At 46.8% G+C, this 71,079-nt stretch overlaps 2 protein-coding genes across 8 annotated transcripts in view; one reads left to right on the top strand and one right to left on the bottom strand.

The window, feature by feature from the left end:
* Positions 1-17,585: 17,585 nt before the first annotated feature.
* Positions 17,586-66,403, bottom strand: POLR3A (RNA polymerase III subunit A). 2 transcript variants are annotated; one of them, XM_045783274.2, is made up of 32 exons: positions 66,207-66,403; positions 63,279-63,414; positions 62,892-63,029; positions 62,228-62,399; positions 61,794-61,948; positions 55,589-55,828; positions 55,315-55,477; positions 55,000-55,136; positions 53,581-53,684; positions 52,837-52,978; positions 50,363-50,503; positions 46,168-46,237; positions 45,615-45,742; positions 45,372-45,510; positions 43,871-44,035; positions 41,028-41,200; positions 39,251-39,362; positions 38,395-38,513; positions 36,706-36,843; positions 34,733-34,903; positions 33,677-33,790; positions 32,632-32,667; positions 29,373-29,459; positions 29,184-29,266; positions 28,429-28,599; positions 27,621-27,714; positions 27,344-27,436; positions 25,892-26,056; positions 25,239-25,403; positions 24,894-25,025; positions 23,649-23,781; positions 17,586-21,929 (listed from the first exon to the last, which is right to left on the bottom strand). In XM_045783274.2, the coding sequence occupies exons 1-32, from the start codon at positions 66,248-66,250 to the stop codon at positions 21,781-21,783; spliced, it is 4,209 nt and encodes a 1,402-aa protein (XP_045639230.1). In that variant the 5' UTR covers positions 66,251-66,403; the 3' UTR covers positions 17,586-21,780. The 2 variants fall into 2 exon arrangements, with proteins under 2 accessions (XP_045639230.1, XP_045639231.1); XM_045783275.2 differs by lacking the exon at positions 32,632-32,667.
* A 1,790-nt stretch (positions 66,404-68,193) lies between these two features.
* The window catches only part of RPS24 (ribosomal protein S24), a 6,319-nt gene continuing 3,433 nt past the window's right edge, over positions 68,194-71,079 (top strand). For 5 of the 6 annotated variants that reach the window (XR_015724811.1, XM_045783527.1, XM_045783529.1 and 2 more), the window contains exons 1-3: positions 68,194-68,280; positions 69,776-69,841; positions 69,936-70,145. Coding sequence is in view for 5 of the 6 variants with exons in the window: in XM_045783527.1 (XP_045639483.1) it covers positions 68,278-68,280; positions 69,776-69,841; positions 69,936-70,145 (279 nt within the window). In the remaining variant the exon portion in view is untranslated. Of the gene's footprint in view, positions 68,556-69,775; positions 69,842-69,935; positions 70,146-71,079 lie in introns of all 6 variants that reach the window. The other variant, XM_087862995.1, reaches the window with a different exon arrangement.

The raw sequence follows: 71,079 nt of genomic DNA, 5'->3' as shown, positions 1-71,079 counted from the left end.
TCCACTCTCTGCAGATGACTTGAGCTGCTTAAACTCCCAAGAGGCTGCTTGAACTCCAGCCATCACATCTATATTCCAGCCAACAAAGTTGAAAGAAAAAGACAGCTTCGCCCCTTTTCTTTGAATACACTTTCAGAAAGTGATACAAGACACTTTCCCTTATATCCCAGTGGCTAACTGCAAGTAATACTAGGAAATGTAGTCTTTATTCTTGTGCCTGCATGCCCAACGATAAGAAAAAAGAGAGACTGGATTTGTAGGACAATGAACAATCCTTGCCATAGATGTCCTTGCTCAGAAGAACCCATCCAAATAGGTCTGCTAATGCCCTCACCACACAAATACACACACATACGCATATCTCACAACACAAAATGTTGGCGAGAAAAATCCATAGTTAACAAGCCACATCCTTAAATGTTGCAAGCTCTCCTATTTGCTCACTTAGGAACCTATGGTGCCCACATGGCCAGTTTTAAAATAAGTTTTCTTGGGGCGCCTGGGTGGCACAGCGGTAAAGCGTCTGCCTTCGGCTCAGGGCGTGATCCCGGCGTTATGGGATCGAGCCCCACATCGGGCTCCTCTGCTAGGAGCCTGCTTCTTCCTCTCCCACTCCCCCTGCTTGTGTTCCCTCTCTCGCTGGCTGTCTCTATCCTGTCAAATAAATAAATAAAATCTTAAAAAAAATAAATAAAATAAGTTTTCTTCCCCAGTGATAGCTGTCCCATCCTCCCCTCTGTGTTCTCTACCTCTGTTTTTTGATGCCTAAAGCTTTTCTCCTCGGCCTCTCCTAAGGAATTGGTTCTGAAAGGCCCTCTGATACATAAACATGGCATTGAAACCCAGATGGGATGGCCTAAAAGCCCACACACCCAACCCAGCTAAATATAAGGTCAGTATATAAACTTATCTGCAAGCCAATCCAGTTCTAACATCCCAGATAGTCTCTGCCTCAAAAACCTTCCAACGCTCCTAACTGCTGGGGAGATCTGACTAAAGGCTGGGCTGTTTGAGGCCCTTTCTAACCTGACCCTGACCTACCATTTTAGCTTTCACTTCAACCATTGCCAGCGTGGATCAAAATATAATGACAATAATGATGATGGTAATTCATAACAATAATGATACTGGAAGTTATCTTTAAATGACTGTGTATTTTGTGCCAGTTCCTGCATTAGAAGATTGCTAGACATTCTCATATTTAACCCTCACAGCTCCCTTATAATGGTGGCATTTTTTCCATTTTATGGATCAGGAAACTGAGGCTCAAAGGAGTCATGGAATTTTCTCAGACTCAAACTTATGTGATAATCAGAATCCTCCGGTCTGGTCAAACCTTAGTCACCTTCAAAAGAGCAGCTCAGATGTCCTTTCCTCCATAAGCCCCTCATCTCCACCCCAAACAAAACGAAATGCTTCCTCCTCTGTGCTTCCCTGTACTATGTGCATTCTTGCATGTAGTACTTTCCAACAAATAATCAACAAATTGTCCCTGGTACCTATTAGGATGGGTGACTGTGTTCCTGTCTTTCTGCCCAGCTGTATCTGGGTATGTTGGTGGAAGGAACTGTCTCTTAAAAAAAAAATGATTTTAATTGTGCAAAATAGGGGCGCCTGGGTGGCTCAGTCGTTAAGCGTCTGCCTTTGGCTCAGGGTGTGATCCCAGGGTCCTGGGATCGAGCCCCACGTCGGGCTCCCTGCTCCGCTGGAAGCCTGCTTCTTCCTCTCCCACTCCCCCTGCTTGTGCTCCCTCTCTCACTGGCTGTCTCTCTCTCTGTCAAATAAATAAATAAAATCTTTAAAAAAATAATAATAATTGTGCAAAATAGTCATAACATAAAACTTACCATCTTAATCATTTTCAAGTGTACAGTTTAGTAGTGTTAAATATATTTACATCCTTTGGCAACCCATCTCCAGAACTCTTTTCATCTTGAAAAACTGAAACTGTATCCATTAAAGGACAACACCCTACTCCCCCTCCCCCCGGCCCCTGGCAACCACTGTTCTGCTCTCTGTTTTATCAATTTCACAACTCTAGGGACCTCAGATAACCAGAATCATACAACACTTGTCTTTCTAATTTATTATTTTACTTAGCATAGGGTCCTTAAGGTTCATCTATATTGTGTCATGTGTCCGAATTTCCCTCCTTGTTGAGGCTGAGTCTCCCAGTATATGTACATTTCACATTCTGTTTAATCCATTCATCCATCATTAGACACGTGGTGGCTTCCACCTTTTGGCTGTTACGGGTAATGCTGCTGTGAACAAGGGTGTGCAAGTATCTCTTCAAGACCCTGCTTTCACTTCTTTCTGATCTACACTCAGAAACTACTGGATCAGGGGCGCCTGGGTGGCTCAGTCAGCTAAGCATCTGACTCTTGATTTCATCTCAGGTCATGATCTCAGGGTTTTGGGATCAAGCCCCGGGTCAGCAAGGCGTGGAGGCTGTTGAAGATTCTCTCTCTCTCTCTCTGCCCCTCCATTCACTTTTTCTCTCTTTAAAAAAAAAGAAAAAGAAAAAGAAGGAAATTGATGGATCACATCCTCGCCAACACTTGTTTTTAATAGAAACCATCCTAATGGGTGTGAGGTGCTGTACTTTATAGAATTCTTGCTCAATGAGCCCAGATCCTGGCATATCAGAGCATTTATGGAGTGAATGGATTCAACCACAAAGGGATGAGGTAGTTCTGTTTCCCAGGGTTTGTTTGATGAAGAAATAGTATCCAGTAGTCTGGTGTCTTTTCTGAGCTCAAGAGCTTGAATTTGGAGTGTTTGGCGGTAACTGCACATTCTCCGTACGGTGGTGGCTTTCCCCTGAGCCCCGAGATGTTTGTTTCTGCCTGCCAGGCCCCAAGGCCCATCCTCAGTCCTCTCGGTGGTGAGCAGCTCCTGGAGGTGGTGGGGAGAGTCACTTCTGGCCCCACTCTGCACAAGGCAAACAAATCCAGGGGAAAGAAACCAGCGGGCTTGCAAAATCCAAGTCCCCCCAGCCCACCAGGGATGCTCTGGGGGCAGGGAGAGGGCAAGGGCAGGAGCCCAGCCACCCTCCCCTCCCACCCCAGGCTCAGGGGGGCAGAGCGGAGTCACGTTTCAGGGACACTCCCAAGCTGACTTGAAAGCCCAAACCAGCAGCCGCCCCTACTCTGGAGAAGTCCTCTGGGTGCCTGCAGGCTTATGCTGGGCTGAGTCACTTCCTCACCTTAATTCCCCCTAATACCTTCCCTTTCTCTGCAGCTTTACTCCCGGCACCACTGTCTGAGTGTGGAATGTCTGGGGAAGCTGGGCAGGTGGGTAGCCTGAGCGGTCTGCTCACATATTGCAGACAGGACCCGGACTGGAGTTAGAGGATGGGGGGGGCACAAGGGAAGCCAGGTTTGTCTGCTGGCTCTGAAGCACATCCTTATCTCCTCAGCCAGCTTGAGCTCTGCAAGCCTGAGCACAGGTCAACACCTGTCAACACAGGTCAACTCCAGGCAGGAGTCTTGAGGGGCGGGAGCAGGGGCTAGAGGGTGGTGCCGAGGATGGAGAGGAGGAAAGGAAAGGGTGGGGAGCCATGGCTGCTCTGTGTTCCATCCCGTGCCATGCCGTCTGGAGAACAGGGCCGCATCCTGAAGGTCAGGTTCAAAGCTTACATTATTTGTGCCAGTTTCCTGGATGAGTCTGAGGAGGTCTCACTATTATCCTGGGCCTATTTCTGGAAGCACCGTTGTTCCTTTTATACCTGTAGGTACTCTTTCCTTCCCTGTGTACAACTAAAGTTTGCTTTTAGAATCCTGGATTCTTCATTTATGCCCTCGCACGGCTTCCTGTGTCTGCCTGCCCCCGCTTGTACGTTCTAAGATAGAAATCAGGGCAAAGTTTTGATTTCTAGTAAAGTTATTCATGCACATAGCTCAGAGAGTCAAATAGCGGTACAAGACTTATGGAAAAGAGGCTTCTCCCTCATCAGAGATACCCACCTTCAACTGTTACAGCTCGTTCTCGCTCAAACAACCCACTAACTCCTTTGGCCCCCATCCTTCCAGCGTTGCCGTATAATAATTTGGTTAGAGCAGCCGCCTGTGCTGAGAGTATCGGCACTAGGTAAACACGATTCCCGTGTGTTTATACTATAAGCCATGGATGGACCATGATGACTTCCCTTTTCATGCACAAGGTTTTTATTTTCCCTGGAGCGAATAATTATCCCCCCTCCTCCGTTTGCTTTGTTTTCTTTGTACTCCATGCCAAGCTCTCTCGGTTGTTGAAATCTCCCCTCACTACACTCAGATGATAGTCTACCAATTAAATTTCCTTAATGAACCCTCTCGGAGTTTTGTGACCTCATCTGACTCAGGCTGCTTGTCCTCTGGGCCTGTTAGGTTGCTTTCCTCCTGCAGCCAGTCTGCCTTCAGGGGTAGCCTGCAGGATTCTCTCCACTTCCGCCTGGGTTAGATTCCTGCCTCCTGTGCTCTGTCTTGTCGTCTTCTTCGTTGGTTTTTTTTTTTTTTTTTCTTTTTCTTTTTTTAAAGCAATCTCTAGCCCCAACGTGGGGCTTGAACTCACGACCCTGAGATCAAGCGCCACGTGCTTTACCAACTGAGCCAGCCAGGTGCCCCTCTGGTGTCTGTCTTTCGTTTGGTTTACTGCCTTATTCTGGTGAGACATCCTCCAGCAGCCTCCTGCGTCCATGAAAACAATTTTTTTTTTAAATCTTAAATGACCGAAAATGTCTTTTTCTACTTTCAAACCTGATGGATAATTTGGATGGACATAAACATTGTAAGTTGGGGATAACTTACCTTCAGGATTTTGAAAACGCTGCGTAAGTGTCTTCTAACTTCCAGCGCTTCCTTTGAGACATTCGAGCCATTATTCCTGAGCTGTTCCCCCATCCCCTTGGAAATTTAGTAGAACCTTCTTTTTGTCTTCTGTGTTCTGAATTATGATGATTTTTCGTGATGTGAGTCTGTTATCCATTGAGTCGGGTATTCAGTGGGCCCATTTATTTATTTGTTTGTTTGTTTATTTGTATGTGTTTATTTATAGATTTTATTTTTAAGTAATCTCTATACCCACTGGGGGCTCGAGCCCACAGTCCCAAGATCAAGAGTCGCGTGTTCCACCAGCTGAGCCAGCCAGGTCCTCCTCCGTGGGCCCTTTTAATCTGGACGTGCATGTCCTTCATGTTTGGGAAAAATTCCTTCAAGCATTTTTTTAATCATTCCCTCCACTTCATTTTCTCTGTTTTTGTTTTTCTGGAACTCCTGTTCAGAAGGGGGGGGCGTCCTGGTTAGCCCTCTAATTTTCTTGTCTATTCCCTTCAATTTCCCATGTCTGTGGTTTTGTACTGCTTTGGGGGGAGATTTCCTCAACTTTATCTTCCAATCCTTTTTTGAGTTTTTTATTTCTGACATTTAAAAGAGTTTTTTTAACAAGAAAAATGACTGCTGTAATAAATTAGGAAAAATTTTACATAAACACTGATCCATTCCTGCTCTAATTGGTAATAAATGCAGGATTCGTTGCAAGACATGATATGTTTAATTTTAAGAGTTTCTTTTTGGGGGCTCCTGGGTGGCTCAGTCGGTTAAGCATCAGAGTGTTGATTCTGGCTCAGGTCATGGATCTCATATCCTGAGATTGAGCCCCATGTCAGGCTCTGCACTGGGTGTGGGGCCCGCTTAAGATTCTCACTCCCCCTCACCCTTGCCCCCCTCCCTGCTGGTGCACACTGCTCTCTCTGTCTCTTTCTCTTTAAGATAAATAAATAAAATCTTTAAAAAAACAGTTCCTTTCCCCTTTGCATGGTCCCTTTTTATACTTATTTATTTATTTATTTGTCTGTTTTTAGAGCGAAAGTGCATGAGCTGGGGCAGGAGGGGAGGGGTAGAGGGAAAGAGTGAATCCCAAGCAGGCTCCATGCCACGTAGAGCCTGACAGGGGGCTTGATCTCAGGACCCTGAGAGCATGACCTGCGCTGAAATCCAGAGTCCCATGCTTAACTGACTGAGACACCCAGGTGCCCCTGAATGCTCCCTTATTAAAAAAAACAGTAATACTGTGTTTTTGTGTTAGTTTTGTATGTACATGTGTCTACCGTCTATATAAAATATGTCCATATGTGTCTATTGAATAGTATTGTGTATTTGTTTTAGCAATGCATTATATTTTTCAAATCTCTCTAAAGATATTAATGATAGATTTAAAGTTTTCTTTTAAAATTTTGTTTTTAAAATTATTCTTCTTCATGCATAAACTATTTTCTTTAATTTTTTTTCTCTGCTTCTTTTTAACGTTGGCCTTTCATGGCAGAAGCTTTCATCGGATGACGGGTAACATCGGTTATCTGAGTGAGGGCACTAAAAAGCCAGCTGGAAACTCTGAGCACAGACCTGGAACTTTTTGACTGTGTGCTTTTCTGCAGGGGGATCTGACTGAGCCATATCATTGATGAACTCCTGGTATCAGCATATCCTCACGGCTTTCTTCTTGGGCTAGTCGGATTCCCCAAGGTAGGCTTCCATGGGTCACCCGGAGTTGCAGTGTCCTGGGAGCCAAATGAATGACGTAGGCTGGGGCTGCACGCTCTGTCTGTAAATCTTTGCTAAATGCCACGCTGTAAGTACAGAGCCCCACGACTAGCTTGGCCCAGTATCTTCTCATCTAGAGACCCTCTGGTTTACTTTCTCCGGAGAATAAACTTTTCGTTTTACGCAATGTTTAGATGGGAGAATAGGAGCAGGTATTTGGGGTATCTAATTTCTTCTTAAATTTTCAAACGATTCTCTTGTCACCGCTCATTCTGGTGGCACCAATTCCTAAGCTTTGGCGATCCCATGTAGGACATCTAGTTGCCTTTTGCTTCTCCTCCTGCCGATTTTAGGGTTCAGCTGTCTAGAACCTACTAAATTTGTGGCCGCTCTTTACTTCCCCAGCTTCCAAAGCTGAGTAGCTGTGCTGCCGGCTCCATTCCCATTCCTAATGCCTGGCTCTTCCTACACATTCGTGGCCCTCCTGGCGCCTCAACTGAAAGACCCCTCAGGTCTTTGCCAAGGTCTGTCCACTGTGGCCGGGGCCAGACTCCAAGCCTCCCGGCACTGGACCGCCTCAAAGCTCCACTCAGCTGTTCTCTGCTCCCGCCCCAGGTCTGGTGCTGTGAGTGGGTGGTTTACGGGTCAGCCAAGCCTCAAGGGGGATTCTGAAATAAAAGCTCTACTGGTTTAAAATACAGTATATTGATTTACTTACAATGACATTCACTAATTTTAAGAGGACCACTTTTTTTAAGAGTACAAATTTGACAAATGTAAACGGGTCTATAACCTTCATCACAACCAAAATATAGAACGTTTCCATCCTCTCAGAAAACTTCTTGTACCCTCAAGGGGGATTTTAATGTAGATTTTGGGGGGCTCCTTCTCTGCATTTCCTCCCCACCCTGGGTAGCCTTGCACCCTGATCTGCTTTCCCCAGAGAGTGAAATGGCCTCTGTCTCCTTGGACACTATTTCCCACAGGTTAGAAGACCTTCTCAAGGTGAACGCTGAGGTAAAGTTTCTCTTTATGATCACAGCCCCACGCTTGTTGACGTCTCAGGTAAGCAAAGAGTTGTTTTAAGGTACGTTGTCCAGCCTCTACCGTTGCTCACATCGGGGGCAGGGAAGGATAAATGTGATTCCAACTATTCCATCATACCTGGAACCAGAAGTATAAAATATCTTCCTAAATACACATTTTATACCCTGCCTTTTTTTTCCTGACTAACTCAGAGAACATGAAGAAAACACCCCTGCAAAATCTTCCTTATGGCAATCAGGCGGGGAAGCTTGTGTCTGGAGCCTTCCTGGACCTCAAAGGGCATCCGGGGATCCTGAGAGAATGGATCCAGTCAGGGGATCCGGGGTTGTACTCTCTGCTACGTGCTCACTGGGTGGCCTCTGGCCGCTCGAGGGGAGGCGGGTGTTGTCATGGGTCCATCAGCCACTCAGGAAGCCTGGTGACTTTAGAGTCGGAGGGAGCTGGGTTTGCTGGGTGGCTGTGTTCCCCAGGAAAGTGATAGAACCACCCTGGGCCTCGGTTTTCTCATTTACAGAAACAGGGAGTGTATGCCAACCTCAGAGGATCATTTGAAGAGTTAATGACAGCATTTAATACGTTCAGGGGGTTCTTGCTACATAACCCAATAAACCAAACCCGATGAGTAAACTTGCTCAACAGTGGCTGTTGATTGTGCTTTCATGGACATGAAGATGCTTTATACTCACCTAAGTACCTGGTGGGCCTCATCTTTTGGACAGCCCAGCATCTAAATCTCTCCCTCCTCCATTGAATGAAGGCCTTTTCTTGCATCCCATTGCCCAGGACAGGAATGACAGATCCTTACTCTCCCTGCCCTTGGTCTCTGGTGGCCCGTGGGGTCAGCCGGAAGCCCTGCAAAGGGAGAATGGAGCCTTATTTTGGGAGCAGGGGCTAAGGCAGTGCCAGGCCCGCTAGCACGGTGTCCCAGGCCACTCGGGCTCTCTGCTATTTGCCCTTGGGTTTGGTCTTTCTTCTCATTGGGAGGCCCCTCACCACCTTTCCAGCCTCCGTGATGATTCTGCGAGCTGCCCGATATGTTTCCAAAGACAAACGAAACAAAACTTGTCCGCATCCTTAGCTGGATTTGGTTTCTATTGCTTGTCACTAGGAATTCTGACTGATACACCAGATGCCAAAGACTAGCGAATTATCAGAAACAGGGCAACAACGCTTGACGTGCCAGGGAGACCAGAAAGTAAAGGGAGCACGCTTGCCCTCCTGCTTGCTCTTGCAGCGTTGAGAGAAGGCCGCTGGTGAACAGGAACACCAATAGTCAACAAAAAGTCGACCCTTAGGAGAAAACAAAACAGACGAAAGAGATAGCATTTTCTCTTATCACATTAGCAAAAAGAACCCATGAATATGCGTGCGTGTAATTAGATTAAAATAGCTGGTATGAATACAACCCTTATGTTAACTATACTGAAATTAAAATAAAAACACAATAAACAACAGAATAGCTGGTGTGGCATGGAGCCTCACTTTCCAGGCACATTCCAAACAGGGTGTCAGCCTTCGAGGGTCCCCAGGGGCCCAAACATGTGTCTCCACCTCACTAGTGGAGAAGCCCTTGAAAGATCACTTCCCACTGCCCTGGGCAGCTTTCCTACAGGACAAGAGAGGCAACCGTAACAACTCCCATGTGCATGGATTTGTTGAAAGGTATGACATGGCTGTGCCTTTAAAAAAAATATTGTGGTAAAATATACATAACATAAAATCGATCATTTTAACCACGTTTAAGTGGACAGTTTAGTGGCATTCAGTACAACTCCCATTATTGTAGGAGCGTCCACAGCATCCATCTCCAGAACTTTCTCATCTTGTGAAACTGCAACTCTGTCCCCATTAAACAACAACTCTCCATTCCCCGCTCCCTTCCACCCAGGGCGCCCACCGTTCTGCTTTCTGTCTCTATGGATTTGACCACTCTCGGCCACTCATGTAAGTGACATCATACAGTCTTTGTCCTTTTTTTAAATATTTATTTATTCAGGAGAGAGGGAGAGGGTAGAAGGGCAGAGGGAGAAAATCTTCAAGCAGACCCCCTGCTGAGCATGGAGTCCACTGCGGGGCTCCATCCCACGACCCTGAGATCATGGTCCGAGCTGAAAACCAAGAGTTGGACGCCCAACCTACTGAGCCACCCACGTGCCCCAGTGTCTGTCTTTTCTGTGATGGGCTTATTTCACTCAGCATGATGTCCTCAAGGTTCATGCATGTTGTCACCTGTGTCAGAATTTCTCTCCTTTGTAAGGCTGGATAACATTCCATCGTGTGTATGCACCACATTGTGTTCATCCAGTCGCCCGTCAGGGGCACTGGGACTGATTCCACCTTTTAGCTGTTGTGAAGGAAGCTGCTGTGAATGTGGGTATCCGAGTATCTGTTCCTCTGTAGTCTGGCTGTTAGCTCAGTTCTTCCTTTGAGACTTAAACAACATTGGCTTAAGTACACCCTTGACCTGACCAACCCCCCCCCCCCCCCCCCCGCCCCAAGCAAAAACGATCGGTAATCTTCTTTAGAAGACACTGTCACAGTATCTAGGAATCCTGTCCCACCTTCTGGAGACCACAGTGACACGATTTCTGGAGTGCTAGGTGCTGCGCTAGGTACTCTGCAAATCTTACCTGTTTTAGTCCTGGCGGTAGGCCCATGAAGTGGCTGAGGGCCACTGCTGGCCCCCTGGGGCCTTTGTATGCATTAAAAGATACTCGTTTACGGGGCGCCTGAGTGGCTCAGTCAGTTAAGCGTCTGCCTTCGGCTCAGGTCATGATCTCAGGGTCCGGGCATCGAGGGCCACATCAGGCTTCTTGCTCAATGGGGAGCCCGCTTCTCCCTCTCCCTCTACAGCTTCCCCTGCTTGTGCTGTCAAATAAATAAATAAAATCTTTAAAAAAAAAAGAGGTGCTCGTTTTTCCTAACACATCTATAGCTTGAAAAGCAGAGCAGGAGCTGGGTGGGCTGCCCACTTGGGCCCTCGGCGCACAGCCCTCTTGTGCAAGCCACAACCGGTTATAAATACGATACTTGTGGGGCGCCTGGCCGGCTCAGTTGGTGGAGCATGGCACTCCGGATCTCAGGGTTGTGGGTTCGAGCCCCACGTTGGGCGCAGAGATTACTTAAAATCTTTAAATAATAAACAAATAAGCTGATAACCCGGGTTTATGGATGAAGAAAGGGAAGCACGGAGGTGGAGGAGTCCGCCTGAGGTCCCAGGGGAGCCAAGGCAAACTTAGAGCAGAATGGAGCGAGCCTTCACCCCTTGTTTGTCCTTAGGTATGGTGAGGCCAGCAGATCTGGAGATCATTGTCATTGGAAAGGTCGTATGCGCACAGCATGGTGACTGTCGTCCGAATTACTGTATTGCAGATTTGAAAGTCGCTAAGAGAGTAGATCTTAAAAGTTTTCATCCTAAGTAAAAAAAAAAAAAAATTATAACTCTGCATGGTGACAGATGTTAGCTAGATTTCCTGTGGTGATGATTTTGCATATATACAAATACTGAAACATTATGTAGTATACTCAAACTACGATAATGGCATATGTCAATTATACCTCAATAAAAAGAAAAGAGAGCATGTTACTCACAGTTCCCAAGAGGAGGGGCCACGCTGGGAAGCACCAGAAGGCAGATGTGGATGGAGAAACACGGGCAGGAGCCTTTACTGTGGTTTCTGCAGGAAGGGTGGGTTTCTGAAGGGAGGGCTGGTGAGGTTGAATAATTTCAGTGGGCCTCTGGGGTGTAGGGCTGTCCCTCATTGTCTAGTACCTGGCCCTGGGGTGAATAGGGCAGGGGAATCGTGGCCGAGTATAAGGGCTTAATAATCAGGTGGTTTGGGCACCTGGCTGGCTCAGTCAGCGGAGCGCAGGACTCTTGATCTCGGGGTCTGAAGTTCGAGCCCCACCCCGGGTGTAGAGATTACTTTAAAAAAAAAAAAAAGGTATTGGAGTCTGGGCTTTTAGTTGGTTTGCATATGAAAAGTGCACTCACAGAAGAATCCTATATTATCTCCAGGATTTGGGTAGTCCTGGGAGGGGCAGTCTCTCTGGGTCCACAGGGTCTGGGAATGTCAAAGCGTCAGGATAAAGAGACCTGCTTCCTGCAAGGCCAGTGCGACGGTTCTCACTTTGCCATCCCTTCTTAACGCTTTCTCTGGTCCGTGGCTTTCAGACTTTTACTTCTCTTTCCTTTTGACAGTGGATCCCTTCTCCAAGTGAAATCTGGAGCCACCCCATTGGTTAAAGAATGCTGCTCTGGCTGAGGGGGCCCTGGGCAGAGGGCACGAGATGAAGCCCCCAACACTTGGCGTCCACTCACTTCAGAAGCAGCTGGAGAGGCCCTGCTGACCCCCCTTAAGAGAGCAGAAGGTGTGAGAGGAGACTGGCCAGGAGCTGAGACCCAAGAGCAGTCACTAGTGGTTGTGAGACCTTGGGTTAGTGCTTTCCCTCTCACCTCTGGTTTAAACAGCTTTACTGAGCTATTATCCACATAGCAGACAATGTACCCACTTAAAGTGTACAACTTCGTGGCTTTTAGAATATTCAGTCAAGCATCTATGACCACCAGCTATTGGAGAACATTTCCATCACTCCCAGAGTAACCCCACCCCCACTGGCCGTCACCACCCAATCTTCCCACCCCACCCTCAGCCCCAGGCAACCACGAGCCTGCTTCCTACCTTCTCAGACCCGTGTTCTGGACGTTTCACAGGTGCAGTCATTTAATATGTGGTTCTGGGTGGTCCTGGGTGAGGGGCCTCTTTCACTTAGCATGACGTTTCAAGGATCATCCACGCTGTAACATGTGTCAATGCCTCCTTCCTTTTCACGGCCAAGCAGTACACTCCTTTATGTGGGTGTGCCACGTTTTGTTCATCCACCGAGGGACATTTGGGTTGTTTCCACTTCTTGGCTATTTCGTAGAATGCCGCTGTGAACATTTACGTCCAAGTTTTTGTATGAACGGATAGTTTGAACTCTCTTGGGGATCTACTGAGGCGTAGAAGTGCTGGGCCGTGTGGTAACTCTATATTTAACCTCTTGGGCAACTGCCAGACTGTTTTCTAGAGAAATGTTATGGACTGAATATTTGTGCCCCCACCCCACTAAATTCATAAGTTGAAGCCATAACCCCCGAGGTGATGCTAGTAGGAGGTGAGGCCTTTGGGAGGTACTTAGGTGTAGATGAGGTCACGGGGTGGAGCCCCATGATGGGATTAGCGCCATTATGAGAAGAGGGAGCACAGCCGAGTTTTTTCTCTCTAGCATGTGAGGGTACGGCAAGGAGGTGGCCGTCAGCACACGGGCCCTCATGAAGAACTGAGTATGCTGGCGCTTTGCTCTTGGACTTCCCAGTGTCCAGAACTGTGAGAAATAAATGTCTGTTGTTCGGATCACCCCGTGAGTGTGACTTGGTTGTAGCAGCCCCAGCCAAGGCACAGCTGAAGCATTGTACAGCTGGTGTATGAAACTTCCAGTTTCCCCGCCAGTACTGTATGACGGCTCCAATTTCTCAGCATCTTTGCAAACACTCCTCCTTGTTTGTTTTTGTTTGTTTGTTTGTTTCCATTATAGCCATCCTAACGGGTGTCATGGCTTTGGTCTGCATCTCCCTGGTGGCTCCCCTTCCCTCTCTTGGGCCACACCCTCCTCCTCTGCTCAGACAGAATCCAGAGCTTCTTCAAAGGTCCCTCTGGTTTGATGCTGAGTGAAGTGTTTCCTTTAGAGCCCTGAAGATGCGCTGCTGTGGTTGGGGATTGGGAGAGTGGATGAGGGAAAGGAAGAGGAATAGAAGGGGTGTGAGGCTAGTGCTGAGATCCCTCTGAAGAGCCCCAATCACAGAGCTAGCGGGACTTTTGCTTTCATCCAGTCCAAACCGCCGAACTGTTACAGGGGAGGAAACTGAGGTCCAGAAGTGTGAGAGTCACCTAACGGTGCTCAGTGTGCCAGCGGCAGATCAGAGGACTCCGACTTGTGCAGGGGGCGCCGGAGAGCCCTGGGTTTGATTCCCATTCATCCAAGGGCCACTTTCTGAATCACAGTTTTACCATCGGTGTAGTGGGTTAATATCTACCTAATGGAATCATTTTGAGGATATAAATGTTTAATGTAGTAAATGCTCTGTAAATAATTTGAAGTTTGGAATATGTGATATTTGCATACCCACGATAAAAGAAGTCCGGTAGTACAGAAAGGAGCATACATGAAAAATAAGTCTCTCTCCTTCACCCCCTTCTTGGGGGCCACCACTGTTTCTAGTTTCCCGTCTTTCCCTTTGGATAGATTCTGTGCATGTGGTAGAAGTTATTTATCACACGGGACCCTAGGCTTGGCGGAGATCATTAACTTGCCTCCCTTTCCAGGCTGGTCTTTCCTACCCTGCCCTTTCACCCCCTCCCCCTGCTGGTCCACAGAACCGTGGGGCTCCCTCATTTGTCCGGCTCCCCCTTCCCAAGCCCCATCCACCTGGTAATGATTTCCTAGAGAGTCTCCCAGGGGTCTCCATGGGGACGTTTCCTGCTCCAATCTCCATGGCAACTCTTCAGGTTGCCATGGTGACACTTAAGTGATTATTTGGAGACCCTTAAATAAATCACCCATGGTGGTATATGCTGGAAGCGTTTGGCTCCGATTCTTAGGTTTGGGGCCAGAGTTGGGGCCCAGGACTTGCAGGCAGGAATGGGAGGTGGCGGGGAGGCGCTCGTCCGCCCATTGCCCCTGGTTCTAGCGCTGCGAGGGGCCCTCTCTGGGCAAAGGTGGAACTGAGCCTTTGGGGAAGTGGGCGACGACGAGTAGTCAGGCTTGAATAGAGACTCTGCGGCAGGGAGGGCGCCCTTAACGGGACTGCAAGGGGCAGCGTTGAGGATGCCGGAAAGTAACTGAGCAGGGACTTAAATCCAGGCTGCTGGGCTCCAAGGGCCTCACTCCTTGATGCTAACCACTAAGAAGGAATTCAAGATTGAATCCAGTTCTTCACTGACTCAACCCACTACACCCCAGGCACTGTGCTAAGCCTGGAGGATACAGCAGTGATTGAAACGAACAGAACCACCCACCCTCCTGGAGCTTACATTTTACTGGGGGGGGGGACACACAATTAGCAACATAATTAAAATACACCGGCCAGACGGTGGTTTACGGAATGGGAAAGTCAGAGTGAGAACTGAAGGAGTGACCGCCCGCCCAGCGATGTTTCCGCAACTCCCTGAATGCACACGTATCCCGAGCGCGGTCTCAGCAGCGAGGAGGCTGCATCAGTGGCTTGAGCACCTGGGAGGCTGGAGTAGTCTATCCAGGGAGTCTGGTTTTTATTCCTGGTGCCAACCTTGGGTGGTTATGATACGCTCCCAACTTGTCCGTGCTGAATTGCTCAGGCCCGTTCTTGGACGCTGGAGCCAACTGAAAGGTGCAGGGGCAGGAATCTTCTCACGCTGGCTTCCCCTGGACACGAATCCCTCCTCCAGGAGAGCAGTTTGGAAGCACAGGCCCCAGGCATACAATGTACACCGAGTGTACTCCGTGCCGAAAAGCTTCTGGAGCCCGTGAGACTCCACCTTTCTCCATTAGGCTCCCTTGGCCTTTTCAGAGTGTGGATCCACCACCTTCTAATAGGCCTGGGATGTGGGGCCAAGTGACGAGGCCACAGAAAATGCCTTCTGGACAGTTCAAGCCCCAAGAGGTGTTCACTGGAAAGTTCCCTTGGACCGTGAGTGGGGGAGGCGAGTGGCCAGCCTTGGGAGGTGCAGGAGGCTGGCACACTCCCTGGGCCTGGGACTAGCTCAGATACCAGTTTGAAGTTTCTGGAGAGGATGTGATTGCTCTCCTGCTGGTGGCCCTCAGCCCTCAAAGGGGCTAGGCTCTCCTGCCACAGGGGCTCCTTGTGCTCCAGTCCCTCTGCCCAGAGCCCCCTCTTGCTCTTCCCATCCTTCACACGTCCGCTCCTCTGAGGCCGGCTCCCACCACTGACAGAAGCAGGCCTCTACGTTCTTCATCACTGTGGCTCCTCCTTGGCTCTTAGCACAGGGTGTAATTGCGTACTGGTTACTTTCACTAACCTGTGCTTTCCAGTCTCAGTGATAGCCACCAGCCACACATGACTATTGTGCACGTGGAACTTGAGATGTGCTGTGAAGTCTAAAAAGTACGCTGGATTTTGAAAACTCAGTGTGATGTAATATATCTCATTCATAATTTTTATAGTGATTACACGCTGAAATGGTATTTTGGATGTGAATAAAATACATTAACATGAAGCCTACCATTTTTTTAAATGTATGGGTGCTAGAAAACTTACCATTAGACACATTTCTGGTGGACACTGCTGTGACTAGATTCAGTGCACTAGGTAAGGGGCAACAGAAATGTTGCCCACACTTTATACGCAAAACCTGGTGGTAGGGGAGCAATAATCAGGGTTATTTATTGAATGCGTCTTTGACAGTTTTATTTTTCATCAGCCCAGAAACGTTTTGAACAGCCTGCTAAGGGAATGTGTAATTTAAATGTCAGTTTATTAAAAAACAAACAAAATACCAAGCCAAAAACACAAAAACGAGAAACCAACCACCAAGCCAAAACAAAAACCCTCAGGCATAAAATTTGCCAGAAGGGGAAAAGAAAAGTGGGAATGAAGGGGTCAGGGTCTCAGCCTGTTTTTTCTGAGGGGTTCAGGGGGATAGTCAGACCTTTGTCAATCAAAACAACAATGAATGAAAAAGAAACCTCAAAAGTCCTGATACACCAGAGGCAGAGACATGATTGTTTCCCACTTCCTGTTCGTCCTGTTTTCTTTGCTAACAGAAGCCCCTACTTTTAGCGAGGCACAGGGCTACCCAAGTGGCATTTGCTAGCTTCCCTTGGAGCCAGGTTTGGTTAGTTCTGGCTGAAGGGATGGAAATAGAAACGTCCCTCAACTTTTGGGAACTTTCCTTAAAGGAAAGTGCTATGCCTTTCTTTGCCTTTGTCTTCTGGCTAGAATGCGGGGAAATGGAGCAGTGGCCTTGGACCATGAAGGGTGAGGACAGAGCTGGAACTAGAGATGGTGGAGGGGGAGGCTGGCGGGCCCTGGGTCCAACAGCTTTGTGAAAGTGCCATTTCAGCCCTGTAATGCCCACTACGGTCTTCTTACATCAGAAGAGAAAATCTTGGAGATGTAAGGTCGTGTCCACTAGAGATTTTGTGGTCACCTTCTCCCAGGAACAATGTCCTCCCTGCATATCTGGCGCTTCCTGGCTCTGTCTGTGTAACCGGAAGAGACCACGCCACTCCTTTCAGAACGGAGCATTTGAGCACTCTCCGGAATGAAGCCTGCTGCAAGATGACTTGGTTTCTTTACCATCAGGTATTGGCAATACCTTCAGAAGGAACGAAATTAGAAAGGCACAACAGAACATAGTGTGAAAAATACCTCTGTCCTTTAGTCACTGTTTCTTTTGCCAGACGCAACCATTATTATGTTTGTGGAAGACTTTTAAATGGTAACCTCTCTTTTAAAGAGAAAAAAAATTCTCACATCCCGGGACACGCTGATATGTATGTATGTATATATGTGTGTGTGTGTGTGTATACACACACGCACACAAATCAATCAATCAATCAATCCATATCCATCTCTATAATAACTCTGAGCTACTGCCCACAACTCTGACTAGGAGGTCACATTTACTTTATAGCCCAAATTTAAATGTTCAAGCCCTCAGCCACCTGACTGCCCTCAGTCCCCTTCCCTAGCCTTTTCTCCCTGGTATGAAATACTTCCCAGATCTAATGACTGAGCAGACTGTGGGGCAGAAGTTGTGACTCAGGAGGCTGGATCCCCAAGGCCACAAAGGACAGCTCCAACCAGGTGACTTAAAAGGGTGAGTTACGGGTGCCTGCGTGGCTCAGTCCGTTAAATGGCCGACTCTTAATTTTGGCTCAGGTCATGATTTCAGGGTCATGCTGAGTGTGGAGCCTGCTTAACACGGTCTCTCCCTCTGTCCCTCCCCCACTATGAGCACGCATGCATGTGCTCTCAAAAAAAAAAAAAAAAAAGAAAAGGTCGGTTTGGGTTTTAGTTCTGAATTCTCAGACCATGTTTTCCAGTAAAAATACTGGTCACCATAATTGCAAACACACTTCATGCGTGTGTCCTTTGTGCCAGACACTGTACTTGGATCTTACATGCAAAATCATATCGAATCTTCACAATGACCGTAGCTAGGAGTTAGGTACCACTAAACAGCATTCCTATCTCGTAAATGAGGCAGAGAGCTTAAATCATTATCCCAAGGTCACCAGATAGAAAGGGGAAATTGGGATTTGCATTCTTAGTCTGTTCATAGAAACCGGGCTCTTAACCACAAACTGACCCTGAGCAGATGGTAAGCCCCATGCGCACAGGGATTTTCTCCGAGGCCCGCGCACCACCTTGGCAGTGTGAAGGGCGCTGCAGAGGGGCTAGAACCAGGGGACTGTGCTGGCCAAGGGACCAATCTTTGTTCCAGTGAGCTGGAGGGGCCAGACCTTTCACGGGACCCTCAGTTCTGCAGCTTGACCCTAGACAGTGCTGGACACATTTCTGCAGGCTTGATCCACCACCTCTTTGGCACTGTCCCTTCCGCTGAAGAATTGTTTTTAGATGCACTGGTATCTGATTTATCGTTTTGTTTTCTTTTTTTTACTGCTGCGCTTTCAGTACCTAGAACATAGTAGGCCTTTATTAGCTGAATGAACTTAAGAACAGGCACTTGACCCCAGCTAGGTGGCACCTCCAGAAAACACTGCATCGTGTCCCATTGTGTCTGAATTAGCTACATGATGGGGGGCGGGGAGGGGCACAGTGCTCAGCACTGCTCAGCTCAGCCCTCCAGCTCTCGAGGGGTGGGCTTGTGGCAGGGGACATTAATTATTATAGGAGTTGGAGCCCATACGTATCCCAGTCACCCTGTTGGACAACCCACGGGGATGAACTGCTACCATTATTATCTAGAGTTAAGTTTTCCTCTTTTCAATTTTCCTAAAAAAGTAGAGTTCTGTCAAGAGGCAGCCAAAATTCAAGAAAAATAATCATTATACGGTGTCAGGTTCAATCAGACATACACATGGATAAACCTGACACAGAAACACAGCACCATGATTTGACTCCAACAGACACTGTGAGACTCCAGGATGTCTCTCCCACCCCCAAAGCGCTGAACAAGCAGGGGGCGGTAACCAAGTTAACTGCTATTTTAATCCCCTCGTACAAAAGATATAAAAAGGGCCGAGGACTGGACAGATCACTAGTCAGAAATATGAATTTGTTAATGGATGAGACCATTTAAATGTATTTTTATTTCTTCCCCAACAGGCCTAGAGTAAAATTCCAACCTTCTACGGGGCTTACTCTTCAGAAGACACTGCTCTCTGCATGTGGTGTCTGAGTTCTGTGCTTGCATAAAACCAAACGCCAGGGCAGCAGGTCATCCCATCAGGGAGAATTTGCATACCCACCCATGGCACACGCAGCAGGGAGCACAGAGTAGGGCCCACCAGCCAATGCCGCCTATGCCAGGGTTCCCGGCGGGGCTGCCAGGGCTACGAGGACGCTCACCCGCAGGACACATGGTCTCGGACTGGGTGGTACGCTCCTTCACGTAACTCTTCCGTCCCCGCAATGCCACATGCTGATGACACCTGCCCCCTGCCTGCATGCAGCACAGTCCACACACCTCTCACCTGGACTCCTCGGCACCCAGAGTCCTCGCTTAAGCAGGATGAGGCTCCCAGCGGGGCCATCTTTATCACTCACAGCAGCGCACACCAGCTCCCCTCCCCACTTCAAGTCACACAGAGGAAAACAGGTGCTGGTGCTCCCTCCCACTCTGCGAGTCCACCCTCCCATGGCCCTCGTGCGTCTTCTCGCAGTTCAGGATCTGAGCGGGCCCAAGGCTTACTCCCCAGGCAGGTTTTCAGGAAGGCAGCTGTGGCACCCTGTGGTTCTCTGCAGGTTGTATGAGAGAAGCGAGGCCGTGGTGAGGTTTCAGGTGGCACCTCTGAGTAAGTCTGCTAATAGGATTAATCCGTGTTACGAACCGGGCTAGCTCACTTCACAGATACGGGGGTGGAACATGTGAAAGGACACTTTTTCACCTTAAGAGTACTTCCTAAATCAACCTCATGGGTACAGGGAGACCACAGGGCCAAACTAATTTTAACAGAATTCTAAACCAGAGAATGGCCAAAGATTCAGGTCAAGAATTCTGAATTCAGAATCCCGTCAGGATGGCAGAGAAAGCATTCATTCTAACACAGGCCCCACAGCTGATGGTTACATGAAGCATCTTAGCAGCATTAACTCAGAACTTTGGAAATCAGCTAGAGGATGTCTGAAGAAGCAAAGTGTGATTATATGTAATACGACTTGAATTCTGAGGGCCTGCCCTACCCCCCCGCCACATCCACCTCTTTAATAAGCCAAACCATCTTCCTCAGCAATTAACTCACATCTCTTCAGGTTGGGCTGCTGTTTCTTCCAGGGGCTGGAAATGATGAGAGAAATTAGTGATGTCGCTTCAGAAGGAGAGCTTCCCAGGTGCATGGAGCCAGAAGGTAGGGCTGCAGCCCACTTCTACTATTGTCTCATTCCCAGCTAAGCAGCCTTGGTTTTCCAAGGCCCCATGGCGAGGAAGGGTCAGAGCAGTCCCTTCCGGATAGGGAAGGGAAGGATGTTCACGGAACATTCTCCAGAGGGAGCAGAGAGCGGCAGCCATACCACTTCTCCATGACCCTGGCCTAATCTTACGGAGCAAATTCGGTACACAGAATCACGGTCTCTGGCAGCAAAACCCTTCTGCTAAGATAAGCTATGTACATTCCTTTCCTCTGTTGCACAAAACCCCATCACAAGCTTTGTGGGGTCTTCCTGGGATACCCTGCCAGCTCTCCTCCCAGCCTGACAGGCGCTTTCGATTGTTATAGATTTACTCTTTCAGTAGCCTGCTACTGCCAAATGGGGCACACCGCCAGGTCTAGCTCCCTCTCCACCCCCACGTGGGCCTCCTCCCTTCCTGTCTGGGTGGCCCTTTCACCCCTGCCTGTATCTGGAAAGGCCCTACCTGACCTCTGCCGCCAGGGTACTTTTTAGGCCGTAACTCCACACCTGCCCTGCTTGTTCTGAGGACATGGGAGGCAGGGCACCTGCACAGATACCTCTGGGGGCAGAGGGTGTGGGCACCACCCAGGCCGCCAACCTCACCCATCAGCTCCACGCACACTGACAGTCCCCACCGCAGAGGGCTCCAAACTCCAGCAAGGCTTCTATCAGCCGTGAAAAATGGGTTCCGCTCTTGTCACAAGGCAGGGTGCCCCCCATGGAGCTCAGAGGTAGACAAAAACAACGGGGTGGCCAGAGGTGACTAAAAGATGTTTCAGAGCAGCTCGGGCCTCATGACAGTTCTAGCTCGGTTACAAATCCTAGGAGGTCCATCTGCTTAACCAGTTTTTCCGGTGACACTTCAATGCTGGCTTTCTTGGTTTCTATAGTCTCTTTTTTTTTTTTTTTTTTTTTAAAGATTTTATTTATTTATTTGACAGAGACAGAGACAGCCAGCGAGAGAGGGAACACAAGCAGGGGGAGTGGGAGAGGAAGAAGCAGGCTCATAGCAGAGGAGCCTGATGTGGGGCTCGATCCCAGAACGCCGGGATCACGCCCTGAGCCGAAGGCAGACGCTTAACCGCTGCGCCACCCAGGCGCCCCTATAGTCTCTTGCTTTCAAATTTCAAAAGTAAAGCCACAATAATAACAACAACTCCAAATTCTTCAAACCGAACAAATAAATAATAGTGATAATATTTACATGACTAGGCCACATTGAGGGACTTGAGCATGACCGAGGAACAGAAAAACCAGAACAGGCCCTGGTGTTGGGGCTTACAGCTGGCTCTGGGTCATGGTGTGATACTCCTGAAAGCTGACGGTTGGAAGGGTGAGGTGAGAATGAGCAAAGATGCCCGGCTGGGGCCTCCTGGTGAGGCTAGGATTTCAAACAGACAGACAAACCTCAGTTCTCCCAACCAGGCACTGTGGTGTGATCAGGGTCCTGGGCGAGCTGCTCCCAGGGACGCAGAGGACTTCTCTGCGTCAGGACCTGCCCCAGGGAGCACAAGATCTCTGGGTCAGCTGCCAGTCTCGACCTCTTTCCAGACGGGACAAGAAGCCGAGGTCAGGAACGGTTCCCTCCTCCCTGGACTATGTGACAAGGGGGATGTGGAATTCGTTTGTGTCGAAGATCAGGGGTCTCCTGGGAGGGCTTGGGTCCCTGTCGGCCTTGTGCAGCAGCTTGAAGAGCCCAGTTCCAATGTTCATGGGGATCCCCATGATGATGCATTCGGACACCCCTGAAAACAACCAGATAGGGCATTAGACAGCTTTTCAACACATGGGTGGGCTCCCAGCCCAGCAGCTCTCCTCTCGGTCCAAGCCACAGCTGCTCTGTAGGCTTGCCTTCCAGAGCACTAAACGCACCCAGCAGGGATACTGAATGATGCTCGGGGAACCCTGACTTTGCCACCCAGTGTTTCCGGAATTTAGGGCCTAGAAAAAAAGCAAACAGGCTGACGGTAGAGACCAGTCCCCTTGGAAACAGCAGTAGAAACTTGTTCCTTATACTCAGGGGTCAGGGCTGGGTCAGGCTTAACAGCATGCCTGTGCCTTGGAAACCCACAGCCCTAATGGGAGACACTTGGAAGACAAGGCCCCTGTACAGAGACAGGAGGAAGGCCGTGGAGCAGATTCTTTCTCCGAACTCCACTCCAGACTTCTGGTTCCAAACAAGCGAGTGCTTGTCTACTATATTCCGGGGTGTGTGCTATCGGGAGACCAGAGAGACAAACCACCAAGCTAAAGACCAACACGTACTGAGGGCTAGCGCTGAGTTAATAGCACCGTAAAGAACGAGGAAGGAGAAGATTTCACAGTGGGGGTGGGGTGACCACACCAGGCCCTGAGGAGGTCGGTGGTGGGCAGAGGTGGCCGTGTGAGGGGCTGCAGGGCTGGCCGTGAGTCCCCCTGTCAGGCACACTCACTCTTACTTTCGCCTTGGCCTGTTCTCCTGCCCCAATCTCTGCTCCCTTTTTCTTTCCTCTGGTCTTTCATTATCTTAAAAATGATACAGTAATTTCTCTTTTCCTTTTTCTGCAACCTGTGTCCCTTTTGAAAGGAGAAAGAGTTAATCTTAGGAACAAAGCAGAGGCGTGTGCCCTGACCGGTGCCCCACCCCACCACCACCTGTTTGGCAAATCCACGCTGGGAGAGGAGACAGGAAATGGCCACTAGGAAGCGGAGCGCTGGTGCTGGGGACGGCGGCCAGGCTGGGAATCCCTGCTTGGGCCCGAGGAGTATGTGACCTTGGCCTGGCTACTGAGCCCCCTGCAGACTCCTGCCTGAGTCTTGCATGAGAAAGGACAGAGGACTGAGGGCGGTCAGTGTGGGAGCCAGGGAAGAGGCAGCCGAGCAGCAGGCACAGTTGTGACGGCTCCGCCACAGCTCTCTTCTCCCAGGCCACTATCAGAGATGCACCATGTGGTGTGGGGAGGCAGCTGGTGCAGGGCCAGACTCCTCAGCCAGCAGGCTAGTTCCCCGTTCTACTTGTGCATGGGCTTAATACCTGTCCCTTGTACACACGCTGAGATCAGTGCATGTAAGGTGCTGGGCCCGGCAGCTCTCTTCCCCGGGGGGCCACGACAGCAGGGGCACTGGACGCTACCCCCTGCTGTCAGCCCTGTCACCACACAGCGGGGACCCAATCAGGCTGGCCGACTACAACTCCAAGATCCAGAAAAATTCCTTGGTGCCTAGGGTTAATCTTTTCTTCTTGGCCCCAAAGCTGTCTGTACCGACAGAGAAGCCTTCTAACAGATGAGGCAGGGTGCAGGGAGCCACGGCCAGGCTTTGGAGATAAAAAATCAATCATTTCCAATTCCATGATCTGTGATTTTATTCCTAAAAAATAAAAGCTCTGCCTACTCAGTCTCCTCACCTCCTGGGAAGTCCTAGCCACGGTCTCAGCTATAAATCACAAGGCCCTCTGGGGAAGGTTCTACAAACACCAAACCTACCACACACGGAGTCCTTCTGCCCAAAGTAGGCAGCATCGAAGAGATGGTCAGCCGTCTTCTCAAAGGAGGCCAGCATCAGCACGCTCTCCTTCATCTTGGCCAGGCCAAACCTCGTAATGCCCAGGACCTCACCCTGCATCGGGGGGAGGGAGGGAAGGAGTCAGGGTGGTACTCACACCACATATGAAAACCCAGAACAAACCACACCGCTTGCCTCCTCTCAACAGAGTCAGCACAAATCGGCAAGTAGCTGTTCGAGTCAGTCTCGGGTCCCAACAGGACCCTAACCACGCTCTGACCCGCCGGCGTCCCCCTGGGGCTACCGGTCACTGACAACACAGATCCCTACACTCCCAACAACATGCCGTTGGAAGAATCATGAACTGAGAGCTAGAATTAAAAACCAAACTTTTAAAAAAGAGAATCCTTCTGAAGATGTTCATTATGGCTCAAAGAATTCCAAACTCAAATAATTCAAAAGCCTCACAGCAGGGGAACAGTTAAGTAAATTTAGGTGCTCTCACTCAAGCAAACGCTGCACCGTCATTAAAAAAGTATGTTTATAAAAACCACGTGACATGGAAAATACTCATAAAGTTAAATGAATCAGGATAAAACCCGCAAGCCCACTACTCACCGCAACTGTGTAACATGATGCGTGCGGAGAGAGTAAGACCAGGGGGCAAGACTTAAGAGCGACGGCCTTTCACTACGGGGCAGAGTTTCCTCTAAACGGGTCATTTTGCCCACCCAGTTCTGACCGCTCTGTCATCAGGGACAGGTTCCTATGGGGAGGCACCGTGAAAACTTTACGGCACTATTACGGGGCATGTGTACTACTACAGGGAATGGACACGTTTTGTAGGAAGAGAAAGAAAATGACCAACTTCATTTCCCACCTAGATCACGGTAACTTATCCTTGACCTGGAAATGGCTACAGAAATGCAAGGAATGGGTTCAGCAGGAAATATACACCTGGTTTGCCATGGAAACCTCTGGGCTTTTGGCAATGGCCGATTTTACTGTAGGATGACATTTCTAATAAGGACAAAAATAATAATGCCCCACCTCCTGCCATGAGATTGCAAGTTTCATCCTGGAGTTTTACCAGAACACCCAGCCCAACCCCACGCTTTGGTTTTTGAGTGATGGTGACATCCTATTTTCTTTCCGTGGTGGTCACCACAGCTGTGTTCTCCAGGCAGCTGCGAGACGGCCCGGCACGCCGCACTGCACCCACGAACCTTGTAGGTCATCAGGTCGGACAGCAGCATCACGTGCCTCCTGTCGATGCTCATGCCGTGGTTGACCATCGTGTACTGGATTTCGTTGATGATCGTTGTCCGGGCAGCTTCGATGCCCAAAGTTTTCTCCACCTACAGAGAGCCAGGGTGAGTGGAAGCAGCCTCTTCCGGCACACTGGCCCAAGTCCTCCCCACGTCCTCCTCTGCCCGGCAGCTTCCCAGCACACTCCAGGCCCTCTGCCAGAAACGGGCCGCTGGGCAATCTTTTGTGTAGACCCAGAGCAAACGGCAGCATCCGAGAAGTGTGCCGGGACAACCATGACGTGACCCTGGGCATGACGGTACCTCATAGGTGTTATTGGAGGTGGTGCGGGTGCCCTTCACACCGTGGGTGGCCATGACGGCCCGCAGGTTATCACCCTCCACCAGGAGCTTGTACTTCTCCTTTCCGCTCTGCTCATCGATGTGGATGACAGCTCTGGAAACCTCCGGGATGCCCTGCACCACCACCTGGACTCAGAGACACAGAAGGCTCAAGGCCCAGCGGTACCCATGGCCCCCCCTACCCTGATAGCCTCAGAAACCACACAGGCTGTGAGAACTGAGAACGTCATGCCTGGGTTGTCACCTTGACCAGCCCCGTTTCTCAGTGGGGTTTAACGGGAACATACCAAACCTAAAAGTGCCCATGTGTGGTTAGGGGTGAGAGAGGAAGAACAAGGTCAGGGGGCCGTGCCTGCATCAGTTTCCCAGAGAACAAACAGGAATCTAACAGGCAGAGATGGTGTGGCAGGGCAAAGATGGGAAAAACCTGACTGATTCCAGAGGGGTGTGGCAAAAAAGAAGAAACGGGCACCCCCCACCAAGTCTTCGTAGTGACACAGTCCTTAGGTTGCCTGCCGCCTGGATATTCGGGCTAGAGGTAAACGTGGTCTCTCCCTCTACAACTCTCCAGGCATTAGGCTGGCCGGGGCCCCACGAGGGGACTTTTGTCTCACCTTGGGGAGATCCTCTTTCAGGAACTGCAGCACATAGTACATGGAGCTCTTGCTGTTCTCTCTGGGGGTGACACACACCACAGCCTCGCCATGAACGGCCACGTCACCAGGCTTCACGCGGAGCTTGGACATGCAGATGGAGTAGCGCACCGTCTCAGCGTTCACCTGCGAGGTGGCCAGACACGGGCCACGCAGCCAGGGCGTTACTGACAGGGATGGAGGCTTCCATTTCACTGTTTCTTTCTTTTTTTTTTTTTTTTTTTTTTAAAGATTTTATTTATTTATTTGACAGAGATAGAGACAGCCAGCGAGAGAGGGAACACAAGCAGGGGAAGTGGGAGAGGAAGAAGCAGGCTCATAGCCGAGGAGCCGGATGTGGGGCTCGATCCCAGAACGCCGGGATCACGCCCTGAGTTGAAGGCAGACACTTAACCGCTGTGCCACCCAGGCGCCCCCCATTTCACTGTTTCTTGACCTTTTTTCATGACTGCCCCTGACAAGCCTCATTTTTTCCCCTAATCTCATTCCTCACTATAGAATTTACTATGAGACACACTGCGTATTTGCTTATGTACCGCACACGTACATCTACTTTACTTATAAACAGAGGAGACTTTCTTCACAACCTCCCCTCACCCCAAACCAACGTTTGCCCCCAGTAAAAATGCATGCTCCATTCACAGCAACACACATAGGCTCCGAGGCAGTTCCAGGAAGTGGGGGCTGGAGAGCAGAACAACTTGTCAGTGAAGCCTCCCCTTCACCTGACCTCACCACAACTGCTCACGGGCCACATGCCTGGATGCAACCCAGTCCTTCTGGTACAAGAGCCACAAGGCAGGCGGCCAGAGCTAGGCTAGAGAAGCCTGCAGCCTGGACACTTGGCTGCTGCTCAATTCTGGAATCATAGTCTATGGGCAACACCAACTTGGTACTTGAGACAACGGGCTGACTGGGTGCTAACTGCCTGAGAGGAAGAGAAAGGTGCCAGAAAGTTACTCAGTTTGCACCCCTGCCTCAGCTACTCTGTGAGAAAGGCTGATAATCTCTTGATCTTTACCTGTCTGTGAACACCAGTAATACTAAGCCAGACTAGTCCACCAGCCAAACACATTCGCCGAGCCAGCCAGGCGTCGTGCTGGGAGCCCACAGATGAGTAAGACACAAGTGGCCCTAGGCTCCTGCCAGACCCTCTAATACTGTCTCACAGCAAATGGCTATCGTGGCTCACAGAATTTCAACAAACTTCCTGTCTTTAGACGGGAACTTGTGTGTCAGGGTCAGGTTGAGAGACAGAGAATGGGAAGATACGATGGACCCTTACAGAACAGAAACCCAACAAAGCCTCGCCATGCTTCTCGTGCCTGGCTTAGCTCCTGCCCTAGGCTATGAGCGCCCATCTTGGGACTCACAGAGGATGACCTCCTGCCCACAATTAATGACGTGACTCACTTCTAGTCTCAGAAGTCTGATCCGTTCCAGGGAGAGCTTGACGAGGATAAAGCAGTCATCCGGAAGAAACACTTCTTCAATATACTCTGAAATCTGTCGTGTCAGAACGTTACACAGTCACTCTCCCTGTTCCAAAGAGCATATGCTGCTCATTTTGGGGGACATGGGACAGCGTGGCCATAGCAACCGGGAAGCCCACCACAACGGGTGTCTACATGCCTGTGTCGGCCACACTGCTGCTCCAGTGCTCTTGTCACCAAGAGGGATTTCATCTTACCTCTCCCAAGAGGGTTTTCTCAATTCTGCCCTTCACGAGGCGAGCGTAGTCCGCGTCGTCATCCTTATCCAGCTGTGCCGTGATGATCGGGGTGCTGAGAGAAGGCAGGGGCAGTGGTTACAGCCTGGGAAAGCCCTCTGGGAGGCCGCTGCTGTGTGAGGCCCAGGCACTCCTGCAATCCTAGTGCTAAAAGCAACTGTGATTTCTGGAGCACTCACTGGGGGCTTCACAGACATTCTTATCCAGGCTTTCTATTTTTAGAACTCACGCGGCAACCCACTCTATCAGTGACTAAGACGATTTTCAGAACATTCTTCCTGACCAAGTGAACCTACCTCTTTCTCTCTGGCCCTAGCGGGTGGTTATTTCAATTCTGTACTGACCCTTCACACTCATGTATTAGAGCTTCCTCCACTCCTCCACCCGCCCGCATCACCCCTGCTCCAGCACACCTCCAACTCAGCCAATCACCTGCCACCAGCTCCTGCCCTCCCTGTCCTGGCTGGCATCCCCTAATCTCACTCCTCACCATAAAATTTTAATATGGTCAGACACACTGAAACAGTCTTTCCTGTCATTTCTTATGTTTCTCTCTTTAACGTGACTTGTGGCCACAAAGAACCACTGCCTCCTTTGTGACTGTACCCAGTTTCTACTCCTCTTTTTCTCAAGCGGGTTATTTAAAAACCCAGATCTGCTGAAGACAAGCATGCCGCCAGAGTTGACAGTACTGCCCACCAGAGTACCACACATGGTAAGAGAATCATGACAAGCAGCACGAGAACAGAAGGGAGACGGAGGCAGGCACCTGATGGCCTTGGAAGCGTTGATGATCTCTTTGATCCGGGGCACACCCAGGGTGATGTTCATGGAGGCCACGCCCGCAAAGTGGAAAGTCTTCAGGGTCATCTGGGTGCCTGGCTCACCAATGCTCTGGGCACACAGCGCGCCCACCGCAGAACCTGGCTCCATCTGTGCCCTAGAAGGTAAGGGTATGGAAGAATAGTCCTGCAAAACTGCTGGGAAGAGGCTTCTGGTTATCTCCTTTCAACAGAAAAAAATGCAGGTGTCATCAGGGTCAGGAGGGAATATGCTATGAGCCAGGCTGTGCTTGTGACAGGAAGAACCTGGCACAGACCAGCCAGAGGTGCTGAGCGGGGGTGGGGTGCGTGTGCAACAGTCAGAGGGGCCCAATAATGGAAGTGAACAGTGTGGGTACTTGTGGTCTGTAGTGACTGGGCCCCAACATCGACTGCCTGGAGAAGATCCAAGAGCCCTGCTAACAAATGGTGCTGACAGCGGACAACAGCCGGCACCCGCCAAGCATACTGGGAGATACTCCATGGGGGGAAGACACTCAGAAATGTCTGCACAATTACTTCTACATCTTGGAGCATCCAGCCTGCCTCCCACTGGAGGCCCTAAGAGAAGAAGTGACAGAACCCGCCTGAACACTGGCAGTGGATAAGCTGAGCGGGTGCAGGACCTCGCTCTGGTGGGGAAACAGGAAGGACAGGAGCCCCACGCGCCTGCCCAGCAGTCTAGGAAAATTAGCATCTATACCTCATGTACTTGTCCCTACAGGTCTCCAGGAACTTTTCGATTTGGGTGGGGGTGATCCGGTCCAACTGGTACAAAACACGGGGCTGGAAGGACAGAAACCAAGTGCGGGGTCAGGCTGCGGGATCCGAGCCCACGGGGGCATCCGAGCCCACGGGGGCACCTGAGCCCATCGGGGAAGCTGAGTGCTACCTCTGTTGTGCCGTTGTCGTTGATGCCGTATTTATCTCTGGTCTTCTTGATCTTCTCAGAAACGCCCTTGACGAAATTTTTTATTTCCTGAAAGATTACACAGCAAACATCAGTCATGTATTTCTTGGGGATCTGGATGGCAGTTTGTTTTACAAACTTCGGTAATGTGATGAGCCCGCCAGTTTTGCGATGGCTAGTGATGCCCTCTCTGTTCGTTCCATGGGGCTCCCTGGAGAAGCCACCGGGAGCCACAGTAGGGGAGCCTGATGCGGTCGCCTTCTCCTCTGCTCTCCGGGCATACCTGTCGCCTGTATCCATCCAGCTCAGAACAGCTAGAACTGTACCATTTACAAACTCGCAGTCTCTAAACGGGCTATCTTTGAGGCTTTCATCTGAAGTTATGATCAACTGAAATACCAGTTAAAGCATAGCTTTGTAGACGCTATGTACATTTCAAACACATGGTTTCAGCTTGCCTTCATTTCAGAGATGACACTCCCAAATCCCTGCTTCTCTTTCTCTTTCTGACCCTCACCTCTGCATCACCCCCACCCCCAGTCTCACTTGCCCTTCCCAACAATCAGGACTTCGTAAGGATTCCTGGAAACCAGGCTGGGAACGAAACCTCAGGGTGTCTGCGGTCCTGTCTTGCAGAGTTAAGCCCCGGATGGGGACTACATGGAGCAAGGAAGGTGACAAGGACATCATGTGGAGGAAGCACAGGGCAGGGCTAGAGGCCACAGACCTACGTTTTCTGGTAATCGCTCAATGGGGGAAAACCTACCTGTTTTACAATTTGTGGTGTATCTGACATAAACCAGCCCTGCGATCAGCCCTGGAACCAGAATCGGCCAGCACAGAAGGACTTACGGAGAGGGTGACGGGCTTTAGTGAGCTACCCCTCGCTCCCAGGGGCTCATACCGACTCTAAGAACACTTCCCAGGTGAGTGGATGGCACATGCAGTGCATGCAGTGACAGTAATCCTTCAGAGGCCGCTGTGACAAAGGCCTGGGGGCTGTTGATCAGCTGCTCTAGTGCGATCCAGGAGCGTTTCTGAGACTATGGGAAAGAGTGGCTAGACTGCACTTCACCTCAGCAGCCCTCCCGGAAATATAATTTCCCTCACTGATTTTGGACACATAAGAGCGGCAGTGAGCTTAACTGTCCCTCTTGAATGTCAGTGCGGGCACCCAGCTGCTCCGGGTGGCTGGCTGAGGGCAGATTCACACACGTGGACAGCCCAAGGGTGGAGGGCATATTGTGGTGGCTGCAAAGTTTTAGGAAGTCCTGTCTCTCAGTTCCAAAGCAGGCTGAGGGACCCCAAGGAGAAGACCAACATGCCCCCTACCCAAAGTCTACTCCGTCTATATCATGTAGCTGAAAACGTCTGTTTTGTCTGAAACAAGTATCTTAAGGCAGATGGAACCAGCAGCCTACTCTTGCAAAAACAAAATCTTACGAGCACCCACAGAGAGCTTAACACTTCCTAGAGCCCAGTTCTCCCTTAACCTTGCGACAATAAGTCTCTGTAGCCTCCCACAGACCATCTAACAATTTCTGGTTACTATGTTTTCTGAATGCAAAAACCTCTAACACTTAATGTTCTTATTTTAAATAGCCCTAGCTTATTATATCCAAATGGTCTATGGCTCATGGGCCTTTCCCAGTCAGCTTCTGCCCGGTGGGGTGAGACCTTCCTGTGAGGTGGCATGGCATGAACCCCATCACTCTCGAGCAGAGGGCACTGAGGGGCTCAGGGAGGTCATGGGCTTGGCCAAGGGGACAGGCCTCTCTATGAAGTAGGATGCTTTCTCTGAAGACTGCTCTTGGGGCAGGGGGTTTTGCAATGTCATCTCTGCCCATTGGTGATTTCTGTCTCCTTGGAGCCCAGCTTGAGGTCCATCACACTCTGGCTTGAGGTCCATCACACTCTGGCTATCCCTTGTTCATGAACGTGGCTCTCTCCTGATGACTGCTCTTATGGGCCAACTCTCTTCCTTCTCCTTGAGAAAGTGTGGAATACGTGAGGGGTACTGTGTCCTTCAGTCATCATTCTACACAGAAAGGACTTTTATTAATTTACAAGCTCTTAAAAGTTTTCAAGAAACTCTTCTTAAAGAGAAGCTCTCCGGGTTTACTTACTGATTGTGAGATGGAGACCACACTTTTAGGTAGTCAGTGACTGCTAACCAGAGGTGGGACTCAGACTGCGGCGGGCAGTGGGACAATCTCTCCTGACACGGCTCGGCTCAACAGAGGCCCTCACACCTGCTGCTGCCTCATCTCCCCCCTGCATCATTCAGTGCAGAAAGCCTCTTTCACGTGGGTGACTTCCTCCCCCAGCCTACTCGCCTCGCTGTGGTTGTGTTCTTCAAGGCAAGCTACTGATCGCCAGCTGTTCAAGGCTGCCCCACTGTCGGTGCAGTGAAACCGCAGCAAGAGCCGAAGGCTGAGCAGACCCAGGGAATTTTCGTCTGAGCAACTCTGCACCCACGAGTCAAAGAACACACACCTAAAACCATTCCCCAGCTTAGGCACTGGAAAGGAGGTGTTTCAGCTACCACCCAAATGGACATACTTCCAGTGGCTTTGCTGAAAGGAACGATTTTCCTTACCCAAAAGTTAGGGTGGATTTTCTGAAAGTTAGGTAAAAAAAAAACAAAACAAAAAACAAAACAAAAAACAAAACAAAACAAAACAAAAAAACTCACTCTGTAGAAATGAAAACTGAGATAAGCTACTAAGAGTTCAGCTGAATCAACCCATGCATACTAAAACGAACTCACAACATGGCAGGCAATTAATCACACGGTTAACCAGCAGTTACGTTCTTACACTCACTGCACAGCACAGCTGCGAGCACGGGCAGCAGCCTCTGGCGGGCCTCAGCTCTGGCACAGGCTGGGGCTGGAGAACCCAGGATGGGCTCAGACACATCTGTCCTGGCCAGTGGATTCTGGACCTGAGTTCATTAGATTGTGAGCCCCTGGAGGGCATGGACACAGTTAGTCATCTCTGAGGCGTGCGGCACGTATTGAGGGCTAGAAGGAGTGCTCCCTGAGGAAGCACACACTGCGGGTCAGGGGGGCACCCGTTAGACCCTGTCAAAGGCAAGAAAGGAGCCAGAGTGCTGAACAGGGAAGCCACGTGTGCCAGTGGTGGGGCGGAAGCCTGCTGAGTCCGCGGCTGGCCAACAGCCGGACTGCTGCAGACTTCACCCGTTATGCTCAGCATTCCCAGCATGCTCAGTGTGGTACCTCGTTATATTTCTCATAGCCTGTCTCAGTTAAGGTCTTGGAGGATAAACAAAAAAGTAAATAAGTGAACATAATCATGTATAAAAACCAAATCACAATTCTAAGGTGTTAAAAAAAAAGGAATAAAATTTATAGAAAAACAAAACAAAACACAGGCACTCAAAGCCCAGCCATACTCTGGATTTTAAACTTATTAAAATCTGGAAGAGTCTCTTTTTCCCCTTTCACACCTCAACATATGAAAAGAGTCAAGAGCTTCCTTAACTAAAACATTCTTATTTAAGTTTCGCTTTACTGCTGTCATTTCTGATATATTGAAAGGGACAGATTCCTGACAATTTTGTGCTGCATTTGAGTCACTGATCGGTACACAAAGAGAACCATTTATTGGTTTCTGTATCCCTCTGCTTTTGATCATAGCCATGATTATAAACAGGAAGGAGCTGCTTGAGCAGATCAGTGCAATTAAAAAAAAACCAAACAAAAAACCCAACAAACTGAAAAACCTTAAGAGGATATCAAGGTAACAGCTTCCTGGAAGAAGGAGGCTGGCTGACTGAATGAACTTCGGACCCACTATGGTAACAGGAAGAGCAATTTAAAACACCACCACTAGGGGGCGCGTGGCTGACTCAGTCAGTAGAGCAGGTGACTCTTCATCTCCAGGTTATGGGTTTGAGACAGGAATTGGTGGAGAGATTACTTACAAATAAAATCTTTAAAAAACAGAAATAAAAATAAAACACCACCATTAGGAAAAATCGCTAGGATTCACAATGACTGTGGGAAGAGCTGGTCCCTCAAGATGGGGAAGTGTGTAAAGGGGTTGATAGGGAGAAGGTTAAAAAAAAAAATCAGTTCTCTAAAGGAAGTATTTTTCTTCTAGCAGGGAGACACTCAGGTGAGAGACATACACTAAGAAAACATGACATAAATTCCTCATGTTGTCTGGTGAAATTCTGCCTGGGCCAGTCCTGAAATTTTTAACAAAGGAACACTCTTAACATCCCCCAAACTGGGTACGCCCCCCAGCAGCAGAACTCACCTGCAGGAAGCTGTCCTGGCAGCAGAGGAACTCAGTCTTCTTCATGATCGACTCAGTGGTCAGGACCAGTTCATTTTTACTTAGCGCAGGCTCACTCTGACACGGGAAGACTGCCTCGAGTATCGAAAGGAGACAGTGTGATGTGTATGGGGGTGACCAATGGTGGGGGGTAATATTACGTGAAAGAATTTATAAGAGACAAAATGACTTTTCTTGGCACAAGCTTTTACACAAAGCTGTGATTTTTCTTTTTCTTTCAAAACATATTTTACATTCCACGTTTAGTATGAAGGTGAATACAGGATAACCCCACTCCACCTCCCACAAAAACTTGTGGAATAGTGGGTATTGTTCCATTGCTCCTCAACCTTCACCCCACCCCAGATTAGCATTAAAAATATATATTGTTGTTTTAAAAAAACCCAAACATTTCAGGAGTGAAAATCCCATCCCCAAGCTCATGGGATTTCCCCAAAGTTTAAAGGGCTGCATGTTACCCTAATATATGGGCAAGTCACTATGTATTTGATCTATACTTTACTGATGGTTTGCCTTTGCTATAAACGATGCTGGAAAAATACTCTTGGCACATTTAGATCATTTTTGTAAGGCAAATTTCTATAAGTGGAACTACTGGGTTAAAGACACCCACATTTAAATTCCGATCAGTACTGTCAAACTACCTTCCGAAAAGGTTGTTCTAAATTATATCCCCAGTTAAAGTATGTGCTTTAGTAAAAGTTTAAAGTAAAGCTTGCTTCTCAACACCCGCGACTTTTAACACTGGCCCGTAATACGCTTCACTAGACAGAGAGAAACCCAAAGCCCTCTTCTGCGGATTCAATCACTACCAATGCTAGACTCCGAAACTGAAAAAGTATTTTCCCTTAATATTTGGGAAAATTATGCAGAGTAACACAAGAAGAAAAATACTAACCCAGTAGCTGGGGAGATATAACTGAGGCATGAACTGCATGTGAAACTCCAGAGGACACCTCCATTCTAATCATACATCCTCAGAAACACTCTAACCCCAGATATAATGCTAAATCTTACTTTGATGTTGTCCAGAACTCTTTTGAACTCTAATGGTTCATCTTTTCCCTCCATTGCTGCAGGATCCAGGCCATCTCCCCCGTAAATGAACTGGATAATATCACCCGTAGAGCTTCGGACTGTCAGATCATACTGGGAGCAAAGATCTTCAAGGGATTTGACAAGCCTTCTCTAAAGGAAAAGAAGAAGAAGAACCAAACGCTCAGCTGCTTTGAGAAGAATAGTCACATGTGCAGAGGACGGGATCTGCAACACTAAGTTTCAAGGTTACTAGTACTTTCATCAGTTAAAACGTTTTAATAGAAATCTCTTAAAAAAAAAAAAAAAAAAAAAGAGTCCCTGGGCACTCAGAACAACAAGCTCAAAGTGGCCCGACAGCTGGTGCAGGGGTTTTAAAATATGCTCCAACCTCACGCACTCTAGTGTATTTTTGAGTACATGCAACTGAAGCCTCATCACCCCCAAAGGACTCTGCAAACACTAGCTGCTTTCCTAGGCTGTTCTGCCTTCCCTCTCTTTCTCCCTAAGGTATAAATTAATGCAATAGCTTTGCATTTCTAAACACAACTTAATCCAGGTTCCCCGTGGACTTCAATATGAATTACAGAGGACCAGGTGCAGGCCCTCTTCTGGGACATGGGGGCAAGAAGAGAGAACAGGGGCAGCATTGTGTCTGAGCCAGCAGGCTGCAGCCATTTCTCAAATCTGCTTAGGGAGAACCTTCCACCAGCAGAACACTCCAGTTAGCAATGTGATGGTGGCTCAGTGAATCTTCCTCCAGGCAACTTCAAAACAAAAATGCCCTCATGCCAAAACAAATTTGTTCTAGGTTAACACACTGCTCTGGGAAAGTCATACTCTCTACTTAAAAAAGGTAAAGTAAAAAAATAAAGTCAAAAGACATTCTGGCAAGCGTGGTGAAAAGCATTTCACAGTCCATTGGGGTTCTGACAAAAGCAGCACACTCCCAAACTGAACATCCAAAGATAATTAAAAGGGAAGTATCGATAAGCATACACACATACAGGAGAAGTTATGGACATAGCTGTCTACTGACTTGAGTCCGCTCCCACCCGCATCAACCTTGTTTATTCCGGCTCCCTCAGCCACATCCCTGCTTTATCCGTCCTGCTCTCCCACCCTGCAAAGGGCTGTGCTTCTCAAACTGGGGTCCACAGGGGGGAGACAGGGTACACAAAGACACAGTGAGCGCATGGCCCAGCAACTGGGAGATTTAACTTTATCTGGTGTTAGAAGGAGACAAAAACATTGAAAAAATGTAAAAGCAAACACAGATCATAGAGGACAGAGTAGAAAATGATAATTAGAGAATGAAAAGAAATCCTGTGCTTGTGGTCTTATGGAAAAACAAAGTCGGGATGTGTTCTCGCTCCTCTGCCATCCGGGGTATTTTTACGGCGGCTGGAAGCATAGGCATTGGGAAACCCTCTAGTTTCGTTCTGGCCTTGAGCCTATTATTCTGGAACTGTGCAAACCATGGAGAAAGAGCCATCCCTCCAAGTGGCCAAGCACTCTGCCGGCACTGGAGTAAGTTCCTGGCGTCAGTTAAAATTATCCTAATAATGGGTTACACAAATAGTTGCCAAGTGAGAAGCAGAGTCCTCTCGACAATCAGGAGGTACCATCATCCCATCTTCATGTGTCAGGACACAGAGGCCCTGTGAGGCTCAATGATGTGTCCCCGGACACACTTCCAGTCCACGTTCTCAGCAAAGCTTTGGTGTGTGCGGCTCTGGCCTGATCTGAATGGCTCGAGGCACACGGGATGAAGTGAACACATTACCTTTTCAGGCTGTTTATTTCTAGGGCATCTGCATTTCTCAATTTCTCCTTTTAAATACTAAGACCTGATACATTACAGCTCATGTACAAAATACGTAAACACTCAGCAGTCAAAATTCTCAGAACCCTGTCCTGCTCTGCCGTAAACGGCCTACATCTCTTCAAATTACCTGCATGTACCCCGTTTCAGCAGTCTTCACAGCTGTGTCGACGAGACCTTCCCGGCCAGCCATTGTGTGGAAGAAAAACTCCGTTGGTGTCAAACCGGAATAAAAGCTATTAGCCACAAAGCCTTTGGCAGCTGGAAGCTAAAGAGAGACAGGGGAAAAAAGAAAAATCAGACAAAAACCCTGCAAGGTCCACAACTTCAAAACCCATTCAAACCACAAAATGCCCCACCTTCAGACTATAAATACCTGGTCAGTGCACTCTCACGAAGGGGCAGACTTTCTAAGCCCTTTCCTAAAGAAGGAATAACTTGGCGTAAACTATCCTTCCCAGAGACAAGCGAGGGTGAGGTCCCCGTCAGGGCTGGTGCTGGTGCCAGTGGCAGGCAAGTGGACCAAGAAGTTCTGGATGCCTCTAGCCTCTCCTTTGAACTCGTCAGGCTCCCTTAGAACTCTGAGCCTGACATGCACGGCAGGCATCATTCCAATGACCACTTGGCTGCCTGACTTTCTAGTGAATTTTGATCTTGGACAGAGACCCTAAAATGTTCCTGGAGCTGCCTGGATATAGACAGTACTATACACTCTCAGGACAGCAATGCTGCCTCCCCAGGAGGGGCTGGACAGAAACCCTGCAGGCCCATGGGACAGGAGCAGCTGGGGCATCCGTGCTTCAATGGGAGTAAGAGCTGACTCCAAATCCAGAATCTGAGTGCCCAAACCTGCTCTAAGTTCCTCAACTAGATTGAATAGTTGTCTGCCCCTGAATTCCAGAAAAAGCCCAGCACAGATTTGTCTATCTTTGTCTATCTCTGCTTTTATTAGTGCTCAAACCACCAAGGCCAATGAAACACAGAAGTCATTTAAAAACTGAGTTCGAGGAGCACCTGGGTGGCTCATATGTTAGGCGTCTGCCTTGGGCTTGGGTCAGGATCGGGACTGAGCCCCGCGTTGGGTTCCCTGCTCAGTGGGGAGCCTGCTTCTCCCTCTGCCTGCTGCTCCCCCTACTTGTGCTCGCTGTCGAATAAAAAAAATCTTAAAAAACCAAAACAAAACACCAAAAACAAAACTGAGTTTGAGGGGCACCTGGGTGGCTCAGTCAGTTAAGTGTCTGCCTTTTGATTTTGGCTCAGGTCATGATCTTGGCTCAGGTCGTGATCGCAGGGCTGTGAGACCAAGCCCCGCGTCAGGCTCTGTGCTAGGTGTGGAGCCTGCTTAGGATTCTCTCTCCTTCTGCCCCCTCCCCCACTCACAAGCACAAGCGTGTACTCACTACATAAACCAACCAACCAACCAACCAACCAACCGAGTTTGAGAAGTCGAGAGGAGAATCTGGAGAATCTTGGTTGTTTTAATGTGGTTCCTATCATCACAATTTTAAAATCATCACACTTTGAAGTCAGTGTCCCCAAAATAAGCATACAGATTGATCACGCATGAGGTAACCTTGCATTTTGATTACTGAACGTAAGCTGGATAAGACCCTGAACTCCTCCTTCTTGGAGGGAAAACAAAGAAGTGGGCGTTGATCCGATTTTATAGTTGTGGGTCTAACAAGGCTCCTACGTGACTCAGTCAGGGATGAAGAGGGAAGACCTCCTCTGGGAGCGGCCTCGTCGGGGGCACGTGCTCCGGTTCCTCTCCTGTGCCGTTGGTCGCCCTTCAAAGTTCTGCCTGAGCCACTGCACTTACCTTCGAGTGTTTTTCAAAGTGAGGCAAGGACCTGTTTTCAAAGCCATCTGGAACTCGAGAGCCACTGATGGCCTGCTGTCCCACACAGGCAATCATCTGTGATATGTTAATGAAAGAACCTGGGGAAACAGGTCAGAAATATAACATTCGTTTACCAAAATAACGTTAACTGAAGTAAGAGCAGATCGGTGGGATCTATGACATAGCAGGCTCCCAGTCTAGGGACAGTAAGAGCCAGAAAGAGAATGACACAGGGTAGAGGCCTCAGACAAAGGCAGGAGGAGAGCAGGCAGCGCTCAGCAGGACCCTACGATTTGGACATGAAAAGGGACGAGGAGAGGAATTCCAAAGTTAAGTGGAAGAGTGGGAAGGAAAGACACAGGAATGGGAAAGTGGGGGCGTGTATGTACACCAGGAGCAGGAAGGAGAATACTGGGGGGAAAGGCAGCAAAGCTGGACTTTATTCTGCTACAAAAGTTGACAGAAATAGAAGCACGGAGGTTTTGAATCAGAGTGCAGTACCACGAAACCTAATGCTTTCAGGTTCTAAATAACTATGAAATGAAAGCGTTTTGCCACATCATGAAATATATTAATTCAGAAAATTAAAAAAAAAAAATAAGATCAAGTTTGCCTGAAGCATCCTTGGGCTCTGAAACCCACACGTATACAAGTTCCTCCACAGCGGTTAAATCACTACAATGCAAATAATTAAGTCTCTTTCCGTACATGTGATTTAAAAAGCAATCCCCTCATAAACGAACAGTCTGAAGTTATGACGTGTATACTTCCTGGCACATCACCTGCAATCCCATACAGAGAACATGATGATAGCGGCAGCCGGAGGCACACTCACCTTTGGAGCCGCAAAGAGCCATAGTGAGTGGGCTGTTGCTCTTATCCAATTCCCGGAGGCAGGCGCTGCCAGCGTGGTCTCGGATCACAGACAGCTCCTTCAGGATCAGAGCCTGGCAGGGGGCAGAGAGAGGTGCATGGGGGCTCTGCCTATTACCAACGTTTGATCTGACATTTCATGAAATTCGAAAAAATTTAAGCCAGATGTCAGATTTCCAATTAAGGTTTTCGAACCTTTGAAGACCAAAATGCCTTATCTATAAAGGTCCACATGTTGGGGCACCTGGGTGGCTCAGTCGGTTAAGCGTCTGCCTTTGGCTCAGGTCATGATCACAGGGTCCTGGGACCGAGCCCCACATCAGGCTCCCTGCTCTCTCTGCTGTTTCCCCCCACTTGTACTCTCTGGCTCTCTGTCAAATACATAAATAAAATCTTAAAAAAAAAAAAAAAAAGACCCACATCTTCCACAAGGTTCTAAAATCAGTGCTTAAGGTAAAACTGATTAGTAACAAAACCCTGAAAAATCTTTATTTATTTTAAAAACCCTTTAAGTGGCCCATAAGGTAGAACTCGAATGGCTTTGTGTACAGCGAGCACCCTATAGCACTATATGTTTGTATGTATGTTACTGTAGACATACCCATCTGCTTAAGTAAACGTACGAAGTATAAGGCAACGTGTAGTATATAGTAAAGGAGAATTGCTTGTACTACTTATAAAATTTACCTCTTGTTTTTTACTTTCCAAGCACACATGTGAATTCCCACAAATTAAGAGTGTGGGAGGAGGTGACTCAACAAGAATATTCTAGTCCGTGAGCTCTTCCACAGGTTGTCCTTCCTCAACTCATAATTTAGGGTGCTGAATCAGTGACAAGCAGGTTCCACGAAAACCAAGTTCTGCTGCTGAAAGCCCCAAGTAACCTTCCAGGTAAGTCAGTGAGAAACCTCTGTTTCTCTCTTAAGACTCAGCGAGATTATGAATGAGCTAATGATGAATAGTGCCTACAACTCTGCTTTCTTCCTAGTTCACAAAAAATTCCTTCCATCAGAAAATTTCTTACTGCTTATCTATTCTTCCACACTTAGGTGAGTTAAAGCCCTGAGCCAGGGGCTGTATACAGGGGAGACCAGAGAGAGCCAGGCAAAATCCTGGTGCAGTCAGACTGCTGACGCAGGCTGTCTGAGAGAGAACGTAGGGCTCGCAGTGGCTGGTGGCCGTTCTGATTCTGACCCTTGCTGGTCAAGTTCTCAGCTAACCTAGTTTCAAATGTGACAGGGGCAGCAGATAGGCATGTGACTCTCAGATACAAATCTTCCCTCTTCTGAGTCCAAGTCTCTTTCGAAGACCGTCTGCTGATTTTTATTTTATTTTTAAAAGATTTTTATTTTTAAGTAATCTCTATACCTAGCGTGGGGTTCGAACCTACAACCCTGAGATAGAGAGTCACACGCTCTACCGACTGAGCCAAGCAGCGACCCCATCAAAGACCACCCATTTAAAGAGCTGTGGTTGCCAGTCTCTACCGGAGACATGCTAGAAATAGAAAGGGCAGAAGCACGAGCACCAGTTACAGCAGGGGCCTAGGAGTGATGCTGGAACAAGAGCAGCCCCGTGTGGTCGAGCGAGCAGATGGCCATGTTTTCACCACCTAGGAACGTGAGAGCTGCTAGGGATATACAGGATCTGACTGAAGGTCGCCCTCCCCTGGTTAAAGGAACGCACAGCGCAGAGCTGACGTGGGGCTGAAGCCACTGCGTTGACCCCTCCTCTCCTACCTCCAGAGTCTCCTCAGCGGTGCAGCCAGGCTGCTGCTGCAGCTTGCCTGTGTTCAGGGCTTCGATGTACTCGTCACACTTTTTATAGCCAGCGTTCAGCAACTCGTACTTCGCCTTCAGCAGTCCCTGACCAGGTGTGACGTCACCAATCCCAATGGAGAATCCCCGGTTTGCTGCAGAATAGTTGGCAGGTGGAGCAGAAAGAGAGAGCTGTGAATGAATGATGGTCAGCCTACCACACGGAAACAAGTTTACACCTTCAAAGAACACGTCATGATCCAATGAAACAAAAACGTATCCCAGCAGTCCCTAGCGAGTTATGTGACAACGACCATGACTCACTGAATCCTGTCAGAGACCTCACAACCCAGTGGGGGGAAAGTCATGTCCCCAACTAACTATAATATAAAGCAGACCAGTATTAAAACACTAAAAAGCAGCCGGAGAAAGCCAGCAATGGAAAGTGAGCCACCTGACTTTTTGTTCTAAGACACCATCTTAGAGATGTCTTTCTGCCCACACCCGCTTCCTTCTTCAGAAATCATTCCAGAACACAGCAAAACCCCACCATTGAGGGAACTATGCCCCACCAACTATCCTAACCCTAACGTATGTAGAAATGGGTGGACAAGAGGCACTTGGCCTAGTAGGGTGGGGAAGGGATGCTTAAGAGTGGCTACGGAAATGAGGAGCCACGAGTCTGGAAAGGCTTAGAAACTGTACCACCAGCTTCTGCAGATGCTGGGGATAACATATGTGTTGGAAATAAGGAAACCTGGTGGAAAATCAGTATTTTCCTGAGGGAGACAGGAGTTCAGTAATGGAATTAGAAAGCTCTGGACTGCAGACAGATGGGGACGACTGGAAAGCAGGGCACAAGGGACACTATATTCCATGGCTGTGATCCCTTGGCCCCTTTTCCTGTCCAGCTCCCAGAAGCCTAGCAAGCAAGTCTCAGCCAGTGGTGGGGGGATGGGGGGACTGAGACTGGAAGATATGTCCCTGGAGAAACCAAGCCTCCCTAGAGAAAAGCATTACTGATAGGGATATTTGGCAGTTCCTCAATAAAAATGTTGGCTTGCAGCTTAATCAAGGAGAACAGAAGCCCATCAACCAACAGGCTCCATTTCTTTTTTAAAGATTTTATTTATTTATTTGACAGAGAGAGAGGCAGCGAGAGAAGGAACACAAGCAGGGGGAGTGGGAGAGGGAGAAGCAGGCTTCCCGCTGAGCAGGGAGCCTGATGTGAGGCTCCGTCCCAGAATGCTGGGATCATGACCTGAGCCGAAGGCAGACGCTTAACAACTGAGCCACCTAGGCGTTCCCAACAGGCTCCATTTCTAATCAGTGTTTGGTGTCTCACTCCTAAAAGTATGAATGGATAGCTACGGACTACCAGATATTTGAGGAATGTCTTTGATGTCAAAGACTAAAGACAACAAATGCACAGAAAAATGAAACTAATGAGAAAATTCAGGGAGCAAATAAAGCTATGAAAAATGTTGTGTCTGACAGAGAAGATGTATCTGGAGATCAAGAACAGGAAGCCTTAAAAAAAAACCTGAAAAGCAAAAAACTACACTTACAAATAGGCACAATGGAAAATAAATAAATGATAGTTAAAATTAAAAAAAAAAAAAAAGCAGAACTAATCACTTTAAAAGATGAAAGGAGTGATGCCTGGGTGGCTCAGATGGTTAAGAGTCTGCCTTCAGCTCAGGTTATGATCCCAGGGTCCTGGGATCGAGCCCCACCTCAGGCTCCTTGCTCAGTGGGGAGTCTGCTTCTCCCTCTGCATTTGCCTCTCCCTCTGCTCATGTGCACACGTGCACATGCGTGGTCTCTCTCTTTCTCAAATGAATAAATAAAATCTTAAAAAAAAAAAGACAAAAGGAATCCAGAAACAAGGAGATGGACAACAAGGAAAAAAGAAGATAAGGAAATCAGAGAGCCAAGTAGAAGCTCTACTTATGCAATGAACAGGAATTCCAAAAAGAAAGAACAGAGATAATTAAGGTGAGAAAACTAGCAGTAAAACAATAACAAAAACACAAAAACCAAACCAAACATGAGAAAATTTCCACAACTGAAGGACACATGGTGGCAGATTAAGAGAGCTTACAGAGTGCCCAGCACAACGGAGAAACCCATACCAAGGTTCTACCACTGTGAACTTCCAGAACACCAAAAACAGAGGATTCTCAAAGCTTCTGGAATGAAAAGGCAGATACAACAATGTGAAAACAAGAATAGAAATCCACTTTAACAGCAGCTCGGAGGGCCAGAGTAGAGGAGACCTTCAAAATTCCAAGGAAAGATAGAAATCAATCCACAGTTCTATACCCAGCCAGAGAATCGATCAAGTGTAGGATTTGAATAAAAATGCTTTTGGGCATGTAAAAATCTGGACCTAGGGCCTGCTCAAAGCCCGAGGAAACAAAGGAAACAGAATAGTGCAAGGAGAGAAGGGAAAGACTGAGGCCCTAGCAGAGCCGAGTCACAAGAGCCCAGAGGGCTGTCGTCGGAGCTCAGGCACCTGGGAAGCAGCCCGTGAAGGGCCTTTGGTCTAACGACGCTGTCTGACAGGCAACAGAGAACTACTACTGCACACGTGGGACAAGAACTCAAGAGCAAATTCAAATCTGAACCAAACTGGTCAGTACTGAGCTAATCTCATGAAGTGAAGGCACAAATGATTTAGCCGGGAGTAAGTCTCCTTTCCTGTGCGCAGGTATGTGTGTGCTGTGTGGGGGTGGGGGGAGTTAAAGGTAAAAGAAGGAAACCGCAGAGCCCCTAACACCTCAGCAAGTACTGCAACAGAACGAGGATGCTGAGATACTCACAGAGGTAGACAGGAGCCAGCCTGGCAAGCCGCGACATCGCATCCGCTGCTTCGCTCTGCCCCCAGTCTCGCAGCAAAATGTAGAAAATGTTGTTCTTGGATCCGGACCCCAGCGTTCCCTTGTCCATGCTGCCGCTCATCAACTCGCTGTTCTGGATAGTAACATCTGCAAGGGTAACGATGAACACGCATGTAAACAAACAAGCACTACTTAGCCTCCTTCCAAAACGAACATGAGGCAGTTGAAAAAATATGTTCCCATATTGAAAATTAAAGCAGAGAAAATAAAAATTCTCCGAAGAATGTTTGAGGAGTAAAGAGAGAAATCTAGGGACTTTTGAAAAGCCATAAAAAGCCTAGTTAGTTACCTTACAATTCTAACTCTGAAATGTACTACTTGACCCTTATTTTCAACTGTGAACTGAGAATGACAGTATTGATCCCTTGTCATCTTTATGTCACAGGGGTATTTTGAGCATCTGATGAAAGAAATCATGTGCAACAAAGTACTCTATAAACGGTAAAGCACGTTGTTATTCACACAAGAGAATGGAAACTAATGGCGCCTGGAAGAGCCTATACAACAGAATAAAATTCACATCTAGGTAGAAACAAAGCACAATCTAAAACAAGGAGCCAAAACACCTAAAACACCAGAGAGTGTATTTTCAAAGAAAATTGTCAACGATTAAAAAAAAAAAAAAAAAAAGTAACGGTTATAAACCTGAGAAAAATTGGAGCCCTTCAAAACATCTACTCTTCATGACCAAACAGTAGAAATCTTGACCTTCAGAGACTCTGCAGTTCAGTTCTTCAGTGCAGAGTCCTGGAGATCCATTTCTTGTCACAAGGCCTTGCTAGCAAAGCCCATTCAAAGTCAAAGCCCTTCAGAGTAGTCTGCTGGGGAATAGCTTGTTAGCAGTCAGCGGGGGAAGCAAAGGAGCTTGCGCCAAAAACCAAATGCTGGCCGAATGGCATTGGTCTATGGACTGTACTTTGGGTTGAATTAGTCTGGATGACTTGGATGGTTTAACATTAAATCCTCTCATGGTTACACCCGATCTTCATGTTATAAAAAACTTACTGACCAGGAGGCAGGAAAAAAACAGTCCTATTAGTTATACTTTTAGACAATGAACACATTTTTGGATGTAAAATGATAAATTATATGCCTTAAATAATGAGAACCTTGCTGATGGCAAACAAACAAAAAAACCAAAGGGCAGGGACAGAATAAAAGAAATTGCATGGATTTACAGAAACTAGTTACCTAAAACACATCTGGAGCTCTGGAGAAGAACATTCTAATCGCTGGATCATGTATCAATGTGATCTCTACTTTTTAGAGAAATGGGGAGTCACAGCGGAGAGGAGAAACACCAACTACATTTCCCCGAAGAATAAACTTCCTGCCTAAGAGAAACCTCGGGTTTCCTTGCTCCGTGAAGGCAGTCATTGGCCACCTGCTTTCTGCCCCCTTCCACCCTGCTGCCTGCACTCACAGGAGTCATTGACACAGAGATCCTCTCCTTTGCCACAGTACTGCTTGCCCTTGGTTCGGAGGTTGGCCCTCACTGGGTTGTCATCGCTTGGTCTGAGGATAACACTGAAGATCTGCTTTCCCGTCCACAGGGTGACAGGCTGCAGGAGGAAGGAAGCCACAGCATCAGTCGGCTGAGCCTGGTCTTGACGGCAGAGCGCTCGTGGGCTAACTTGCCACTGGCACCCCCAGCGTCCGCACAAACCTTTAGTATCGTCGGGGGTGGGAGGTGAACTTTAATTTTCTCATCCTTGCCAACCAATATTGAAGCAATGATTTGGCAAGCCTTGGCGCGGTCAAAGAAAGTGTCCTTAAGGGTGAGGAGATAGGCACCTATGAATGTTGGAAACGACACAACACAAAGAAACGGAACGAAATTGTGAGAAAAATCACAAAGTTTCAATTTTAAAATGAATTGGGGCTATTACCAAAGGAGTGAATTAAAACATACAGCTGCTTGCTGGCTCTCTCCTCCTACCGGAACAGAAGCTTCTCGAGGAGAGGGACTTTGTCTGACTCACTGACCTATCTCCAGTGCTCAGAAAAATGTCTAGTGCACCTTAGCTCAACAAATGCTAACTGATTCCATGCATAACCAACCAATACAAAATCTCTCATGTTGGTTCACAATCACACTTAGTAAACAAACAACAGAATAGAACACAGGAAATTACACAGCTTTTTAAGTTGTTACGTGATTCACTGTGAATGAGAATCCTGGTCTTCCAGTCTCCTTTCAAGTGAATTCATAAACACACCTGTTAGAAAATCCTGAATAGCAGCAATTAGTGGTTCTCCATTCCTCGGTGTTACCAGATTTGCTTTAGTCTGAAGGGAAAACAAACAATATGTTAGCCATTCCATCCATACGTTCTTTGGATTGCATGACGCAGGCCACGGAACTGCACCACAAAGCCTCCGAACTGCTGTAAATAAATACAGACTAGCTGGGGAGTAGGAAAAAGAGGCTGAGAAATGGAAGCCAGGGGTCCCAATCCCCCCTGTTACCAGCTCCTCTTTTCTTTACCTGCCAAGGCGAGACAAGAAATAGGCCTCAGATGTTCTTACCAACACTAAAATCAATACTGAGTGAAGTTGTTTTGGATTCCTCTAAGAACTCCACATATGTGTAAGACTTCATAGTTATTAATAAATGCACTTCTTCAAAGAAAATTCACTTCTATGAATGATGAGCAGCACTGTTACCTCTGAGGTCAATCAATTTCATACCTCTCCATAATGACACACAACTGCTTAGTTCTCTTGGTTAAGACACTGGGTCCTAACAATAATTAACAACAGGATTTAATTAAAATTTAATGAGTGCCTACACTGAGCAAAAAGGCATGCTAGTTGTTCAGGGCATGATTAACAAGTTCAAAGAAGATTCTATGCATCAGAATGCATTTGCTCAATTTTTGGTGTTGTTGAGATAGAACTCACGGATAAATTTCCTCAGATCTTGATGTGGAGATGCTCGTGTTACTTGTGGCTTGTCTGGGCAACCTCACCTGGAGTGAAAGGTCCTCCAAGGGACCTCCTTGTGAATGCTGCACAGAACAGCGATCCTCCAACTAGGGCTGGAAGACGGTTGTTCATGCCTGCTTTCAAGAGTCTCTCTGGAGTGGGAGAGGGAGGTGGTCTGGGGCCTGAGCACATGAAGCTGGGATCTGCATATTTTGCAATTCTCCTGGGTATCTTGGGACTACACTCAGGCTAGAGCCATACCCACCCCACTGAGTCGGAATTGCTGAGTCAATATAGTAGATAAATTTTCTTACATGAAATTGAGGGGATTTGTCCCGATGATAACTAAAGATTCTTCCATCCCAATATCCTTGGAACCTGTGTTTTACTGTTGTCATTTTTAACCAAAGAAATATGTTATTATAATGAAATGGATCTCCAGTAGCAAAGTCAATGCTGAAGTCCAAGTGGTTGGCGGCAGGCCGTTATCACTAGAAACCAGTTACAGAGCTGATATCACCGGCAACATTCTACACATTACATTTTATTACAAAAATAGTTGTTCTTTATAGAAAAAAATCTAAAATAGAAACATGTAAAAAAGGTAAAAAAAAAAAAAATCCAAAAAAACATCTCTTCATGGAACTGCTAAACCAAAGAACTGCTGTTATAAGATTTTGGTATATAACCCTTCCAACTTCCAGCTATAAACATTTTTATAAACATAGAAGCATCTCTTTACCAAATAAAATAGGATCATGTCATACACACAGCCTGCTTTTTTAAATAAAGAACAAATCATAAGTGGCTTTCATGCCAATAAATATATAAACTATATCATCATTTTCAAGAGCTGCACAGATTTTGTGGTATGAATGAGACATAATTTAATCTTACCAATTCTTTATTGGTAAGATTGCCTATTTCTAATGTTTTACTATCACAGTTTTGCAACTCTGATTATGTCCTCTGGAGAGCTTTCTAGAAAAGAGAGTGCAAGGTCAGAAGGAATGATCAACATACCATCTGACTGTAGGAGCGCAGAACTCATTCGTGGCCGCCCACCCTCCATCATCTCTCGCTGTCCACCAACACCGAACACGGCACTCATCACAACTGCTACAAATACTGAGGCTTATGAGAAAACAGGCTAGCCTCGTGTCATGCCAGTTATGATCATACTACAGGGTCTTTGCACCTGCTGTTCCTCTGCTTGGACTGCTCTTATGCTGACAGTCACGATGCTCATTCTCCCACTTCTTTCAGAAGTTGGCTCAAGTGTTATCATTCCAATGGGCCTCCCTGACCATCCTCCATGGAATAGGACCCTCTCATTTTCTTTCCTCCTTGCTGTGCTTTGTTCTTTTCTTCTCAGCACTTACCACCACCTGACCTATTTTATATTTGTTTATACTCCACTTCTCCCTATTTGAATAACGGATGAGAACAAGAACTTTGACTTTCTTATTCTGTGCTGTGTTCCTAGAAGAGTACTTGGCACAGCTGGTGCTCAACGAGCATCAACCAAGTCATTTTAAAAGACTGAGGAGTCTGAAGGCATAATTCAGAAGACAGACTCCAAATACACAAAGATAGGGCTACTGAGGGATTCATCCTCATAGCAGAACAGGGAAAACACCCTAAATTCTGAAGAGAAGGTAGATGAACCTTGGTGTGTTAACCTGGTGAGATACTGTGAAGCCATTATAGTTGTAATTATGAAGACTTTACAACAAAAGGGGGCATTTATCTTTAAATTTATATTTATTAACTTTTTTAAAGGAGGGGAAGGGCTGAGGAAAAAGGAGAGAGAGAGAGAATCTAAAGCAGGTTCCATGTCCAGTGTAGAGCCCAACGCAGGGCTCAAACTCACAATCCTGAAATCATGACCCACGCCAAAACCAAGAGTCTGACGCTTAACCAACGGAGCAACCCACGTGCCCAAATGGGGCCCTTTATAATACAGTAAGTAGTAAAAAGGAAAACAGAGGCTATTACAAACCATAACCACAACAAGTATCTAAATTCACGGATAAGGAACAAACAGATAAAAAGAGGTGGAAATAAAGAACACAGAGCAGTTGTGACATGTAAAAATCTAATCTTATTTAAGTAACTCCATTATGCCGGAACGTTTGAATAAATAAGAATCAATGTTTTAAAAAACTGAAGACCACAGTGTATTTTAGCCACATGAATTTCTTGGTAGTTAAGTGTATATACACTTTACCAGAAAAACTATATCAACTTTAGGCGTGAAGAACCCAGGCAGGAGCCAAGAATGCAGCCCCTCCTCCCTGTCCCCACTGAAACCTCCTGTAGTTTAATAGATACACTTGCAGAACTTAATTGCCTTTACTTTAGAATCATACTAACACCCTAACCTAAAAGATTAAAAAAGCACTGAATCCGAAATGGTGAGAAGTGTTTTGGAGGTAGGAGCACTGAGCCACAGACAAATCAGCCCATGACACGGAAAACCAGAGTACTGGGAACATGGAAAACCTAATCCCTACAGAATGATTTTGTTCAGCGTGTGCTCTAGACAACAAGCAAGCATGTAATATACAGTTGGAAGATTTTTGTTCAGAATGTTCAGTAAAATGTATTAGTACTTAAAGAATCTTCAGCTATCAAAAAATCCACTTATGTAGAAAGTCTTATGCTTTTCCCATGATACCCAACAGTCAAGATATTGTTATATCCTTGTCTTTTTTACTTTTTAAACATGAACTGGTTTATTCATCTAACACTCTTCAGCAATAAAAAGCAACAAACTGCAACAAATGTACAACTATAGATGATTTTCAAAAGCATGCTGAGTGAAAGAAGAGGTACACAAAAAGACATATACGTATGATTCCACTCACGTGGAGTTTTAGAGAAGACACACCAGATACAAAGCAGGGAAAAAATCAGGACTGTATTGCCGCCAGCAGGTGAGGGCATGGTTATAATGGAAAGGCACAAGAAGAAACTTTGGGGGTTATAGTAAGGCTCTCTATCTTGACGATAGTCTGATATACATAGCTCTATGCACTTGCCAATGCATACAACAGAATGGTACACTTCATCTTAAAAAAGAAAAATAAGGGAAAAAAACAAACCATTTAAATCTAACTATATGTAGACTGAGGTATTTAGGGAGTATACTAAATGTCTGTCAATTACCATTAAATGCTTCCAGATATAAGATGGATTATGGATAGATACAAGGATAGATAGAGGGAATGATACGTGATAAAGCCTAATAGCAAAACGTAAACTAAAGGATCTAGGGCTATACACTTGTCTTATCTTTTCATAGCTGGTGCTCGCATAGGTACTTTCCCTTAGAGATGCACACTATAGGCCAGAAGATACTCCTCGACTCCCCACCCGTCACAGACACTCCCTTACACACTATAACGTGCTTTCAAACAGGACCCACTGCCCTTCCCCTCTTTTCAAGCTGTTATACAGAGGCGGGACTGCCACTCTACGTACCCCCATCAGAACAAGGGCCTCTGCTTTAGCTTCCTCCGTTTGAGGAAGATGAAGGTTCATTTCATCACCATCGAAATCCGCATTGTAGGGTGTACAGACACACTCGTTAAATCTGAAGGTCCGGTGCGGCTTGACTTTGGCCTGTGGAATACACACACACACACACAAAACAAAATAGGAGAGGGACTTAGTCATTTATCCAAAACTTCATGGTTTCAAAACATTAATAAATGGTTTCCTGGAGAACGGGATACTTTAGATTAATAAATTTCTAGTATGTCCTGTCAAGTGATAACATGTCACTTATGGACTTATTCAAGTAGCTTTATTAGATTAAAACAATGCAATGAGTTTAACACAAGGCAAATACCAACCTAAGAGCCATAAGAAAGGGCTCCCTTGGCCAATGATATCACAGTTTGATATCAAACAGATTCATGGCAGAAGCTGATTAGAACACACTCACTAAATAAAAACCCAAGAGTTTATAATGACACTGAAAAAAAGGAAAGCAAAACCACACACAAAACCCAAACCAACCTAGTTGGAAAAACTAAACATCAAATCTCTCCTCCCCAAACTGACAGTAAAGGAAAAAGAATCAGGCATTTATGCTGCCTTTCCTTTAGGAACTGTATTTTTGGGTAAGCAAATAACCCTAGTTTAATAAGACAAAAGTCTTCATTATACAAATGGTAGGTATGAAATGTGAAAGTAATGATAGATTAGCAAATCTCCATTTTGCATGAAATAATGTTGGCAACAATCATAAATGGAGGAAACCTTTAGAAAAAAGGTCGACAAGGAAACTTTCAAGGGAAGCACCAGGCTGAAGAATCTGATGCCCTAACCTTCTCAGCGTATCTAAGAGTGGGGCAGCCAGACAACACGTGTCTTCTGAAATAAGGCAAGAGGAAGTAGCCAGCACCACCTAGGAGCTAGTCTTGCCAGAAGTTGAACATGAATATGATCCTGCCTTGAGAACTATTGTCCAGTTTGCTGCAATAAAAGGAAGAATGAAGAAACTCTTAATGCCATGCATATTAGAGAACACGGGACATTTCATCAGGACAAATGACCTGGCTTTTTCAGCAACAGTGAAATTAAAAGGGGGGGGCAGCTGTTCTAGATCAAGAGAGATTGAAGACATGTTATCCACGAAATGTCATCTGCAGACTTTGCATCCAGATTTGGACAAACTAGCTGCGAAAAGACTGTTGAGACGCTTGGGGAAATGTGAACATGCACTGGGTGCTGGACAATACCAAGGAGTGAGTGTTCACTCTGTGTGGTGTGGTAAGGCACTGTGGTTATGTGAGTAAACTGAACACACACGGAGAAAAGACATGGCATCTGGGGGTGCCTGGGTGGCTCAGTTGGTTAAGTGACTGCCTTCGGCACAGGTCATGATCCTGGAGTCCTGGGATCGAGTCCTGCACTGGGCTCCCTGCTCAGCAGGGAGTTTGCTTCTCCCTCTGACCCTCCCCCATCTCATGCTCTTTCTCAAATAAATAAAGTCTTTAAAAAAAAAAAGAAGGCCTGGCATCTGGGGCCATCAAAGGAAAAAGGGAAAGAAAACAGGTGTCGCAAAATCTTGAAAATTATTAAATAAAGAGAATAAAAATATAGGAGTTCTTCACAGGATTCTTTCTACTTTTGTATACATTTGAAATTTTTCAAACAAAAACATTTTTATTTTGAGAATGCCCCAAAGCGAAGCAAAAGTTTCTGGAAAGGGAAGGCTTTTGTTCCCCTCCCTAGATCCCCATAATTGTAATCGCCATAATCATAAACTGCTTCTTTGGTATTTCCACACTTAAGTAAAAAAACTGATGAAATGTGTTCATGAAGTGAAAAACTAAACCTAGAAAGACACTACCCGAAGAACCTGTCTAAACACCGTTTGCAAATGCTCATGGATTTAACGGCTTTGGAGATAGGAGAATTTATGAATATTTAGTGAATTAAAGTCCATCTAATTTCCATTTTAAATCTCCAGAAGAAGGAACTGCTGCTGTTGCAAAACTAAATCACCGAAGAAAATATGCTTTAGGTCTCCGTTGGAGGGCCACTGCAACGAAAAATCTTTTAAGCAGTTTAGTTCCATAGTTAATATGCTAAGTTAAACCCGAAACTGACTTTCTGCCATATCTATTTTACAGAAGTCAGCGCACACACATGTATGTATGTATTTTTGTTTGCAAGGGGAATCATGCCAGTTATTTTCATGCTAATTTTCAATTAGTTCCTTTCTGTTTCACTGCTGTGTGTGGATTTTATAAATAAGAAAAACACTGAAGGGAAGCCTGAAATGATAAGTTTCACTCAAACTAAAAAGTGAGAGTAGAGAAAAATCAGAAGTCCTGAGAATTTGAGATTACCGGCAATCTGAATTTTAGGGGTCTGGAATTTAGCATCGCACACCCAGCCAATTCCCACCTGACAGAAGATAGAAACAGAAGCGTCACGCTCACCAGATGCGCCATAATGCTCAGTTTGTGCAGCGAGGGCTGCCGGTTGAACAGCACCACGTCTCCGTCTATGAGGTGTCTCTCCACAATGTCCCCGTACTTGAGCTCCTGAGCCATCTTCTCCCTATTTCCGTACTTCAAAAACCTACACGTATGATAAGAAACGTGATCTGTGAGAATAAAGCCTCCTCACCAAGTTGCTCCCCCTTCACGTCAGGACTCAGTCTCGAAAACGCTCACGTTTCCCTGCATCTAAGGTGCCTCCACGAGCCCTTCATTTCATAATGTTAAAACAGGAGAAGCGTTATGTCTTAGAATCACAGAAATGCAGTAATAAGTCACCTTCTCCCACAGCGCCCTGTTGATAGGTTTTTGTGTTACGTTTATCTCAAGAGATCAGAAGGCAGCAGTGATTAGTGGAAAGCCAGAGCGGGCAAGGCAAGGTTGTAAGTACACTGAAGTAACCCCAGAGAGCCCGTGTGATAGAGAAAATGACTGGCTTTCCTAACTCCATGTGTTCTGTCTACCTAGACCCAACAATAAATGCTAGGGAACAAACGGGCGTTTTGCGTATATGTGATGTGCAAACACAGCACATGGTGGACCTGCGCTCACTGCAATTTAAACAGTATTTTCCACATGCTAAAATGTCACAAACGTTGTATTTTGGACTGTATTCGGTGGCTGAGTATGGCGACCTTGGGCACGAGGACGTTGCTAAGTATGGCTAGATTGGGCCAGAATTACCTTTTCATCTGTGTGTGTCTCTGCTGAATGAAATTGGCTCCTGGGTGAACTTCAGGGCCATTTCGAACCAGTTTCCTCAAAAAATTGATGTTTGCTTTGTTCACCTGCACAATCACAAAAAAGACACAAGGAGACACCACTAAGTTTCTGTAAACTCGCGCATTGTACTGAACTGCATCTCAATCCTTCCTTTCCTTGGGTGATTCCAGGAGAAAGGCAACCACAGGCATCCTGCTGCCTTGGGTCTTGAGTTTAACGACAACGGTGGATTGGCACATGGGAGCCCGGGTTCCAATCTGAACTCACCACTGGCAGGGTGAAACAGCCAAGTCCTTTATTGGCCTTTGGTTTTTCTCTATTAGTAAAATGAGTGGGCTGGATTGAGCTGTAGGGACCTTCCGGCACTTTCTGCGATCCTAAGAACAGTTGGAAACTTCACTAGCAATGATTTACCATGGGCTCCTGAGGTTTAAAGGCTATGACTCCAGCACCACTAGGCCCTGCTCTGCATTGTCATGGCCTGTAACTTCTCAGACAACAGTCTTGTGGAACACTACCTCAAGGAAGGAATCTCTGAATCAGATACATAAAGTATCTGAGGCTACTTTACACAAGCTTTACCAGAAGCTTCCACGATCTGGGCAAATTATGAATCTCAAAAGCAAAGCCAAAGCCCATATCCTCCTATTATCAGGACTTACAGTCAGGACATACAGTTTTCTATACCTCAATTACTATGATTCCCATTTTACACTCATGATAAGTGAGAATTAAGAGTAAAGTGTGAAGTTTTTCTGGCTATGCATCAACAGCCTTAAAACAGTCAAAGTATTTGACTCAGTGATTATAAAATTTTAAAAATAATAATCCACCCCAAGGAGATTAACTGGGTGTGGTGCTTATCATTTAGTTACTTTAAAAACGTGAGGTAGGGGCACCTGAGTGGCTCAGTTGGTTAAGCATCTGCCTTAGGCTCAGGTCATGATTGCGGGGTCCTGGGATGGAGCCCCATGTTGGGCTCCCTGCTCAGTGGGGAGTCTGCTTCTCCCTTTGCCTGCTACTCCCTCTGCTTGTGCTCCCTCTCCCTCTTCCTCTCAAATAAATAAAATCTTACCAAAAAAAAAAAAATGAGGTAAGAATGAACTAAGAGGTCAGAGACCGTATCACTTGGAAAAAAAAGCTGTAGATTATGTGTAACGTATCTGTGAGTGTATACATAGAAAGCCAGACACATCTGTGGTTGTACCGTTGTAGATATTATATGCAGTGGGAGACGTATGAAACCGGAAGATAGCACTCACACACACCAAACTGTGGGTTGTGTGCGTTACCTGGGATTTTCCAACTGTCTATTGTTTGGAATCTCAAAATAAAAGACAAGATTCAAAACACAGAATTGAGTGGCTGAATGGTACTTACCTTCTCAGGAAAAGTAAGAATTTTGGCCACATGAACTGGCACAGCTACCTCATCAATCCTGAGATTGGGGTCAGGTGAGATCACTGTTCTGCCAGAAAAATCCACTCTCTTTCCTGAGAGATTGCCTCTAAATCGACCTAAATCAATAAAAACAGGTCATAGGTCTCCAGGAACAAACGTGTGCTGTTTTGGAATAATATGACCACAGAGAACTAGGAAAGTCTGTGATTTCCAATTAGATAAGCAAGACATACACTCCAGAAAAAGGTAACAAAGGCAGTAGACTGTCTCCTGCACATTTTGTTGAAAACATACCCTGTTTTCCCTTGAGGCGCTGGACGAAACCTCTGGTCCACTTCTTGGGCGCCATGTTGAGGGGAATGCCCGAGAGCTCGCTGTTAATGTAGAGGGCACACTGCAGTTGCAGGAAATCCCAGTCTTCCATGATCATCTGGGTCTTTGCTCCTGATATCCGATGCTAAAAATAAGCAGAGAATGAAGAAAACATGATCCTAGGTCGACCTGACTTTCTTGATGAGACATGTTTCCATAGATACGCTGTTTGCATAAGTGTTTGCATAGTACTGACCTTTTTAATGACGTCATTTAGGAAAATGATTTCTGTCAATTTCATTGTCAGATCATCTTCATTGGTGCCAGATTTCAAATCGCTCACGACGGAGGGTCTGATACACAAAGGGGGCACTAAAAGTCGTGTGAGAATCAAATCAGAGGGCTTTCCAGCTTCTGGGTTCATTAGAAGTAGAGGAACATCTTCAGCTGGGATTCGTTTAAATAAATTCAGAACTACTAAGGGATTCAAGTTTTCCTATGGAGAGGAGAAAAGAAGAATGGAGAGACATGGTAACTTTCCACAGTTTGGGCAAGGGTTTACTTCTCCATGCTCTCCACCCCATCCACCACTTAACTCAGAGTTAACTATATGCACTGACAGAAATTTCTGTTGGTAACATGCTATGGTGGCAGAGCCCACGTACGTGCCTTTTATTCCAATTATTTAAACCAGTAATTCCACTTCTAATTATTGCAAAGGTAATGACTTGAGAAATCAACACAAAGATTCAGCTACAGGGATGTTCCCTAAAGTGGTTGACAGTGAAGACTTGGAAATAGCCTGACAGGTTGCTGGCTAGGTAAAATCATAGTATATCCATACACGAGCAACCACGAAGCCATTAAAAAAAAAAAAAAAAAGACACTACAGAAATGTAGCTACTGCTATGAAAGCTGTTCATAAAATATTGATAAATGGAAGAAGCATGTGTATGATATGATCTCATTTTGGGGGAAAATGTACATCTGTACAGAAAAGAGGAAATGGACGTTTAGCAAGGTGTTAACAGTACTGTCTGCAGGTGAGTGGAATTATAATCTTTTTGCTTCTTTGTTTACATTTAAATTTTCTGCAGTGAGGCACCTGGATGGCTCAGTTGGTTAAGTGGCTGCCTTCAGCTCAGGTCATGATCCCAGGGTCCTGGGATTGAGCCCTGCATCGGGCTCCCTGCTTGGTGGGGAACCTGTTTCTCCCTCTCCCTCTGCCTGCTGCTCCCCCTGCTTGTGCGTACTCTAATAAATAAAATCTTAAAAAAAAAAAAAGTGTTAAAAAAATAAATTTTCTGCAGTGGACTTATATTGCCTTCATATTTTTCTTAAATATTGCCTCTGTATCAACTTCATTTTATAGAAGTGCTATGCTATAACAACTTACTCATAATATAAGAACTATGCCCATGATCAGATACTCAAAGATGAAAGGTAAGAATGGTCAGCTTGCGTCTTGTTGCCAAAAATTACATTTTCCTGGGATCAAAGACTGTGTGACAAAGAATACATGTTACATGCAGAACTCACTATGCATAACTTAATGAGATAGGGAACAAAGTTAAGAAGAAGTGCTTGAAAAGCCACTGCCCTTAGGACACTGTCACAAGAGGAGGTTTCTGTGGGCCTGCCCTGGAGATGGCAGTGGGCTTGGGGAGAAAGAAGGAACCCTGCCTGAAGTTCTGTGGTCGGGGACCCTGCCCACAAGAATTCCCTTCCTCAGCTTTCCTGCCTCCCAGCCACAAGCACCTCATGGCCACGTGAGGCAGTTGGAGGAAATCTACACTAAGAGTTCTAGGAACAGGATGAAGGCTAGACGTCACCTGCAGTACCAGGGTCAGTGCTAGACAAGAACATCACAGAACTGAAGGCTGTTGCAGGAGGGCAGGAGGACTAACGAGTCTGCCGACCAGTTCCTGGCCAGGCCGCTACTCAGGAGTGACATCACACCTGCCTCCCAAAGGGCACAGGAAGAGGACCCTGACTGATGGTTATGTACTAGGAAACAGAAGTTAGGGACGGCTGGAGAGACGAAAGAAGGGCTGTTTGGTCCGAGGCACAATATCCAAACAGCCAGGGCTCCCTGGTGGAGTGTGGGCTGCCTGGATGGCAGAGAGAAGCTTGGCCTGCTGCTCAGTCTGCTGAGGACGCTGTGGAAGGCATTTCTACCTGGTGGGGAGGCAAGACTGATGCTATCTATGGAAAGACTCTTTTTTCCTTTTTTTTTAAAGTAGGCTCCACGCCCAGTGTTGAGCCCAGTGCAGGGCTTGAACTCACAACCTTGAGATCAAGACCTGAGCTGAGATCAAAAGTCAGACACCCAACTGACTGAGCCACCCAGGTGCCCCTCTATGGAGAGACCTTAACTGCAGGTTCACCAACTCCTGGATTTGCATTAAAACGGGGAGTGGATATACAGTAGTCTTCTGGAGATAGAATCCAGAGTTTTTGTTCAATTCCTAAACAGATCTGTGACCCAGAAAAGGTCAAGAACCACTGTGCTAGGATCTCCTCTGACTCAAGGATGCTGTGCTGCCCCATAAGGACACATGAAGTTCCAAGTTCCTGGAAATTAAATGGATAGGTAAACACGTCTGGATGTGGACCATCCTGAGATTAGCGAGCTTCAGGGCAATACACCCACCTGTCTGAGCGACACCCCTCTCCACAAAAGGTAAAAGTGACTCACTAATGCTTTGTTCACTTAGGTGACTAAAGGGTCCTCTCTGAGGAAGGGCCATTCAGAATCAGGCCATGGTGAATTCCTGTTTTGCCCCCTCCCTCCTTTCACAGCTGGTAGAAGAACCAGGATGAGCTGATGGACTCTGATAATTTTGGAGGCCCCGCCACTGCTCCAAGCACTGTAAAGGCCTCAAACAGGACTGCAGAAAAACAGATTTTGTTACAGACCACACTTAAGGAGAAACTAACAGAAATACAAGATGGAACACACGTGTTGTGTAAGGAACAGACAATGGACACTGAGTCCCAGCATACATGCAGAGAGGGGAGGAAACTTGACCTGTCTTTACCATGACTGTCATTACTTATTTTATAATTTGGTTGTAAATTAAATCATGCAGTTGCACTACAGACATTTGTTTTTATTTGTTTTTAAAGGTTATTTATTTTGAAGTAATCTCTACACCCAATGTGGGGCTCGAACTCACTACCCCAAGATCAAGAGTCCCATGCTCTTCTGACTATTATTAAGGCTTTTTTTTTTTTCCAAGAGAGGGAGAGAGAGAATCTTAAGCAGCCTCCAAGCCTGGCACAGAGCCTGACACGGGGCTCCATCTCACAACCCTGACTTCATGACCTGAGCCAAGATCAAGGGTCAGACGCTTAACTGACGGAGCCACTCAGGGGCCTCATCCTGTCATTATTATCATGATGCTGTCAGGAGTAGTGTTAGCTCCTGTGACTGGGTAATGCGCTCTAAGCACTTGCTCTGCACCAGGCACTGTGCTAAGCACTTCATCTGGAATTCATCTCTTAATCCTTACAATAGCCTGAAAGCAGATACTCTTGTAATCCCTGTTGGTAGCTGAGGAAACTCCAGTCAAGGTTGGGTCACGTGTCTAAACTCACAGAATAAATAAGCAGCAGAGCTGGGCTCTCATCTCCCATCTGACCCCACAGTCCAAGCTCTTCACTACCCTAAACCACCTCTAGGCTATCGAACTGGGTAGAGTGGGGTGCGGTCCACAGGGAGGTGGTGGCCCTGGGGGAACACCTGAGAGCCAAGCTGGATGCTCTAGACTAGTGACTCTTAAACAGGACGGGGTTACCTCCAGGGCCAAGTCATTCGGGAGACTGTGCCCAAACAAGGTGCCTCCCAGGCCATATAGGAGTATTGCGCTACTGTGGAGAGTGCGTGGAGCAGGGAGAGTGGCTGCCGGTCCTGGGCAGAGAGCTGGCTGGGGGCACGTGGTGGTGGGGTGTCAGGGAGGCTGATCTGGGAGCAGCAGACTGTGTGCAGGGGGACGGCAAGTAAGGCTGCCCCCCAAGAAAGCCCGGGCACCCCTCAGGCTCACAGACCAAGGCTGCTCCCCAGGCTTCTGACAGCTTTCTGCACTCGAGTGCCTGCAAAGTGCCTCTCTCACAGCTGTCCAAGGGCAAGACCGTCTTCTACAGCTCACACACTTACTTTCTCTGCAGTAGCTTCGCCCTAACTGCCTTGACGACACTTCCGCTTGAATCAATTGCTGACACCCAGTCTCCCCATTTCCAGGATTGCTTCCATTTTCCAGAAGTCTGTGCACATGCTCACTGACCCCTGACCACTCCCTCTCCCACCCAACTCCCTGGTGGTTGATCATCAACTCCTATCCACTCTTACCGCGCTCAGTGACTCTGGTCTCTGGCTCCTTTATGGCCACCTAGGCTCAGGGTCTGTTTTCCTTGTAAACCACCCCCCGCACCCCATCGAGGCAGAATTCACATATAGTAAATTGCACAAATCCTAAAGAAATTGATGCATTTTTACACACATACAGTACACATACTAGTGTTCAGAACAAGATAAAGAATAGTTTCATCTCTCCATAAAAAGACCCTGATACCTCTTGAGTCAGTACCAAGCCCACACCCCAGGGGTAACTGCTCTCCTGACATCTGTCACCACAGAGCTGTCCGGCCTGTTCTTGGATTTGATCTACATGGAATCATACGCTATGTAACCTCTTGTACAGCGTTCCTTGTTCTCAGCAGGATTCTGACATTTGGCCAGGCTGTGTGGGTCAAGAGCTCACTTCTTTCACTGCAGGACAGCATTCATCGTGTGGAGCTATGACAATTTGTTTACTCTCCTGTTGACAATCATCTGGACTGTTTCCAATTGTGGCTTTTACTAATAAAACTGTGACGAACATTCTTGTACAAATATTTCTGTGGACACAGGCACTCAGTTCTCTTGGGTATGTACTGAAGAGTAAAACTTCTAGGCTGTATGGTAAGCGTAGATGTCACTTTACAAGAAATCGTGGAACGGTTATTCAGAGTGGTGATAACCTTCCACATTGCCACTGTCGACGTATGAGTGTCAGTCACTTCACATCCTTGCCAGCACATGGTTTTCAGTTTTTTTACATTTTAATTTTTCTAAGTGTGTGTGTGTATAGTTTTAACTAGCATTTCCCTGATGACTAATAACAATAATTTTCATTTATTTATGAGCCATTTAAGTATATCTTTTTGTGAAGTGCTAATTCAAGTTTTACTACCACTGCTTAAAATCAGGTTGTATTTTTCTTACTGATTTTGAAGGACTGTTTCCGGTATTCTGGATATGAGAGTCCTTTGTCAGATACACGAACGCTGACTGCTTTCTCCCAGCCCATGGCCTGTCTTTTCGTTCTCATAATGGGGTGTCTAGGAGAGCAGCCAGGCTCTTCTGCAATTCCATCATTTAGTCACCATGCACTTTCCTGCTCAACGCCTTCTGTGGCTCTGTGCTCCTTGGAGCTGGATGGGCTCTACACTGAGCTCTCTCTTGTCTGGTCTCCAACACTCCAGTTCCCTTGGCTACAGTCGTCTGGGTCATCTCGGGCAAGGCTGTCTCAAGGGCTACTGGGGATTAAACAGGAGGCAATTCATGTGAAGAGCTCGGACAGTGCCCAACTCTAACAGCAGTCGTGGAAGGCAGGGTGCTTTTGTTAGCACTGCCTGCTCTTTCAGAGCCTCCGCTTCAGAATCAGCCACTGTCACCTGGACATTCTGAGCTCACTGCCCTTGACTCGGTAAACCCGACTCACACTTAAAGACCAGATCACACCACGTCTTTCCTCAGGCTTCCCTAACCAAGTCCAAAGTGCCATCTTCCTCCTGATTTCCCACCGAGCCACTCGTGTGATGGTCAACGCCCTGCCCTAGGATATCAGTTATTCTTTTCACAGACTAATTGCTTGTGACACATCTAAACTGTGGGACCAGTGACAGGAGACCCACTATTTCGCAGTTCCTGATTCTCTCCATAAGTCTGATAGAACTTGGTACTCAGTAGCCACTCAACTTATCTGTTAGTCTTGTATACTACCAATTCTAAATGGTACTGTGGGAATTAAATACTAATCGAAATCAGAGCAAGGCAGAACAGGGTACCTCATAAAATTCTACTAGTTAAGTCTGTGCCAAGTAAAATAATGGGAGTTTCCTATAATTTCTCAGTACCCACGTGAGAAATGGCATCGCTCGGTTCATGTTCTATACAGCCAATATCTCTTACAAAAAAACACAAGACCTATACAATTAAAAACGTGTTAGTTACAAGGCCAGTCTACGTTAAACATAGTGTAACATAAGCACTTGGCATGAAGTGTTCCTAGAGATCTAACTTAATGTGATTTCTCAGTTTGAGAGAGGTGTCTATCAGAGAGCTGGAGGGGGCGAGAATGGGTGTGTGTGATGCACAGGGAGGCAGGCGGAGGGCAGGCATGTGTTTTCAGGCTCACCTGTGCCCTTCCCAGCAGTGGTTCCACTTCTTTGTTATGCTCAATGGCTGTTTCAAAAGACTGAAGGAAATTTGATACGATAGGATCCACCACTTTTTTATTGGTCTTGTACTTCTCATGAATTATCTTCAGTAATCCGCATTTCTTTACGGTACCTGTTAAGAGTGAATTTTATTTTACCAAGGTTTATTTACCAAATTTTATTTACCAAGGTTGGACTAATGAGGTACTTGGGTCAGGCTGCCCTTGAGGTTATAGTCTGGGTAATGAGATCACTGAAAATGCATTTGCTAACAGGGCATCAGTTGCTAGGCTCTAAAGCTTAGCTTGCGAGGAAAAAAACCTGACTTCCCAACACTGCATAAGACTAATAAGCTAAGTGGACCAACGTGAGTGGAAAGGGCTTTGCTCAGCCTTTTATGTGCTCTGCTCACCATTAAAAGCGCCACAGTAATGGCAGATGTTCTTCTTTCGGCACTTATCAGAGATTTTCTTCTTCAGTCCACGTTTCTGGAGGTAGGTCAGGCCAGGCCTCTTCAGATAATCCAGAAACTGCTTCTTTTCCTCCTGGGACAGCATGATGTGGCAGCAGGTTTTACAGATCATCTTTTAAAAATTAAGACAGATAAAAGGTTGAGAGATGAAAAAGTCTTTTCTTTTAAAAATGTCACCCCTACCTCAAAAAAAAAAAAAAAAAAAAAAAAAAAAAAGTCACCCCCTACCTCTCGCCCAGGACACGGAAACTGAGCGACACGCCCAGAGATATGCACAGAGGGCTGATGTTCACCAGAACGGTAGCTGTAGTCATAGCTGGCTGGCAGGATTTCTGCTAACTGATTTTTTAACTTTGAGCTATTCGTACTGCTGGATTTATGGTTATTTTTCACAGCGTCTATCTACCACCTATCAGCTACTCAAGAAAAATCAAATAAAGAATCCTTAAGCAATTTAATTTACTGCAATATGCAAAATTGCGTGTGTCATGTAAAAATTCTCCCTAGATGTATCCCGACCATTCACAATTTCTAAGCTCACTCCAATGTCCCTGAGCAGTAATTCCTAAGTTTACGCCTTGAAAATGAACACATCTGCATCTACCTGTAAGATGCCGATAACTGCTCTGAAGTAGCCGACGTGAAAGCATGGCAACTCCAAGTCAATGTACCCGTAGTGGCCCAGACAGTCAGCCAAGTTCTTCCCACAGGTTTCACAAGGGCGGTCCTTCTCACTTGTACCCTTCGGATAAAAGCACACCCAATTATTAACGAAGACCACTGAACGGGAAAGCGGGACCAGGTGACTCTGAGTCAGAATCACCCGGGAAGGTGCAGCATATTCACATCCCATTGACCAAAGGCTGGAGTCCCTGAGATGGTGCAGGAGGAAGAAGGGAGATGGAAAGAAGCTCTTGCTTCTTCCGACCTGGCAAGTCATCAGTTTTATCAGCATGTCAAAACACATGGAGTGGGAGGGGTGGGGCCTTACCATCCTATGGTCAAGCACACCATACAGCAAGGGGGCATGGTTGTTGTCCTGGCTGTACAGGTTCTTACTCACAACCTGGATGTGGGCCTGCTGGCGCATCTCCTCAGGGGACTTCATTCCAAAACAGATGTGGCTTCTGGAATAAAAAAAACCAGGGGTGTTAGGGGCGCCTGGCTGGCTCTGACAGTACAGCGTGTGACTCTTGATTTCGGGGTTGTGAGTTCAAATCCCATGTTGGGCATAGAGCTTACTTAATTGAAAACAACAACAACAAACAGGGGAGCAATTACGTCAAAACCACTTACCAAAAACAGTGATTGCACAGTGACCCACCATAACAAACCTTACTCTTCCAACTGTTTACAGGCTCTGCGCCATTATTAAATATATTCAGATCTCTCCCATTTTTCCTTGGTAAACACCCCTTCACTCCCCTGAAATCATTTCCATTCTTATTGTCAAATGAATGGTATTCACCAAGGTCACTGAGCCCACCTGCTCGTTAGATCCTGGTAAGAATGTTCTCATCCTCCTGCTCTGCAGTGCTGGATGTTAACTCCCTCTTCCCCCTTATCTTGAAATATTTTCTTCTTACAGCCTTGGGGATACCACATACTCACTGAGTGCCCCCGCCCTGTGCCAGCTGTTCCTTCTTTTGTGGTTGCTTCTTCTATGCCATCCCTTAAATATTCTGAGCTCTCCTCACCTAGGGATGCAACCCTCAACCCCTTCTTTTCATTCTAGATGTCCCTCCTGAGTGATTGTGTCACTCAGGTACATGTTAACGTCCGTCTAATCTCCATCTGTAGGCCAGCACTGCTATTAGCGGGAGACCATAGAGACACTTATTCTGCACAGCTGCACAGGCACCTCAAACACAACACAGCTAAAATAGAACCCAACACTTTCATTTCCCAAATCTGCTCCTTCAATCATCTGACCAACAAATTGGAGATTTACTGTGTGCCAGGCACCATCCTGGGGAGCTCAGGATACAGATTAGATGAGACAGACAAGGTCCCTGCCAACATGGGGCTCACAGTTCAGGATGGGCAAGACAGACAATAATATAGGGTTTTCCCTATGCGGCAAAACCCACTTGCGCCCACCAGGTGACCAGTTCTATGTAGGTAACCAGATGGTTGTTTCTTCCCACCATCTTCCACTGACCAGACTCAACTCCCAACACCAGACCAGGGCAGAGGGTGAGCCTTGACTCCTTCCCAGGATGACACAGGGACAGACGCTTAGCAGGAGAGCTGATGTTGTTCCTGCCCCCTCCCTGCCTCCTCCTTGGACCCTGCAGGCAACACATCTTCCTTTGGCCCCTGATTTTGGAAAAATTCATATTCCTGACCTATGTTTAGTTTTTTTCCTACCATTTCTATTTCATACATTCTTATACATTTAACTTATAAAGTAGATTGTGATATTATTACATAATGAATTAAAACATATGAATTAAAACAAAACCCAGTCAGTATAATAGAGCGCAGAAAGCTAACGGTACAAGATGGAATCAGTGTGATGTATGGGGTTAGGTCATGCTGGGCTTGGGAACATTGGTAGAGAATTTACATGTTAGTGCAATGGAAAGCAGCTGGAAAGTTTTAAACTGAAGAGTCAGAAATCTAATTTGCATCTTAATACGGTCTCTTGGGCTGCTTTGTGAGAACAAATTACATCTCAATATGGGTGGGGTTTGGGGTGGGAGTGAGGGGCTGGGGTGAATATGGAAAGACCACTTGCAAGGATTCCTTCAACTAAGACACTTGTTCCCCATGAATGGAAACCATCTAAACAGCTGCCCAAGCAAGAGATTTTGTGTATCAATCTCATTTTCCCTTCTCTTGTTCCTACTCCTGTCAGTTTTACACCCTAAACCCCTCTGAAATCCATCTCTCCACTGACTCCACCACCCTCATGCAGGACATCATCATCCCCTCCTGGACCCCTGCAGTGGCATCCAAGGTCTCCCTCTTATTCTGTCCCCCAAGAATCAAGAGATCTTCCAGAAGGAGAACTCTTTTATCAAGATATTCCCCTGCTTAAAACGCTTCATAGGTTCCTTACTGCCTGCAAGATGATTCTGGAACACAGCCTCAGATCTCCTGCTTCCTTCTCATCACTCCCTTTCTCCCTCCAGTATGCTCCTTAAAGACTGTTTAGTCTGCATTCTTCTGCTTGTACCTCTTTCTCATTAGGTGCTCTTAGAACACCTATACCTACACTTGTCCTTGCACTTGCCGACACTGACTTGTCTACCTTCTTCAACTAGAAGGGGAAGTAAGGTCTTATTTATGTCCTAACCCTACTGCTTATGGACCTTCCTCAGTCAAGCATCTGTTCCAAGAATGATTGGTTCATTTTTCCTGTGGAAACTCTAAGGGGAGGCCATGATCTGATAAATAAACCCTGAAGGAGAAGGCCCAGAAGAGCAGCCTAGTTTCTGAGACTGCTACACATCGCCCAGTGGTACAGCTTTCTAACTGGAAACTCTATCCTTTCGGTCAGCAAATATTGCCTGTGTTACATGCTCTGCAGCAAAACCAGAATTAGACACAGTCCCCGCCCCAGATTGCTCCCCACGCTGCAGTGGCAAAAGATTCGCTGGAAGAGGTCATCGTTTGACTTCGGGAGGACTCGCGCATAGGCCCACGGTGCGCCCATCGCCACGGCTCACATCACATTCCCAAGCCCAGGGACCACCCCCGGCCTGCAGTCCCCCAGGTGCGGGAATGCTCTCTGCCTGACCAATTTTCTTTGGCCTACCTTGATACTCCTGAGCTTCGCCCACACCTTCCGCTGACTCCTGGCCCTCCCCTTCCAACTGAACCTCAACTCTGACTCTTTGAGACCCGGGAACCCTGACCTCGCACCCCCTGCCCTTCATTTCTCCACCCTTTCGCCATTCTTGTTCCTCCTTACATTTTCTTGGCCACATCCGTCTCTCGGAACTGTTCCTTCACCATGGTGACGGCTGCCGGGGTACCCTCCTCGATACTCGGGGAGCTACACTACAGAAACGTAGCTCGCCGCACCTCCCGAGGCTGCTTCTAGCCTCGTTGCTAACATCTCCGAGGCATCCTGTCGGCCACCATAGAGCGCCCCATGTGGTCGCTTCCTCTTCCGCTACTCGCCGGGGCGTCTGTCAGTCAAGAGAGGGCTTCGGACAGGCTACTTTCTGCCTTCTCCCTACACTGCCATCTTGCGGCACCTCTTTGAAACTGCACCGGGGCCTGTTCTGTAATTTCAAAAGCCCTTCTGCGGTTCGTTGTCACCCGTGCAGAGAAATTGCAACGCCTTGCCTCTTACTGTTTAGGCAATCAGAAAGACAAAAACTGCATGAAATGGAAAATCGTCATTATCAACATCAATACCATCTTAATTAAGATTCTCTAATTTTTAAAGTGAAGGTGGAGGCTAAAATGAACCTGCCCAGGGAACAGAGGCACCAACTTGGAGACCACCAAAGGAAATAAGCGGGTCAGAAAACACAGCCATGCGTGCAGTTTACAAAGTTACTTTAAAAAAGAAATGAATTAAACTTATATTATTGATTACAAAAACAGAAGCTATAAATCTGCGAAAAGTAAGTCATGGTGTGCAAGGGAAACAAGATGAAGGGAGAATAGGAATCAAAGATCATTAATGTATCGAGGAAATAAACTGCTTGCCCACAGTCTGTGACGACTTGTGGGAGGTGATCCTAGTGTGACACCTCAGCACGTGAGACTACCAAGGAAACCATACCACCATGGGATTTAGTGCTACAGAGCCAGGAACTTCTTTACTGTTTGTGAGAAACTCTAGACAGAACCCAATCAAGTGGTTCGACACCTTTAAGAAAGGATGCTATTCAGACTCTGGGATCCTCATGAGTAAAACACAAATGTAACAGACAAAAAAACAAAGCAAATCATACTTTACTTATTTCAGCAGTTATTCACTTAAAATCCCTTTGGAATAATGGACACAATACCATACTAACAAGATTTGACGAGTGGTTTTTATCATAGAGAGGTTAGAAGCAAAGGTTCTGGAACCGCAGTGCCTTCCTGGGTACCACCACCTAAAGTTGTGTGACTTTGAGAAAGTTATTTAGTCTCATTGTGTCTTAGTTTCCCCATCTTATAAAGGGGTAATAGGTACCCTACTTCTTAGAGTTAGTGGAAGGTCAAATGGCAAAATGAATGTGAAAGTAATTAAAATGTAACAGGCACATAGCAGTCAATGAGTATTAACTACTGTTAATAATAATAATAAATGTATATATATAACTTATTCTGAAAAATGTAGGAAATCTATCCCCAAAGCCTGCACCTTTATCTCCTCTTCCACGCTAAACTTTGGAGGTCCTAATGTCTCTTTTTGAACATGCAGGTATGTTCTTTGTTTTTGCATGACCATGTCACTTTAAACAACTAACAAATATATGGTTCAAACATTGATAAAAGCTTTTTTTTTTTGTAAGGACTAAGATTTTCGGAAAAACAAAAATTAAAGAAAGTATTATATTTTTAATTCAGAGAATTACCAGAGAATCTCAAAAAAAGCAATACTTAGCAATAAACTAAAACGGTCAGTTCTGCGTAGATAAAATAACAAAGGTTTTGAGTCCGTTTCTGCAGTTTCCCTCGCTATAAAATGAGGAGGCTGGTCGACAGGATCTCCTAAGATGTTTTCCAGCTTTACGAACCTTTAACGCGCATTGAGACAATTTAAACTATAATTCGGTTTACCGCAATTTTAAGTACGGGAAATTCAAGACATTGAATTGAACCGAAATTGAACACGTGCTTGCGTAAATTTAGACCGTGGAAGAGCCGTGGGGGAGGGCCTGGGCACTTTCAATCCGGCATTGGTGCGGCCGCCCTCCCGGGCCTGGCCACGCCCCCACGCCGGCGGCGCTCGGGGTCCTTCCGTGCGCATTGATATGATTGGCCGGCGAATAGTGATTCTCTTTTCCTCTCCGGCTGCGTGAAGCTCGGCCTTCATCATGGTGAGTCTTTGCAGATGCACGCAGTTATCCGGCACGTATCTGAGCCATCCTTCGTCCCCGGGTCCTGCTGTTTGTGCTACGGCCGCCCGAAGTCCCGTCGCTCTTTTTTTGGCTGTGTTTGACGGAGGCTGGTTGCCGAGAGTCCCGGAGCCGTCGGCGGGGAGGCCGGGCTGAGCCGCCGACCCGGACACGCCGGGCTTCAGAGTCCAGTCCTGGGGACCGCGAGGGCCCCTGCTGCTTTTGTCGGCTTCGTGGAGCCTGGTGGATTGGGCGGGGTGGGTTGAGACTCCTTTCACCTGCGTTCCCAGTTGGGATGGGCGGCTTGGCGGGCGATGGCAGCCCAAGAGATGAAGCCGTTGCTGGCGGCACCCGGGCGAGTTGTGGCGGCGAGTGAAGCTGTTCGCATGTGTAAGCTAAAACATTGTCAGCCGGATGGAACCTCTTGTACTTTGCGGAAACCGAGGCCCTAGAAAGGGAGACAGAAAGCTTGCTTTAAGTACATGACGAGTGAGCTGTCAGTTAAGATTTAGCACCCATTTCTAATCTGTAAGTTTTTTCCTTCTCTCCAGTCTTTTCAAGAGTTGAGGACTGTTCAAGTGAACTTACTTTGGTGTGGTTTTTCAAACTGAAATTGAAATCTAGCAACCAGTTGTCACGAAAGCCTCTCCTTTAACTCCTTTTTGGGTAAAATTTCTTTTTAGGGTAAGCATGCTATATGCCCACGTTCCTAGGTAGTTACTTGTGTAAAAGTTGTTGGGCCATTTAGAAGGGATTAGGTTTTCTTGTGGGGTGTAGAGTTGGCCATGCAAGATGGGTAGTTTACATGCAGGTAGTGGCAGCATTTGTGTTAAATTTGTGAGGGTGTTATGAATGTAGTTGAGACTATAAGGTTTTGTACAAGTCGAAGTAGTTTTACTCCACAGAAAGGGTTCTTACACAAGGGTTTTTTTTTTTTTTTTCCCCGTTGCCCCTAAGGGGACAGTGTAAAATCTGGAGACATTCTTGATGAAAACTGGAGAGTTAGGGGTGCTACTGGCCTCTAGTGGTTAGAGAGCAAGGGTGCTACTAAACATTCTAAAATGTACAGGACCGTCCCCACAGATAAGTAGTGGGACCAAAGTAGTAGTGTTGAGTTTGAGAACTCAAACTCAGAGTGATTCCCATAACAAAGTGAAGATACCAGAGAGCTGTGGAGTGTGTTCTCTAGGTACTGAACGTATGTGTGTTAGATGTGTCTTAGGAGTTAGGCTCGGGGGAGGTTTGTGGTTTTTTCCTTTTCATTCAAACATTCCCGCCACTAGCTCATGTGGCTCTTGAACGTTTGAAATGTGGTGCCTACAGCTGCAGAATTGCATCTTAAATGTGACTTCGTGTTTATAAATCATCCACATAGGGCTCGTGGGTACCCATTGGCAGTTCTAGATCTCAGAAAATCTCAGCAGGGTTAAGAAAAGGTTGAGTGGGTTGTTAACTAGTGCATTATGTATGTTTTTAGAATGACACTGTAACTATCCGGACCAGGAAGTTTATGACCAACCGACTACTTCAGCGGAAACAGATGGTAAGGAAGGGCACATCAAAGTTTTATTATTTTTTTTTGCTTTAAAAGACACATTTTGTAATAATAAGCACTAAAACCTGTTACTCCTTTTTAGGTCATTGATGTCCTTCACCCCGGAAAGGCAACAGTACCTAAGACAGAAATTCGGGAAAAACTAGCCAAAATGTACAAGACCACACCAGATGTCATATTTGTATTTGGATTCAGAACCCATTTTGGTGGTGGCAAGACAACTGGCTTTGGCATGATTTATGATTCCTTGGATTATGCAAAGAAAAATGAACCCAAACATAGACTCGCAAGAGTAGGTGTTCTCATTTGTTCAACAGCTGCTGAAGACTGAGTTTTTCAACAGCACTGTGTTGGTGTTGTGGGTGCGGTGGAATGAGCAAGAGCAAGCAGTCGGGGGCGGGGGGTGGACAACCCTCAGACCTAAGGAACTTAAAGCGGTTAAGAGAGAAGGTTCTTTGATAATTATATAGGTAGAGTACAGGGCTTCAGTAATGGGGTCTGCAGCTTTTGAGGAGGTGGCATTTGAGCTGGGTCTAGAAGGGCAAGTAATGTACTTGTGGAGATAGGCGCTGGAAATAGGGGGATGGGTCTGGAAAGGTTGGCACCAAATTGAGCTCCTTAATTCTAAAAGTCTGAGTTTGGACTTCACCCTCATAGGTAGCCAGGAATCGTGAAAGGCTTTTGGTCATTTCCTGAGTGACAGGCACTGCAGTGAACTAGAGCAGTGAGCTGAGCAAGCTCCCTTAGATTCTAGATCGTAAACTGCAGATTGTTATTTTGAAGTACTACTTGTGTTTTTCTCTCTTTTCTTCATTGCCATCAGATAAGTCTTCCAATAGAACAACTATGAGGGAAATCATGATGGTGGGGTAGATAGATCCTGCACTCTTTAGTTGGGTGGTCTGGGAGGCCTTGCTGAGGAGGTGACCTTTAAGCTGAGATCTGTGTGAAGATTGGAAGCCGCCTGGGCAGCAGAAACAGCAAGTGCAAAAATGGGCAGAGTGAAGATGAGTAGATTGGAACGCTGAGAGCACATCTGATTACTGTGCCACTGATTCGAATACTGTGTCTCAATTGGATTACCTTTTCTGTTGTAGTACAAACGAGTATTGTTAAATGTACTTGAAACAGTTTTGATTTGGGAAGCTGCATTTCTTGAGCTGCCTGACTTGGTTATGGTTCTTACCAGGTTAGTTAATGCTGAGTTGATGTTTGCAAGTTATTTA

The sequence above is a fragment of the Ursus americanus genome, chromosome 6 (genome assembly GCF_024610735.1).
Source record: "Ursus americanus isolate L20-20 chromosome 6, mUrsAme1.1.p, whole genome shotgun sequence".
In the NCBI taxonomy this organism is placed as follows: domain Eukaryota; kingdom Metazoa; phylum Chordata; class Mammalia; order Carnivora; family Ursidae; genus Ursus; species Ursus americanus.
This window is presented reverse-complemented; position numbering and strand designations above follow the sequence as displayed.

Coding starts and splice junctions, on each gene's coding strand:
- POLR3A (XM_045783274.2), bottom strand. CDS start 66,250: ATGGTGAAGGAACAGTTCCGAGAGACGGATGTGGCCAAGAAAAT. Junction 61,949..62,227: donor TTACTGTGGCGCTTTTAATG/GTGAGCAGAGCA, acceptor CACTCTTAACAG/GTACCGTAAAGAAATGCGGA. Junction 55,478..55,588: donor TAAATGACGTCATTAAAAAG/GTCAGTACTATG, acceptor GCTTATTTTTAG/CATCGGATATCAGGAGCAAA.